The sequence below is a fragment of the Pieris napi genome, chromosome 21, assembly GCF_905475465.1.
Source record: "Pieris napi chromosome 21, ilPieNapi1.2, whole genome shotgun sequence".
NCBI classification, from domain to species: Eukaryota; Metazoa; Arthropoda; class Insecta; order Lepidoptera; family Pieridae; genus Pieris; species Pieris napi.
Window position 1 is genome coordinate 8,639,743 of NC_062254.1, and position 54,668 is coordinate 8,694,410.

The window sequence follows — 54,668 nt, forward strand, 5'->3', positions numbered from 1 at the left end:
TTAAGTAAACAAAACTGAGTCGTGAAAAATTATAAAATGGATCATATACTTAATAAATACAGCAACTCGTAACTGCCCATTTAGCAGTGAAATAGCTAAATGAGCAGTTACGAGTGGGCCATCCTAAACCTAAACTAACCTAAACCTGCCGAACTATTTATCAAACTGCCCATATCATCATTTTTACCGGCCATATATTTACTAGCCTGCTGACGTATTTTTAGTACTGACATTGTAAGACGAAATAACTGACCAATGATTTTTTTTATTACTGTCGCACATCCAGCAATAAAAAAATAACTGGCCATTATTTTTTACATAATAACTTCTCGTATATTTAAATAACAGTTAAAAGAATTAGTTCCCTATCTAGGAGAGATTGATACTCTAAAGAAATAGACCATTAGGTAGTAATCAAAGATCACTTGTTAGGTGACGTCTGACAACATTAATCCTGACAATAGACTAACTTCTAGGTTTTTGTTTACATTAATAACTTTCGATTTTTGAATTTATATGAATAATTGTAGCAGAAAATTAAATATAAGAATCTACAATGAAATCATACCAATGCGTGGATTGAGTATTATATCTTTATATATATATATTTTTATTATAAGCTGGCTATTTATTGTCCATAGTTAAAAAAATTTACTGCATATATCAATGTAAACAAACTAAAAATGAAATCAATTACAATCAAGAGATAATTGTTTATGTATGCTTGCAGCTGTTACGTGTTAAAACATTGTTTATATTCCCTTTTTTCAAGGCCATTTAACCGGTCACCGTCTACCTACACTACCATACGTATGCGATATGATAATTTGTGTTGACTGTTGGGTACAAAGTCTATTCAGTATTCAACTTTCGTAAGACTGCGAGTTGCGGCCGTTAGCACGGAATCGAGCACAACACGAAACCAACTGCGAAACAAATTTAATTGTTATTAAGACTCAGATGGGTGGAGGTGCGTCGTTATTAGACTCGTGTAATTTTTTTTAATAATACAAACACGTTTACAAAAGAGAAAGTTTGAAACAAGTTTAAAAAAAATTGTCTAATTTTATTTAAAAAATATATAATAAATTACCTAGTGCCTTATGGCTTCAACATTAAGACGTGCTTTAAGCCAAGCAATAAAAAAAAGAAATGTGTATAAAATTTCTTTTTTACAAAACAGCACAGATTCAAAAATATTAACATCAGTTTTTAAGGATTTAGAAGATTCGAATCATACAGTTAATGAATTTGTGTGGCAAAACTTGGACAGATGGCCAGACAAAACTTTTACAGTAAGTATTATACAATTAATGATTAAAACTGTTAAAATGTACTTGATATTTTGTAATTTACATTGCATAAACTATTGATTTGTTCTTAGTAAATTCATTTATTATTCATTTTATAAGAAATTAATACTGACTATAAGTTTACTTATAAATAATTTTTAATTTTTATTATTTTTTATAAAAGAAACAAACTATATACAAACTAATTTGACACAAATTTACAACATAGACATATTAAATGATTTTTGCTTTAGTAATATAATTATAGCATGTTCTAGTGTTAGTGTTTATTAAGGTCAGTCTTATCAGGTAGGTACTTATGTCTATAATATTGTTGCTTCATAGTTCTATATGTAAAGTTACGACCACATATTTTCTAGTCCATCATCTGATAATTCAATTTGCTGTGAAATAGTAATGTAAATTCTTATTCTTAAAGCCTAATTCTTATTTAGTAGATATTCATAAAATACAATGGTTTTGCAAAGAAAATGTTATATAAAAAAGCTTGCTTTCAGTTAATTGCTAAACAAGTTTTGAAGCATTTTAATTGTGATGTAGCATATATGTATAATACCCAGATGCAACCACAGCAGTTTTTGTCATGTTTTAAATTCTTTCCCAGTTTTGCACTTAAGATATTGAATTAACTTGTGGTTAGAGTCATAGAGTGTTAAAACAAAGTCATGGTTTCAATCAAACAAAGTTCTTTGTGGTTTGTTCTTAAAAGACAAGTGACATCATTGTATAACAAACATGTTTTTAAAACCTGATAAAAAAAAATACCATTTTCCTGTTGCTTTTGTTCATATTAATTATATGGTTGCATTTTGTTGTTGCATTTTTGCTAACTTTAACTGATTTATACTTTACTATTTATTTTGTTTTTTGAAATTGGTGATTTGATGATTAAAATTGCATATAGAAGATCCAATTTGAAATTCTAGGCTAAAATATACCAAATTTACAAGGCAACATCTTCCGATATAAAGTTTAAACCATACAAAATCTTTTTATACATATTTATTATTTATAAAAAATGATTTGTAGGATTGAAGGGCTATCTAATCTATGGATCTACTCAAATAATATTTAGACTAACTTTTATATTGTATAGAAACAGGCCCTCCGCTGCGTCAATCACTACTATGCGGCAATCGGCATATATTGCGTTTTTCAACAATATTTAGAATTAAAGTTTAGGTATATAATTTTTCAAGGACAATGGGTCACGGTTGCTCTTGCGAAACGGGGGCGTGTCGCGAGTAATTCGTAAAGATATATTTATTAATTCTTTTTTCTTGTTGTCCTTGTTTCTATAAAACTATTAATAGGGCATTGTTCTTGTTTAAATACATTCCTTTGTGTAACTTTATTTAAATAACACAGTACAAAGTCTACGTAATGTGATTTTATTTTATGAAACGGTTTTAAGATCATTTACAAGAATATATTAATATGAAAATATATAGTTTTTTCCATCTTATCACGTACTAACAACCATTACATTAAAATAATGCGTTGAGAAAAAACTCATCTCAAATAGATAGGCACCTTAGAAATGTGACGAAAAATAGTTAGTTTTTGGACTTTCGACCTTGAATTTAATACGTTTGTGTACTAGAATGTGGTTCTGATAATTCGATAATTTGACTACCGCTATTTCATACATGAAAAATCTATTAAAATTTATTGTTTATTCACGCGACGCACATATTTACGGCACACTACGAAAAATATTCATTTCTCCAGCTGTGTATTCGTCTTCCTCGATAAATGATTTACAAAAAGACCTTTTTAAGAAATGAATAATAAAAAGAAATAGTAAAATATCCTCTTTTTAATTATTTCATTAACATTTTCAGGTGTGTGCAACCACAGGCCATGGATATACATACGCACAAACACATCGTATGTCGATAAACTTTGCTGCATCGCTCCGGACGAAATTGAAGTTGAGGAATGACGACACAGTCGCCATAATACTACCGAATGTGCCAGAATATCCCTGTATTTCACTGGGAATATTGGAAGCTGGGTGTATAATCAGTATGATGAATCCTGCGTACAGTGCTCGTGAGTTTTTTTTTTTTTTTTTTAATTTTTATCCGTAGATCAGAAATTATCCTACTAATATTATTAACGCGTATAATACTAATATTAAAAACACAAATATTCTGTCATTCACGCTACATCATTTGGACAAATATTATTTTAATCCTGCGCAGACGAAGTCGCGGGCACCAGCTAGTATATTATAAACAAGTGAATGCTGGGAAAAGAGTAAAAGGCGTTGCATTCCTTTATGTGTAACCAAGAAATCTCAAACTAGGGTCGACTGGTCGTACATAGGGAAATGCTTATCCCGACGATAACATTCTGAAGTGAATAAGTGTGTCGTAATTTATGTACTTTAAAAATGATAATTACAAGCGTAGAAACGCATAGGAACTGGTGCAACGCCTTGCCTTGAGAAGCGTTGTGGCGAGTTCTTTTTTTTTTTAAAGACAATTCACACCAATTGACCTAGTCCCATGCTAAGCTGGTGAAGCTTGTGTTATGGGTACTAGGCAACGGATATACATACATATTATAGATAGATAGACATATAAGTACATATTTAAACACCCAAGACCTAAGCACAACACCAAATGCTCATCACATCGATGTTCGTCTCAGCCGGGGATCGAACCCGGGACCCATGGATTCGCAGTCAGAGGTAGTAACCACTAGACTAATGAGTCGTCTTGAAATTATTAATGTTTTATTACAATTTTAAACAGAATTAAAATTAACAATTATAAATAAACTATAGTCATTAATAAATAATCTGAAATGGTTTTTAAAATCTTGTCAAATAGACTGACATCATGATGACAGATAACCATTTGATATTTTGATTAAAGTCTATTAAAATGTTGCCATATTAACGGAATCTATTGCCGCGATTTTTGTATTTGGATGGATTTTTACGAAATTAGTTATTTCTCCTTTTTTAAAATAAACGATAATTTTTATTTATTTAATGATACGTTATCCACAGAATTACATGCATAATTTAAAATAAAGTTCGTTTGCACAAACGTGTTGCACGATATTTATCAATAAAAAATGCACAATTAATTATCTTACATAATTAAGTATTCGGAGGGTTTATAAATTTACCGGTTTTTATAAAATTTTAAGGAAATTAATTTGTGGCATTACGCATGGCATACCTACTAATTCATATAAACTAGTCTTATACTAAAAACGGTGCAATTAGATCAACTTTTTATAAATAACTCAACTTCTACCCTAATATTATAAAGATTTGATTTATTTGCATTGAATGATCCAAACCTACTGGACGTACTTAAAAACTCCTTTACCACAAGAATTTATTTATTTTAAAAGAGGACCGAGAGTTTTTGACGCCGTCTTTTTCTCTCGGCCTACACTCTCTGTCTTTGCCGATGAGTAGGGATGTCTACCGAGACAAATTTAATGACGCCGAATAAGTGATACACGTAGATACATAAACAACATTATCCCGAAAAAAATATTTATTTAAGTTATAGATTTGTATGAAAACTTCTTTGACGAGGGAAGGTGTAAAAAATACCGAAAAAACAATCGCGTACGCTGTGCAAACTATTGACAATAGAGCAAAGTGATGTTCAGTTTTATAGATGACATCACCGCAATGTTGGCAATTTAATTTTTACATATTAACTGAAACAAATATCCAGCCGTTAAAAGGCGGGACTGAACGCTAGCACTAGTTGAATGTGAGAGCAGTTTTGTCTTGTAGTTTCATCTCTGAGGTCATAGGTTCGAACACCACCCTTGAACCAATGCCTTTCTGTGAGGAAACTAGCATGCCCTAGACACACGACAGCGGCTAATCACCTACTTTTAGTACAAATAATCTCGGAAAAGATTTATTTTATATGTCGCAGCTGTTCTTATCAAAATAAAGCCGCTTATCATCTTTACTCATCTTCATTATAACAATAAAATATATAGTTATAATGAAAAGTAAATATTTATTAAGTGTTACTCATTATCAAGTCTTAACAAAAGTATACATTTCTATTGAATACTTTTTTGCGTTTCAATGTCGAATAGTAATTGTAAATTATTTAGTTAATTTCGTTTTATTTATGTGAAAACCTCTCGCAAAAACATTTTATTTATAATAATTACATCATTTCTTAGATACGAGATACAATAAAATACATGAATTATTCTATTATCTATATAATACTCCTTGTATCTGTGTGACTTTGGCACATTTCTGTATGCACTGCCTGTTATTTTCTATTGTCTAAAGGCCCCAGTACACAATGGCCCATGCGGGCCCACTACAGGCCATCGCCATTGTGTACAGGGGGTAATGGTATATGATGGCGGACAATTGTCAATCGTGGCGCGCAATCGGGGAGTTGTCGGTTTTTTGGGCACACTTCAAAGGAATCGTGGCGTAGCGTGGCCTGTGGTGTTTACACAATCGGCCATTGTTTAGTTCGTCACCGGCCGCTGACCGGGATAGTACACTTTAGTGTTTCGTGCTAGAACTAGAATTTTCGATCGTCCAAAATGTCAATATCGTCAGCATCCACCATCGCCTTTTGCGCCATTTCTTTTTTATAACTTTGTGACGGTACACACTTCTGTAATACTTGTAAATAGTATACAAATAAATAGCCGCAGCCGTAATTACTTCGACGTCCATCGCAAGTGGTTTGCCAGGCAGCAATGAGCCATGCGCCATTGTGTGAACACCAAGTGATCGTGGCCTACAATTGTGCATTGCAAAGCGTGGCCCATCTCAGGCCATTGTGTACTGGGGCCTTAACTCTCTTACTTTTATTGTACCTTAGGCACGAGTTTAATAGTTAAACCATGTGCCCCGCCCTTTTCCTTGCTACATACCCCTTTGTTATTTTTATTTATTCCTTATTTAATCTTATCTTCCCTTCTATATTATGCATTTAAAGGAATTAAACCAATTAAATATTTCCAAAAGGCGACTCTGAGATTGATCCTGGCATTGGTTGATGTGCAAACCTTAAGGCTCATGGGAAACCAAAAATATTATATGTTTCCTTTGGAGTAGAATCTTGGGTCTTGGGGTTCAAGTGCACAGGTACTAATTACAGATTTAAGTTGGTGCCTGGTAGATAGTACCGGCGACTCCAGAGCTGGTGCTTTCCTTGCTCAATGAATAAATATCGCAAAACAGCGAGGAAATGCCAGCCATGACCAAAATTTTTAAATTTGTTGTCATTTCTATCAATTTTGAATTATTATTATTACAATTAATATCACTCTCATACATTGGCTCTGGCGGTTGTATGGCTAGGCTAGGAAAATTCATGATTTCACCCGCTCGCACTTGTGACTAGTGAAACAAACGTATTCCTAATGTTTGCATGAGTCGGACGATACTAAAAAAAAATGAAGTAAATGTTAAATTATTTAAATAAACCGTAAAATACACATCTATATATATAAAAGAAAGTCGTGTTTGTTACAACACTTATAACTCGAGATCGGCTGGACCGATGTTAGTTATGTCTTTTTTGATGGGTTTTTCTCTACTCAGAATAGCAGAATAAGTAATAAAATATCGGATAAGTTATCGAATAACAATAATTAAATAAATTAATTTTACGAATGCACACGGCATGTGGTGACATTTGTTGACAAAACTACGCATCATTTTACGTCGAATTCGTGTCACTTCAAGAAATTCCGAACTTGAGGTAAATGAGGAGATGCATAACCATCTTGATCGAAAACATGTGTTACCTCATCAAAAAATGTTGTAAAGCAGAAAGTGCTTTAACATGCAGTATCGCAATATTGGCGATAGAGAGAAGAGGCCTAATGTGTAAAACTGCCATTCTTCTTTTGCAATGGCAAACAATAAAACATTTCTCTATTTGCAAAAAAAGTTATCACCTTAATGGAATCCTAAAATAAGTTTAACTAAACTAACAACGATATTATTATTAAGGCGGAACGAAGTTAGCCGGGTCAGCTAGTTATTTAATAAAATCGCTAGTAACAGCTCTTGGCCAAACTAATGTGCTGTAATTCAATAATTTTTTGGCTTCATAATACGCGCCATGATTGAATTAAAACAAAATTAGGAAACAGTTAGAGGTGGCGTAGCGTTATTTTTTGTATCGGGGAATTTATATTGTATTTTTTTGAAGTGAAACTTCTTTAGGCGCATGAGGGTAAATTTTTTTACGGATGAAACGCAATAATAATATTAGCGTAACGAAGGTTTTTGTCGAAGAAAAGGGAGAGAGTGATTGAGACCGATTGAGAGAGAGTGAGAAGGGCGAATTAACCTTATAGAAATTCCATTTTTAAAATTAAAATTTCGTAAAGAGAATTTATGAAATATTAGTAAGTATTTTATATTTTTTGCAAAATAATTTAGATTTAATAATTTAGATTTGTATAAATATGAACAAGACTTAAAAATTCTTTTAATTAGAGTCAACCATTGAAATGATAGTGAAGGATTAATTCATATTTATTATTTTTAATTCAAGCATCACTTCGATAAAATCAAATCTGCGATGAGTTATTTTGGTGCGCGATCTTAAGCTATGGCCATAGATAAGATTATACTGAAGTTATTTCTGTTTACTGTTGACTTCTTATCAATCAATAACCTTTTGTTTATAACATTGTTTACGCCATGTTTCAAGAAAAGAGCGTACCGATTAAAAGCTGCCAACGCAATCGCGAGCCCTCTGGATTGTAGTGTTCATGACATCACGTATCCTCCTGCCCTTTTGGCCCCTATAAAAAATAAATTAATATAATATTCAAGTCAAGTCAAGTCAAAATCATTTATTCATATAGGTAACACAATGTAATAAAGAAATCAATAAAGAAATATATATTAAATGCTTCTAAGTTTACATTTGCCAGTTCTCTAATCATGGGCGTAGAACGGAAAATAAGAACTGGCAATAAACTCTCCGCCACTCTGTTTAATCGCCAAGTATTTTGTTTTACACAATGTTTGTAAGGAGCTGCAACCATTATAGTCCAGTCATTTAAGCTTAAATTAGGTAAGAATCTCGAAATTCGAGATACCCAGCTGTAAGTCTGTAAATACTTGTATATTGACACCCTAAAAGTTGTCTCAAAACCTAAATATGGTAGGGTGTAAGCAACTATTAAATTTCAAGGTCAACAGCTGGGTATCTCGAATTCCGAGGTGAACTTACTATAATGACTGGACTATTACACCATGTTCCACATGACATCTTAGTAATAGTTTATATTAGTTCTAGTTAGAGTTATTTTCAAATAGCTTCAAATGATATTGCCTATTAAAAATCCAAAATTATTATATTAAAGTGATAAGAAATACCACGCCAGGTTATAAAATATAATAATAATAACACATTATTAAATCAGTTCTGTAATTCATGCTTATACGTAAAAAATTACGTTTCCTTATCTTTTATCTTTATTATTCTCTTGTGAGCAAAGAAGTGTAAATATAAAATAATTAGCGCTCAGCTAAGCCGCCTTGGAACGGCTGGATATTTATTTGAGTAAATATGTAAAAATTTGACATTATTGTACTTATCGCTTTTTTGTAATCATGTCAGAACTGGACACTCGATGTCATAGGGCTCGCGAATGCGTTTGCCGGCCTTTTAGGAACCACCACCATTTACTGATATCCAATTAAATTTTGGCTTTGGGAGCGTTCAAGTATTACGTCACGCAATTTTTGGAGATTATGGAACACCCCCCCCCCCCCCATGTAACGCGCCGTAACGTTTTTCTGTACCCAAGTATGGTAAAACGTTTCGTGACCACCTAGTGACTCTTTATACCTAAAAGTTACCATTATGTGGTGTAAAGTACCGGAAAATAATTTAACATTTTCATGTAACACTTAATTTTTATTCTTCAATTGCCAGTATCTTGTATTTTAAACTTTCACTTAAATTCGCATTTTGTGGTGAAGACGAAAAAAAGAATCTCTTTACCTATGTTTTTTTAAACCTATCAGTATATGTAATAGTAATACTGATAACAAATGTAATTTTAATTATTTTATAATGACTTGTGATATTAAACATAATCTATGTTCTACTTTTATAGTTTTGTTATTTTCCACATGAATACAATAAAATTCTTAATTTGCAAAATAAAGTCGGGTTCGTTCGAATACTGTCTAGAGAACCGCTGGGATTTTAATGGTTTTATGGTATAAAATATTGGGAAATCAGCGAAAAAATAAAAGAAATTCCAATACAAAATGTTCATAGTTTATCGTAACTGATTAAACTCTTCCCTTAAACTAAAGAATGTATTTAAATAAAGATTTCGAATCAACAATATATCCCACAATAATGGTATTTTAGAATAATGTTAGTCAACGAAAAAAGGATCGATATGTATTGGTTGTCAAATATTTATGCGTGCGTTCAGAAATTTATTCTAATCTCTAACGGCCAAAACCAATATGCAATATCAATCCAATTTTAGCTGTCATAGACTGACAATTCAATCCATTTCTAAAGAAAAGCATGCCAATATTCAATACATGGACTGAGATACCAATCTAATTATTCAACCAATCGTTCAGAGGGCGGATAAGAGATTGAAGATTGCCCTCTGTATGAAAATGAATGTTTACTCATGCCAATAACCTATCTGTCCATTTTGGCAGTTGCTTCGATTGGCCAAATCAATCTCGGATTGCTATCGGTGAAACTGGTATGATTTGGGTTTGGGATTGCGACCTAACTTAATATTCATTGGGAAAATTTATTCATCTACGTCATCTTCCAGTTCTAGTGATAGTGATTTGGAAGTTTAAATGCAATTATCCGATTGGGATAGTAATTCTGAAGCTGGAAGAAGACTACGTACTTCTGTGCGAAGACATAAGAAGACAAGAATTAATTATATTCAGAGCCTGAATGACGCCGAATTCACATTTAGATTTAGGTTAACAAAAGAAGCTTTGGAGACACTTTTACACAAAGTGATGTCTATCATATATGACTTCTTGCAGGTTTCATCTTTTCATCAACTTTTGTAACTTTTTTTTAAATATAGCTACAACCAAAAATATTTGTTACTATAGATACTACCTACTAACTCCACTTCAAAACCTCAAGACTCCAGCAGAACATCTTTATAACGAATCTCAAATACGAAGCAGAAATGTCGTGGAAAGGACATATTATGGTGTTTGGAAAAAATCGGTTCCCCAAAATCGGTTTGTCAAAAAAGGTTTTCCTTCAAGTATCTCGTGTACAAGCCGTGATAGTGGCATGTGCAGTGTTGCACAATATTGCTATTGATATGCGAGATGAACATTTTGAACTACTGCAACAAGTAGATGAACCAGCTGATGATATTGATCAAAGCACAATTGACAACGTGGGAAATGCAAGTGTGCGAAGTAATCTTATAAGGGATTATTTTGCTTTATTACTATAATATTTTATAAATTACAACATTTTTGAGATAAATTAAATAATAATTCAATGCTTTTATATAAATAAAAAAACAAATTTTTAATACAATACATCCTCGCTCCAGGCACAAAATCTATTATTTTTCTAATTTATTTAACAATATATTTTTTTCTATGGCCCATAATTCTCTTTTATGCTCTCTTTCTTCCTCTTCAATGCCCATTGCTTTCTCTTATTTAGAAGCTTTTCCTTTCAATTGACTTTCAATTCCTTCGACAGACAACAATATCATGTCTTTGACTTTTTCCTCGATAGTAGCAGCACTAGGGCCACCTCCTGTACGATATGTTTTAGCATGTATCAAGGCAGACTTTTTTCTTGTAGCCCTCTTTAAGCTTTAGCACTGCGAAAGTTTACTCCACTTGTGCTATTAAACAGCGCCTCCAGCGCTGCTCTTTCTCCTGCCAGGTGACTGAGTCACTCTTTTTATTGTCTAATATATTTTTATGGTCAGCAACAAGCGAAGTTAGAAGGTCAACTTCTTCCCGGCTGAAATTGACGCTTTTTTCACGTTTTTGCGTAGACATTTTTTTAAGTTAAAGAACCAACCTCGAATCACAAAAACAACATACACAAACTACTCAGAGAAAATTTATATTTGTAATAATATGTACTAAAATACTCAATAACCTAACAAACAAAAATACCATATGATAATGACAGCCCGTTTCGTTACAAGTAATATTAAATGACCAACAAAAAGGTTAAGGTTCTATGTTTTTCTATAGAATTTTGTAACTTTATTTGTTCGTAACAAAAAACCAAACAAAAACGTTGCATAGCTATTTGCTACTTTATCCATACATTGTGAAACAAACCTTAAGTCTTACTTATTTTATTTCGTTCCAAAAACAGCAAACTTTTGGTATGCTTGAACACAACATATTGCATTGAACGAAACGCGGTCGAGAGGGAAGGATCACGCAAAAGATTGCTGTCAATCTTTTGTCAAATAAACAATCGGATAGCAGAAATGTTTATTGGCATGCAGATTGGAGATCGGTCTTTAGATATGAATCAGTCCAAGATTGATTATAATCATAGATTGAGGATACATTATTAATTTTGGCCGTAAGAAAAGACTATAAGGAAAATATTTCTGCTTAAATATACAAAATATTAAGGCACATTGTTGAGTATTGCGTGTAGTTAATGACAATGAAATGTCAAATGCTTTTCATGTCATCTGTTGAGACTTGAGTATAGTTAAAGATCGACTTCTAACACCAAGTTTCATATCTATCTAAGTTTTTTGATTTGAAAAAGGCATAAAGTTAAAATGATTGCCATAATAAATTAAAAAAAAGGTTGTTGATAGAAGTACTTGATTTTAAGTTGTATTTTTATTACTAAATTAAAGTCATAACATACACATTACACATACACATAAACATAACATTTATGAATAATAATTTTATAGGACAAGTAATGTTCACGGAAACATTATCTTATAATAATAGGCTAAAGTACAAAGTATTTATTAAAGCATACTAAGATTAAGGACACCCAAATGGGGCATGGTACAGTGTGTTGGTATTTTTTACCATTTTGGGATGATATTTAATATATGTACATACATACTTTGTTATTTTGAAAGTTCGCCACAATTTCTACTCAGGACAGGACGTATACAAGTGACGAAGATGGCGTTTGCAGCTTTTTTAATAATTATACTTTTATGTATAAAAGCTTTCCAATGCTGGGAACACGTGACACATTGATTAAATCTATAAATACCTAAACCTTCCTAATAGACCAGTCATTATAGACATTCGAAATCGAAAATTTGATAATAATTCCAAAAGTTTTCAAACTTCGGTCAAGTGAATGGTACATTGGGACGACAATAAATCTCATTTTGCAACCTTGTCCGCAGTCCGGAACATTGTTAAAATTGCAATTAAATTAATTTTTGCTGTATGGTCGTGAAAAAAATTCCAAAAGTTCTGCAAACTTGGGGAAGTTTTCGATATAATATTTCATATCACGTATAAAATTTGCAACCAACCTAAGTGTACGGAACATTTTTTGTTATTTATTTTATTTTCGATATATCTGTCAAATTTGCAGAACTTTTGGAACGTTTTCCTTCAGTTTAATAAAGAAAAACATTAATTTTTAATAATATAATAAATAAAATAAAAAAAGAAAATAAAATAAATAACAAAAAATGTTCCGTACACTTAGGTTGGTTGCAAATTTTATACGTGATATGAAATATTATATCGAAAACTTCCCCAAGTTTGCAGAACTTTTGGAAGTTTTTTCACGACCAAAACTTATTTTTAACAATGTTCCGGACCGCAGAGCAGGTTGCAAAATTTTATAGTTTGTTTTAATACCACTCCCGACCTTACATCAAAATTTGAAAACTTTTGGAATTATAATGAATTAATTGTCTTGACTGACTGGACTATAATGCATCACTAGATATTGGTGAAAACTACTAAATTCCGTGCCGTAGTTTTTGAGTTAATCGCGAAGAAGGACGTTGCGGAAGAATTTATCCTACTAATATTATAAACGCGAAAGTTTGTAAGTAATGATGAATGTTTGTTACTCTTTCACGTAAAAACTACTGACTGGATTTTAATGAAACTTTACAATAATATAGCTTATACATCAGAATAATACATAGTCTACAATTTATAAAGATATTATGTGAATTGTCTAAAATATCAAGTAGGAAAAAGTCTACCATCTGCGAGCTATTCTGGCGTGCGCCAAAACCGCTAGAGTTACACATATGTAATGTAGGATGGGAATGTTTATCCTAAAAAGTCCTACACAATAGCCCGCCATACTATATATAATTATGCATGTGTAAGCCATTATAGCCAAAAAAAAAAAAAAAAAATCAGTGGCGCTACAACCTCTTTAAGTCTTGGTCTCAGATTTCTGAATCTTTTTCATGATCATTTTTTAAAATCTAATAGACAAGTAGGTGATCATTATCAAGCTCTACAAGTTTTCTCTAATACTCTTAGTTCAGTGGAATAAATTTCGACACTAAACTTCGCATTTTTGATATAATGTCGATTTTGTTGATATAAGAATAATGTGTAAAGAATGTTGTCGTGTTGTGCCCCGGCAATGTTTAAAAAAAATACTTGAAAACTGTAAACGTACATAAAAATGGTTCTATAACTATCTTCTTTAAGTCTTTTAGTTTCAGAGATAAATTAATAGTAACTCGTAGTAGAGAAACATAAGCATAAATTTTGTTACAGCATTCGTAAAAAATGTTTTCGTTTTTCACCGCCAATCCGACTACCACGAAACAAAGTTCGTGGATGATAGTCGCACGCTGAAGCCACTAGGCCAACACTGCTCTTTATAATATTAGTATTTTTATATACTAATTATAATAAATTAACAATTTCAGATGACTTACAACGCCACCTGGAAATGATAAAATGCAAAGCGATAGTATCATCAAAGCTATCGTATCCGAACATCGCAGAGGCCCTGAACTCTATGCAGAAGAAATTACCTGTTATACTAATAGACAACGATGAGCTACCAGAGACAACAATAAGGTTCTCAGAGTTCGCCAATGACTTGAATGTTGACGTGGACTGTTTGAAAGCCGTGAAACGGAGTGCAAAAGATGTCGCCATAATGCCTTTCTCGAGTGGTACAACAGGTTTTCCGAAAGCCGTTGTTTGCACTCACAAATCTGTTGTGGACTTTAACAAAGCCGTACTAGATCCGAATGTTATTTCTGTCGAGGAGGCTACAGGTAATTATTTATTTGGAGAATATGTAGTTATTTTTTTATGGCAATATAACTTTATGCCAGTTTGAAGTAAAACGTAGAGAAACTACACGCTAGTTAAAAACAAAATATGTAGGTACATAAACATATTAAATCTTAATATTATTATTGATTATAAAAGAAGATAATACAGAATAGATAGTTCTAATTATTGATTGATATTTTGATTTTTTCAAATGTAAGCTAAATTAAAAAAAATGGTGCGTGTACTTATGTACGCGCGTAAGAAGTTATACGTCTTTGGCTTTCTTTATTTTTTTTAAATATTAAATAATTAATAACAAATATTTAACGTTAATAATTTAATAATATTTAATATTTAGTATATTATTCAATTATTAATTAATATTAAAAATAATAATAATTATTTATTATTTTATTATATTATTCATTCAATTTAATAACTACGTATGTTTCATAACCTTTTAAGTTTTAACTAAGTAACAATAGGTCTTTGTGAAAAAGCATTGCTAAATTTTTTTGAAAAAATAATTAAAACTTTTACTTGTTTAAAAGGTAAATGTCATTATGTTCATTCAAAATTCTTGGCATAGCTGCTAACTTCACGCATATTCTATTTCTTTTCACTTGTAGATTGTCTTATTCCCATCTCGCTCGCGCACGCTATAATCACACTGACAACTTTGTGTCTCAGGTGCGCGCGCATCGTAAAATTTCACTCTCATCAATTTTTCATAACGCGCCTAAAGAAGTATAACTTCAAAAAAATATTACAATTATAGTCACGTTTTTACGATATTCTTACCTTACATAATAATAACAAAAAGTGGTTAGATAGAAAACTAAATTAAATTTAAAATGCTTCGTCCCTGTGGGTTGTGGCAGTGTACGCTTACATACTGGCGGCATTTCCTCGCTGTATATTATTCATTAAGCAAGGAAGGTGCTGGTGTTCACCACTGATATAGGCAGCGGCACGTAAGTCTAGCGCTGGCCGATACGTGGAGGGGACTGCTGCGCATGTGTACTGTCGCGCGGGGGACAAAATGCGACTGGAGAGCCAATCGACGCTCTTCATTCCGCTAGCCCCCCTCAGGTACCTTATTTTTTACTTCTGCGCAATAACGGTTAGCGCTAGAGTTTCGTGCCGCTACTTGTATCAGACACTATCTTGTAGATTTTTTTTTCAATTTTTAATCCATCTGCAATCAGCCTCTTGGCTTGGCTTGGCATAAGTAATTATTACTTCGAGCTATAGGGTGCCTAACGGGCGTGTGGCAATTTTTTTTTTTTTTAAAGACAATTCACACCAATTGACCTAGTCCCATGCTAAGCTGGTGAAGCTTGTGTTATGGGTACTAGGCAACGGATATACATACATATTATAGATAGATAAACATATTTAAACACCCAAGACCTAAGCACAACACCAAATGCTCATCACATCGATGTTCGTCTCAGCCGGGGATCGAACCCGGGACCCATGGATTCGTAGTCAGAGGTACTAACCACTAGACCAATGAGTCGTCAAATATATTTTACTCCTCCCCGCCTCGTCTTGCAGGTCACAACTCCGGCGCAACGCGCCGTGTGACATGGTATAGTAATTTGTATGTAGGATGACGTTGCGGCACCGCACCGTTACCACATCGTCTGGCCGCGCTCTTATACCATATACCACGGAATAATTGTTATCTAGTGACCCACAACACAGGGACTCCCTAGTGTGGGGACTAGCGATATATGGAATTTTGTCATAAAAAGTTTCTATTATTATTAAAATTCCCTATACAATTGTTCCATGTGCCTCGTACGAACACGAACTATCTGCGTAGTTAGCCAATGGTTCGGGTTTTAGCTAACTACAATAATTTATGAATATTGCATTTTCCACCTTGCCAAAGAGAGTGAAAGGAAATAATATAAGAAGCGGTAAAGTTGACTTTATTTAGCAGTAGTAACAATTTAGTTTTCTCATTAAAATATTAAGTTGTTTGTTTCGTTTTAGTTTTCTTTTATTATCTACTAGCTGGCCTGGCGAACATCGTACCGCCTAACAGTCGATTCTTTATTTTTTTTTATACTTATTCTGCTATTCGGGACACCGGTCTAGCTAGTAAGATAAAAAAAAGAAAGTTGATAATACAACAAATACATTGTCAAAAAATAAGAATTTACCTTCCCGGAACCCCTCCACTAATACTTGAACTTTATGATATGGTATTAAAGTTCAAATTGCCTTTAAATATTATAATTACGAATATTTTGTATGGGAATATAGAAAAGTGTTGTTTTTAGACTTTTTCACTCATTTTTTTTTTAATTTTTCTCTCCGTAAGAACCACTCTCTTACTTCAAGGACTATTATAAAAAAAGAATCAGACAAATCGGTCAAGCCGTTTTCATGTTTCGTGACAACGAAAAACGGGTTTCATTTTTATATATATATAGATTAATTGACTTATGTTTTCTGTTTCATATATTTTGTTTAACAATGTAGTATTTAAATATATATAATATGGTCATATAGTATCAAAATTGTATTCTATGAGTGGGTTCCAGAATTGATTATTAATTTCAGCGAATTATCAATCAGTGATGCCGGGAGTGTTGCCATTTTTTCACATATTTGGTTTCAACGTGCTTATGATGAATTTGATGTGTGTGGGTGTTAAACTGGTAACAATAAGTCAGTTCAAGCCTGAAGTCTTTCTCGAGACCCTGGTCCGACATAGGACTCAACATATGTACGCTGTTCCACCTATGAGTAAGTTTTTTTAATGTCTATTACAAAGTCCGAAATACATAGTATTACTAGCAGACCGGCCAAGCGTTGCTATGGCTAAGGTTTTTGTTATATTACATAGTAGTAAACTATTCAAGGGAAACGGAAGGAGAACACCAGTCATGGGGACCACCATGCTTTTTTAGTTGTGATGCCATTAAATTGTAGCTTATGTGAAACGTTGGTACTTTCGACACAACGCCATCTGTTAGAATTGTGACTATCAAATGATTAACAAATAATTTGCAATAAAATAATATTGCGGGTGTAAATTGAGATGTAAGCTATCCTATCTTTTAAGTTGGATCAAACTACACATGGTGTGCAAATTTGATTGATATCGCTTCGGTAGTTTAGGAGTCCATAGCGGACAAACAACGTGACACGTAATTTATATATTTTAAGATTATATTTGTACATAGTGGTGGTTTCATATTATCGGGAACAATATGTATTTATTTTTACAACTCCCAAGTGAAATTAGAGTTATTACTTAATAAATTCAAAACTCTCGTTAAACGTAAATTAAACAATAAAGCTTTATATAAATGTGACGAATATTTTAATGATCCTAATCCTTGGGATTGATTTACTCCAGTTCAAACTATTTGTAAGACGCATAACTTGGCGATTAAAAAGAGTGGCGTAGAGTTTCTTGCCAGTTTTTCTTGCCCGCTCTTCGCCCTTGACTTGCGAACTGGTAAATGTAAATTTAGAATTAATTGAACATCTTTTCTGTTGACGTTCATAAGTGTACTTGATTATTATAAACAAAAAAAATCGCACTTTGTTACTCTTTGTTTTAAAGTTATTTAAAAAAGGATAATTGTATAATATTTGAATTTCGCATATTTATATTAGGTATGTCCAATAAAATAAAAGTTTCATTAAATTTGTCTAAAATGGGTATCCGCGAATTTATAGAGGTGATATAATATTGACAGGTATTTGGAGTTGTATCTTTTTTACATTTATTGTTTACACCTCAAACGTGTTTCAGTTATATTTTTGGCAAAACATCCGGCAGTGACGTCCGCCCATCTCCAATCGCTCAAAGGTATCGTGTGTGGAGCGGCCTCTTTAGCCAAAAGCGACGCTGAAGCTCTTCTAAAGAAAAACGTAAGCCTTTTTGTTAATATAGAAAGATAGAAAACTTATCTAATTGTAAATATAAACCATTGAACACCCACAAAAATATCATCAAAATCGGTTCAGCCGATGATTTATATATATTAAGATAGGTCCTAATAGGAGCATAAATGAAAAAATGTTACAAGAAAATCTATTTTGACGTTAAGCAAAGTAAATATATAAAAATGTTATGAATGAAGGTAGTCCTTAAAACTTCTAGAAACGTCTGCTCCATATCTACCTTCAAAGTTTGACTTAGCTAATTTTGTTGTAATTAATTGCAAAGTAATTTCCAAAGCTGTTTCAACATACAAAACTTAAGTTGGCCTAATTCTTAAGGCCTTGGCTTAATTCATACAAATGGTCAGACATCGAAATTTTAACTATACTATACATTTTACCCACTAAAAATGGGTGTCTATAGGCAGCGTGGACTGCCCTTTTTGGTCGTCCCGCAAGCTCGTTTGCCCCCTATTATATAAAAAAAATTACTAACTCTGCTGGCCCAACCCAAACAGAATAGCCACAAAGACAAGAGGGTCTTCGATGATGCTTCTTGCCAATGGATGGTGAAAACTTGTATAGATAAATATGTCAGGAAAGACGCCTTGGAGCTCCCCTCCCCTCCTTGGGCGTCTGTCCTGTGATATTTGGGTCGCTTTAAAGGTGTCAGGGGTTCTCAGATAAAGTAAAGTAAAGTAAAAAATAAAATCATGTGTCCAATTCACACGTGGTAGAAGTGAAACCTTCAAAAACAAAGTTTTTATAATTAAAATATGTAAATTAGACTTTTTCTCTATCTAAATGTAGGATCTTTTCTTTAAAAAAAAACATTTTTTTAATGTTTAATTTTAATTTATAACTTTAATATCAATCTTTATTTGGTAAAAACTAATATAATCAAAGTTTGAAATAAATTCACAAGTCCAACGTGGGAGAAAATGAGATAGGAAGCATTATACAGTGTATAAACTTTAAATTAAGAAAATTTTAAATTAAGGTAGTAAGAAGTTGTCACTTCAAAAAGTTTCTATAATTAATGGTATTATGTAAATAAAATTGATAAATTTCATCTAATTTTATAATTGAACTACTTACTTGACTTACTTATTTAATTTTTTGCACATCTGTTTTTTTTATTTCAGAAAATGATCAAATACACACTAATTTAAAGTTTATACACTGTATAATGCCTCCTATCTCACTTTCTCCCACGCCAAATCCTATTAATTTATGTGTCTGTCTCTTTTTACTGTCGCTTTTTCCGTTGCATCCGGTTTGAAATCACAACGATTCTCAAGAAGTTTCACTTCAAAAATCATTTAATCATATAGGTAACATAATGTGCACTTATGACTCGTCAGTAAAGAAATACATATTAATGCTTCTAATTTACATTTACTGCCAGTTCTCAAATCAAGGGCGTAGAACGGAAGAGAAGAACTGGCAATAAACTCTCCGCCACTCTTTAATCATCATTTTTTTACACAACGTTTGTAAGAAGCTGCAACCATAACACCATGTTCCACATGACATATTAAGAAATTATAGATATACTTGACACTTTAATCCTTTCCCATTCTCTCTTGTTATTCCGTCCTCCCCATATACCGTATGCATTCGCTAAAATCAGGTAATTTCGTCAACAGAGGAACATCAAATTCCGTCAAGGCTACGGTCTGACTGAGACCAACGGTGGCATAGCAATTGGACGCAATGATGACACGAATTATGACGCTGTTGGACATGTATTTGGGAACTGTCAGATTAAAATTTCTGATCTCGAAACCCAGGAGGCGCTTGGGCCAGGACAGGTGAGAACTAAACTATGTTCTGTGTATATATCTGTAACAAATGCTATCTTCGAAATTGAAAAAAAAGAGTGTGTGTGCTTATGTACACGCGTTAGAAGTTATACTTCTTTGGCGTATGGAAAAAAAATAACTAAAATGCAGTAGTGATTAACGATAAATATTAAAATTAATCAATAAAATTATTATTAGTAAATACTATCACCGTCGTATATGAAATTGATTAAATAAAAAACACCAAAATAATATTTATTTATTCACACTGTTTAATTGTACTGTTACGAAACACGCGTTTTAAATATAAAAATACTAGAATATACAATTTGAACATAGTTGTTATCGATTTTCATGCCACCTAGAACTAACTTCATTCTGTTAATTTTGTGTAACGGTGCACACGCATCGTAAAATTTCACGCGCCTAAAGAAGTATAACTTCAAAAATTTTAATACATATTTTGTAGCAAATCGCTTTGCCTACAATTATATCCATGTGACTTTTTATCATAAAGCCAAAATTCAAAAGTTATAAGTAAAAAAGTGAAAAAAAATTGTTTTTTGCTTAATGCCCTATTCTTTTTGCTTAATGCTCTATTACATAAAAAAAAGATTTTTCTTTTGATTTTATCAAAAAATTATGTCCGAACAATTTTGGAGAGTATCTCTTAATTAATTTATTTATTTATTTTATTTATTTAATTAAATTATTGTAAATATTATCTCTAGGAAGGTGAGATTTTGGTCCGTGGCCCGCTGCTCATGAGCGGGTACTATGAGAACGAAGAAGCTAATAAGGAAGTGTTTACATCAGATGGCTGGTTAAAAACCGGTGATATCGGCAAATACGATGAGAATAAGTATTTGTATATCACTGACCGGCTAAAAGAACTTATTAAGGTAAGATTAACTTAAATATAATTTTTGTTATGACACGAAGTTTTGCTTCTATAATTCACATTAATTATACATAATAATTCAGAATGAGGGCTCGATTTTTAAATATTTAGACTTTTAATTGGTTTTATAATATCTTATTCTGAACTTAACGTAAATCGGTTATTTCCGAATTTTCGATTGGTTTCTTTATTCGATCGAAAAGTTCTATTCTGTCAAACCTGTATATTTAATAAATCATCTAGTTATTTAATAAAATAAAAAAAACATTTTCAATCATTCATTAAGATTTATTAAGTTAATATTTTTAATTAGTACAATTTAATAAAGTAATAATTCACTCTTAATTAGACATTATTAAATAAAAAAAAATATTTAAGGTGAAAGGATTCCAAGTACCGCCAGCAGAGTTGGAGACCATTCTCCGTACTCACCCTAAAGTCCTCGACTGCGCCGTCGTAGGTATAAAGGACCCGATAAGTGGTGAGGCGCCAAAGGCCTTCGTAGTGCCACAAGCCAAACAGACCATTGACCCGAAGGAATTATTAGAATACGTGAACACACAAGTAGTGGCGTTTAAAAAAATTAAAGAGGTTCAATTTGTGACTGAGATACCTAAAAACCCCGCTGGTAAGGTTTTAAGACGTGTTATCAAGGAAAAGTATTGTTAATATAAGTATTCAACAAAGTGTACTATGGAGAGTGTTCTGAAGGGTTTGGGTTGATCCCTCTTCATCATCATCTCTTCAAACTCAAAAGAACTTTATTCATCAGTACTTGTTCCACTTATGAACGTCGGAAAAGAAGCTAAATTAATTCTAAATTTACTTTTACTACCAGTTCGCAAGTCAAGGGCGAGCGGGCAAGAAGAACTGGCAAGAAACTTTTCGCCACTCTTTTTAATTGCCAAATAATGAGTCATGCAAATTGTTTGAACTGGAACAAATCCCACGCATTAAAATATTCGTCAAATATATAAAAAGCCTTATTGATTAATTTACGTTTAATGAGAGCTTTGAATTTATTTAGTGATAATTCCCTAATTTCCCTCGGGAATTTTTTGTAAAAACGAACACAATTTCCATACATGGAGTGGTTTATCTTCTGGAGCCTGGTTGATCGTATGCTTAGATTAGATCTGTTTCTAGTATTATACTGGTGCCATTTGCCAGATAGTGTCATAATATTTATATCTTTAAAATTATTCCGTACCTACTGCCTTGGGGCCAAAATACCCCGAACAGCCCGCTTCTGCAGCACATTAGACCTTCATCACCATACGAGCCGTATTAACTCATTTCATCCACGTATCAAAAGACATTTTTTTTACGAACTAGCGAACCAATTGTTTAAAGCTACAATTATAGTACAGGGCAAACATCAGGAAGCTCATCTGATGTTAAGTGATACGCCAATAGATACTCTCTAGGCCAGTGCATTGCCGGCCTTTTAAGAATTGACTCTTGAAGGACCCTAAGGCGTATATATATAGGCGTACCTTTCAGCTTATTCAGCTTCATATGGACTAACCGTTAGTTGTTTGAAATAAGTATTTTTTACAGTTAGTTTCAATATTTTAAATCGGTTGCAAAAAATAAAAGATATTGAATGAGCTTATTAATTATGATTATACTAAAAAATATGGGAATTTTTAAATAATTTGATACGCTTTGATATAATTAACTAATCAAGGATTATATTATATTTATTAACACGTATCGCTCTTCGATCTCTTACAGGCAACTCTAGTAAGGAAACATAAATATAAAGGGTATTGTGCATGTGTAATAAAAAATACAGATAAAATTTAGGCTTGTTATACAAAAAAATAAAATAAAACCTATTCTTAATAATCACAATACAAAAAATAAGAAAAATAATATATTTACAATTTATAAAAATATAATCACTATTAATCAGGAAAAGTTTTGATAAAGAGGTGTTTAAATATAGTAAAAATATAGAAGACTTATTATATATTATAGTACGTTATAATATGTTTAATTCATTTGTTATTCACATTTTTTAAAGTATTTCGATTTATAAATCATGTTAATAATCTGTTAAATATAATTCTATAATAATACACTGTATAGGTGATATAATTTTGATATCTGTTTTGTGTATAATTGGTGAACGAAATCAAAGTTGGAGGAAAGACTCATATATTATGTGCCGTTTATTATTAAAAATGTTCCATTGGCTTATTGTTTTTGTTATCGAAAATCGTATTTATACATTCCAAAATCGGAGTTTTTAAAGTTTCAATTTCTGTATCTGCGGAGAAAATTTTTAGAGAATTTTATGTCATAGACAAAATTGTAACAAGAATTATAAAACTTATAAAATAATGCCTAGTCTAAGATAAACTAAGTATTGGTGCTTTAATTAAGAATTTGTATGTTTTTATTTTTGTAAAGGAAAATATATTCTTGACTATTCGTTTGTTTTTCTCTTACGTCCTTATTTTCAGGAAATATATAGAATTTACACGAAGAAATCTAAATTTTTATAACATATAGAGCACGATTAACATTAGGAAATTAAATATAGATATGATGGACTCAGCTCAGTCGACGAAAGTCTGGCTATGCCTCTTCCAAAATGAGACACAAAATGTACTGGAGGTTTTCTGTGATTTGTCCAAGGCGTTTGATTGTGTTGATCATGAGACTCTGCTTTGCAAAACTGACCACTATGGTATACAAAATGTAGCTCTTAGTTTAATAACCTCTTACCTAAGTTGTCGACCTAAAGTTGATATAAATGGGATTAAATCTTCGGGATCACATATTAAACTGGGAGTCCCGCAAGGATCAATTTTGGGACGATTTTTATTTCTTATATATATTAACAATTTGCCTTCTTATGCAAAGACATTATGTGATATTGTATTGTTTGCTGATGACACGTCCTTGATTTTTAAGTAAATATATATAAGACAAATTTTGACTCTTTCTTTTTCTGAATCTTTATATTTATTTTTTGAAGTTATACTTATTTAGGCGCGTTATGAAAAATTGATGAGAGTGAAATTTTACGAAGCGCGCGCACCGTGACACAAAATTAACATAATAAAGTTGCCCACTAACGAATTCTTTTTAAACCAGCCAGGCGCCGCCGAGCGTGCGCGAGCGAGGTGGGGATAAGACAATCTACAAGTAAAAATAAATAGAATATGCGTGAATGACCTTTGTAGTACCTTTTAAACAAATAAAGGAGTTTTAATTATTTAAATTATAAACTGGCTATTTATTGTTCATAATTGAAAATTTTAACTACATATATCTTATAAAAAAAACCAATTACAATCATGAGATAATTGTTTCTGCATGCTTACCGTTATTACTCAGTAGGACGCAGATGGGTAGAGGTGCGTCGTTACTAGACTCGTGTACAAATATTTTGTAAACCACTTCACAAAAGAGAAAGACAAATCTTTTAAAAAATTGTCTCTAATTTTATTTTAAAAATATAAAAAAAACGTAGTACCTTATGGCTTCAATATTAAGACGTGCTTTAAGCCAAGCAATAAAAAAAAGAAATGTGTATAAAACTTCTTTTTTACAAAACAGCACAGATTCAAAAATATTAACATCAGTTTTTAAGGATTTAGAAGATTCAAATCATACAATTAATGAATTTGTGTGGCAAAACTTGGACAGATGGCCAGACAAAACTTTAACAGTAAGTATTATAGAATCAATTATTAAACTGTTTAGTACTTGATATTTTTTAATTAAGGGTTGGATTTATTATTACGTCGCCCGAATTTGATAATACTGATTATGTAGGTGTCTCGGGGGACCTTGATTGGAACACCTCCAAGTGATTTTGCTGCCTTTAGGTATTAAAAAAATCGATTTAAAATTCTGTGTAATGTATTGAAATTAAATTAAATTAAACAAACCGTACATTTTCTACTTTTCTATTGGTGATTAGATATGTGACATTCTGCATTCTGATTTATATGTCTATATATTTGTTGCTTCATAGTATTATATGTAAAGTTACGACAGCATATATGTATAATTATTTTCTAGTCCGTGATCTGAAAATTTAATTGGCTGTGAAGTAGTAATGTAAATTCTTTATAAAAACCATGTTTTTTGGGGTATTTAGTCGCTGCGGCTTTTTTAGTATATAATCATAAAATTCAATGAAAAGGAAAATGTTATATAAAAAAGCTTGCTTTCACTTAATTGCTAAACAAATTTTTATCATTTTGTGATGTGAAGTATAATTTAATACCCAGCTGTTTTTGTCTTGTTTTAAATTCTTTCCCAATTTTTCAGTTTTGATATTGAATTAACTTGTGGTAAAAGTGGAAAACAAAGTCTTGGTTTATTTTCTTTGTGGTTTGTTCTAAAAAGATAACATCATTGTTGACATTATTGTATGTAACAAACAAGATTTTAAAACCTGATCAATTGTAAAATTAAAAATATACCATTTTCCGGGTGCTTTTGTTCATATTAATTATATGGTGCAACCATTTTTGTTGTTGCGTTTTGCTAATTTTACCATTACTTTAACCGATTTATGCTTCACTATATTTTGTTGTTTTTAGAAATTGTTAATTTGATGATTAAAATATTTTGCATATAGAAGGGGGGTGCTGGTTGGTGCAATTCGAAATTCTAGGCTAAAAACTTCCAAATTTACATGTCAACATATTCCGTTTAAACCAAACAAAATCTTTTTATATTTATTATCTATAGTAGGTAATATAGTTGTAGTTTTAAGGGGATAATCTATGGATATTAGTGAAATAATATTTCTAACTTTTAAATTAGACATAGTACGAGATCCGGCTGCAGGATTAGTGCGTTCATCTGTTATTTGCTAAAAACCAAATTTTTATGTATATTTATAATTAGGATGATATATATAATATATATCTACCAAGTTGCCAATCAAAATTTGGCCGCTAGAATTTTGAATTAATAATTTTGAATTGATTTTTGGGAAAAAGTTTCGTTCACTTGTTTTTTTAAATAAAATCAAGGAAATATATATATTGTTTTTTTCATCTTATCACAAACTAACAATTACAATAATGAACCATCAAACTAAAATAATACGTTGAGAAAAACATTATTATTTCAAATAGATAACCATAACACTTAGAAATGTGAAGAAAAAGTTACTTCTAAGTTTTTGTACTTGGAACCTTGAAATTAATAGGTTTGTTTACTAGAATATTTATTTGATAATTCGGAAAAATATTCATTTCTTCAGCTGTGTATTCATTTTAAGAAATAAATAAGAAATTAAGAATAAAATATCCTCTTTTTTATTATGAATTCATTAATATTTTCAGGAGTGTGCAACCACAGGCCACAGATATACATACGCACAAACACATCGTATGTCGATAAACTTTGCTGCGTCGCTCCGGACGAAATTGAAGTTGAGGAATGACGACACAGTCGCCATAATACTACCGAATGTTCCGGAATATCCCTGTATTTCACTAGGAATATTGGAAGCTGGGTGTATAATTAGTATGATGAATCCTGCGTACAGCACTCGTGAGTTTTTTTTAACATTTATCCGTAAATCAGAAATTATACAATGCTAGCAACAAAAAAGGATTGATATGTATTGGTTGTCAAATATTTATGCGTGAGTTCAGAAATTTTTCTAATCTGTAAGAAAAGTCTATAAGGAAGATATATCTGCTTAAATATACAAAATATCAAGGCACATTGTTGAGTATTGCAATTCGGTGATAGTAGTGAATTTATTTATTTTATATTCATTGTATTACTTTCTTAAAAGCATAAATTAAATTCAGCTAATCTTTACCATGATGTTCTTTGCCTGTTAGGTGGTACGAAGTTTGCCGGGTCAGTCATATTTGTGTTTGTTTTTTATATTTTGATGCCATCTATATAAAAAGATATAGACTAAAACATCTCCCGCCATAACGCTTATTGTAGTCGATGACAATGAAATGTCAAATGCCATTCATGTCAACTGTCACTGTTACATAGTAAAAGATCCACTTCTAACACCAAGTTTCATATATGTATATCCAAATTTTTTTGATAGAAGTTCATACTTAATTTTAAATTGTATTTTTATTACTATCATAAAATTAAAGTCATAATAAAATTTATGAATAATAATTTTATAGCACAAGTAATGTTCACGGAAACATTATCTTATATTAAATAATAATAAATAATAAAATACATAAAAATGGTTCTATAACTTTCTTCTTTGTCCTTAGTTTCAGAGATAATTTAATAAAAAAAAACTCGTAGTAGAGAACCATAAGCAAATTTTGTTACAGCATTCGTAAAAAAGTTTTCGTTTTTCACGGCAAATCCAGCTACCGCCAAACAAAGTTCATTCGGGTTAATATAATATAGCCTATGACACAAATAACGTGGTTTTTTATCGGTACAGAATTTTCAAAATCGGTTAACCCCGAAAACCTCACAAATTTTAAAAATATATCAATGGTATGGGGTAATAGGTCTGGGCATCTGATTTCTGTATCTGTTTCACGATCATTTGTCAATCTAATTGGCCACGTCAGATCACACGCCGTCGTCTTTTTGGGTCTAAGGCAAGCCGTTTTCCTCGCGATGTTTTCCCGCACCGTTCGAACGAATGTTAAATGCGCACACAGAAAGAAAGTCCATTGGTGCACAACCGATCGAACCTACGACCTCAGGGATGAGAGTCGCACGCTGAAGCCAATAAGCCAATACTGCTCTTTATAATATTAGTATTGTTACACACTAACTTGTATAATGAATTAACAATTTCAGATGACTTACAACGCTACCTGGAAATGATAAAATGCAAAGCGATTGTATCATCAAAGCTATCGTATCCGAACATCGCAGAGGCCCTGAACTCTATGCAGAAGAAACTACCTGTTATACTAATAGACAATGATGAGCTACCAGAGACAACAATAAGATTCTCAGAGTTCGCCAATGACTTGAATGTTGACGTGGACTGTTTGAAAGCCGTGAAACGGAGTGCAAAAGATGTAGCCTTAATGCCTTTCTCGAGTGGTACAACAGGTTTTCCGAAAGCCGTTGTTTGCACTCACAAATCTGTTGTGGACTTGAACAAAGCCATACTAGATCCGAATGTTATTTACGTGGAGGAGGCTACAGGTAATTATTTATTTGGACAATATATAACTCTACTTGTAATTGCAAGCATAACACAAGTCCTGCCACAGACTAGCTTGGTTTAATTATTAGATAACTGAAGAAGGAATTTGAAAGTATGTTGATTTTTTTTAATGTTAGCTAAATTAATAATTTTATTACAATTATAGTAATGTATTAACGATATTCTTACCTTACATAATAATAACAAAAAGTGGATAGATAGAAAACTAAATTAATTCATTTGCCATAAGAAAAATAAATGTTAAAAAAAAACAGTTTTAATGCTTCAATGACTTTTTGCCTATCCACATTAAAGGCCGATTACAGCTTCATTTATTTTACGGGTATTAAAATTAATTAAAATCACATTATTAAGTTTAATTTACCATAAGAATAATAAAAGTAAAAAAAAAACAGTTTTAATGCTTCAATGACTTTTTGCCTATCCACATTAAAAGGCCGATTACAGCTTCATTTATTTTACGGGTATTAAAATTAATTAAAATCACATTATTAAGTTTAATTTACCATAAGAATAATAAAAGTAAAAAAAAAACAGTTTTAATGCTTCAATGACTTTTTGCCTATCCACATTAAAAGGCCGATTACAGCTTCATTTATTTTACGGGTATTAAAATTAATTAAAATCACATTATTAAGTTTAATTTACCATAAGAATAATAAAAGTCGAAAAAATACCATTTTTAATGCTTCAATGATTTTTAGCCTCTCCTTAAAAGGCCGATTACAACAAAAAAAGACAAATTAAATTAAGTATCATTTTTTTCTATGATTTTGGTAGCTTAAAACCCTTCTTAACTTAGCCAGAAGGTATGGAAACTTCTTTTTGTATTTTTAAATTGAAGTCGAATGTTTGGACAAATTCAGCTAAAACTAAACTTCTAACTTTAAAACCTTTTTTGAGTAGCTTTAACTAATTTTAGGAAGCTGAGATTTTTTTTTATTTGAACAACATTTAAGACAATCATTTCACAGAAAAAAAACTGCAAAATACCTACAACAAAAAAAGACATGAAGTTTTGAAACCTCGCTGGCAGAAAACATTCAAAAACACAAAAAAATATAACTCGAAAACTACAAAAAAATCGTGGAACATACATGGGGTATTTTAGTATACCCCAGGTGTGAGAAATAAATTTATTTTTTATTGACGTCACTAGTTGGACCCTGTATAAAATTGTACTGTACGCGTGAATGTCACTGAAATACTCTGAAACGGCTGGTCTGATTCGAATGATTTTTTTTGTATGCGTTTGGGTGGAGCCCTGGATGGTTTAGAATTACAAATAAGCTCGGCAGATGGCGCTGCAGTCGGTAATGCCATACTTAGTTTGATATTCTAATCGCTCGAAATATCATGCAGGACAACGTCTGTCGTTTCCGCTAGTGTCTTATAATACAAAGTTGTAACACTAAAATTACTTTTTTTTTAAACTGTTTTCAACATGTACCATGTACCACAGAATAATTGTTATCTAGTATTGGAGCATTCAAGTACGATACGATGCGGGGCGGGGATTAAATTACGCGTTATTGTTAATATTTTTTTCGACTTACACCACATAATATTAACTAAAGAGTCACTAGGTGGTCACGAAACATTTTACTATACTTGGGTACGTTGCGGCGAGTTACATGGGGGGGGGGGGGGGGGGTCAATAATCTCCAAAAATTGCGTTACGTAATACTTGAACGCTCTCTAACCCACAACATAGGAACTCCCTAGTGTGGGGACTAGCGATATATGAATTTTGTCACAACCCTTTTGTCTTAAATAGAGTGTTTATATTATTATATTATTATCCTTTCCTTTATACAATTGTTACATGTGCCTCGTACGAACCCGAACTATCTGCGTAATTAGCCAATGTTTCGGGTTTTATCTAACAACAGTACAATTTATGAATATAGCATTTTCCACATGCCAAAGAGAGTGAGAAGAAATAATCTAAGAAGCGGGAAAACCTTGACTTTATTTAGCAATAGTGACAATTTAGTTTTTCCATTAAAATATTTTGTTTTGTTTCATTTCAGTTTTCTTTTTTATCTATTAATGTACTTAATTGACTTATGTTTTCTGTTGTGTTATTTTGTTTATCAATGTAGTATTTAAATATATATAATATAGTATTAAAATTGTATTATATAAGTGGGCTCCAAAATTGCATTACACTTAAGCTTATTAATTTCAGCGAATTATCAATCAGTGATGCCGGGAGTGTTGCCATTTTTTCACATATTTGGCTTCAACCTGCTTATGATGAGCTTGATGTGTGTGGGTGTTAAACTGGTAACAATAAGTCAGTTCAAGCCTGAAGTCTTTCTGGAGACCCTGGTCCGACATAGGACTCAACATATGTACGCTGTTCCACCTATGAGTAAGTTTTTTTAATGTCTATAAAAAGTCCGACATATTATATTGTATTACAGTATTTACTTATATACTAAATATTTGTACATAGTTTTGGTTTTATATCGGGAACAATATGTATTAGTTTTTCAACAAACTCTCAAGCGAAATAAGAGAATTATCACTGAATAAATTCAAAACTCTAGTTAAATGTAAATTATTCAATAAAGCATTTTATAAATTTGACGACTATTTAAATGATCCTTGGGATTGATTTGCTCCAGTACAAACGTAATAGGAGGCAAACGGGCAGGAGGCTCACCTGATGTTAAGTGATACCGCCGCCCATGGACACTCACATTGCCAGAAGGCTCGCAAATGCGTTGCCGGCCCTTCAAGAATTGGTACGCTCTTTTCTTGAAGGACCCTAAGCCGAATTGGTTCGGAAATACTTCAGTTTCAAATTTTCAAAAGTTTATTTTTGACATCATTTAATCACGTAATACTACGCAGCCATTTCTTCTTAATTTGAAATTATAATATCTATGGCTTTTAGCGTTGCTAGGCAACCGTTTTCTTATAGTAATTGTCAGTATTGACCGCGTACTTAATAAATTTATCAAAATCAATATTTAAAATTTTTGTGTGCCACACACGCTTCAATTCAATAATAATAAACTCTGTAAAGGAAGTGCTACACAAGATGGATGAATATAAAAAAAACCGCGCAGTCCGTCATGTCAAATGTCAAAATAAACAGTTTAATTATTCATATTACGTCATACCACATCAGTATTGTAATCTATGAACTCATAAGGAGTTTCTAGAGATGAAAGAGTCCCTGGACTCTATGGAAGGGGAGTAGACCTTATAAAAGGTTTTTTAACTGAACCCCATGTCAGAGTAATAGTTATTACCATTTAAAGATATTATTAATTTTATAAACAACAAAACAACACTTTGTTAATCTTTGTTTTTAACTGATTTGAAAAAGGATAATTGGATAATATTTGAATTTCGCATGTTTATGTTGGGTATATTCAATAAGTCACATAATGTTGACAGGTATTTGGAGTAGTATCTTTTTTACATTTGTTGTTTATAACTTAAAACGTGTTTCAGTAATGTTTCTGGCAAAACATCCGGCTGTGACGCCCGCGCATCTCCAATCGCTCAAAAGTGTCGTGTGTGGAGCGGCCTCTTTAGCCAAAAGCGACGTTGAAGCTCTGCTAAAGAAAAACGTAAGCCTTTTTAGCAAAAAGAAAACTCATCGAATTGTAAATAAAAACTATTGAACACCCACAAAAATATGATCAAAGTCGGTCCAGCCGTCTTGGAGGAGTTTAATTACAAAGACAGTCACAGAAGATTTATATATATTACATAGGTGCCATTAGAAAATCTATTTTAACGTTAATCAAAGTTCTATAAAAATGAATGACGGTAGCCCTTAAAACTTCTAGAAAAGTCTGCAACTCCAGATCTACCTTCTAAGGTTGACTTAGCTAATTCTTTGTAATTCAAAATCATTTCCAAAGCACTTAAAACATACAAATCTTATCCAGTGTAAAGGTAGTTCTTAAAACTTCTAGAAAAGTCTGCTACTCCATATCTACCTTCTAAGGTTGTCTTAGCTATTTTTTTTGTAATTCAAAATCATTTCCAAAGCACTTAAAACATACAAATCTTATCCAGTGTAAAGATAGTTCTTAAAACTTCTAGAAAAGTCTGCTACTCCATATCTACCTTCTAAGGTTGTCTTAGCTATTTTTTTTTGTAATTCAAAATCATTTCCAAAGCTCTTAAAACATACAAACCTTATCCAGTTTAAAGGTAGTTCTTAAAACTTCTAGAAAAGTCTGCTACTCCATATCTACCTTCTAAGGTTGTCTTAGCTATTTTTTTTGTAATTCAAAATCATTTCCAAAGCACTTAAAACATACAAATCTTATCCAGTGTAAAGGTAGTTCTTAAAACTTCTAGAAAAGTCTGCTACTCCATATCTACCTTCTAAGGTTGTCTTAGCTATTTTTTTTGTAATTCAAAATCATTTCCAAAGCACTTAAAACATACAAATCTTATCCAGTGTAAAGGTAGTTCTTAAAACTTCTAGAAAAGTCTGCTACTCCATATCTACCTTCTAAGGTTGTCTTAGCTATTTTTTTTGTAATTCAAAATCATTTCCAAAGCACTTAAAACATACAAATCTTATCCAGTGTAAAGGTAGTTCTTAAAACTTCTAGAAAAGTCTGCTACTCCATATCTACTTCTTGCCAATGGACCACTTGTGTTCCTTGCAAGTCCCCCTCCAAGGCGTCTTCCCTGAGATATTTGGGTCGCCTTAAAGGTGTCAGGGGTACCCAGATATACTTGCACTCCAATCCTTTCCCCTTTCTTTTTAGTCAGTCCAGTTGAGTCTATTGTCTTTAAAGTTACAGTAAATTGCAAAATTCCCCTAAGAAGTATTTGGAATTCGACATATTCGCTCCTCCCCATATACCGTATGCATTCGCTAAAATCAGGGAATTTCTTCAACAGAGGAACATCAGATTCCGTCAAGGCTACGGTCTGACTGAGACCAACGGTGGCTTAGTAATTGGACGCAATGATGACACAAATTATGCCTCTGTTGGACATCCAGTTGGGAGTTGCCAGATTAAAATTTCTGATCTCAAAACCCAGGAGGCGCTTGGGCCAGGACAGGTGAGAAATAAAAATGTTCTGCATATAATACTATATCTGTAAAATATGGTAAAATTGTCTTCAAAATTAAAAAAAAAATGGAAGGGAGGCCGCTAGTGTTACTTATCGTACTAATCACGCTAAATTGTATAAAATTAATCCAACCATAGATTATCTTGAACAGGAAATAAATAACATACATTTCGTGTAACAATTTTAAAAAACAGATGCTTATACATATTTAATAATAATATAACTGTTTACACCTGGCAACCCCGTCGTTGCGGCTGACTGAGAGCGAGCAACAATTTTTTTTCAATTCAATCAAAATCATTTCCTTTAATATGACGTCAATTTTATTAAAAAAATATATTGAATATTTAATTTTATTAATTACAAGTAATTGCGGATATTTTTTTAAAATGCATTGGATAATCTCTCAACATTCATTTATAATTAATCTCCGGTAAATGTTCCGGAGCATTCATTATAAATATTATCTCCAGGAAGGTGAGATTTTGGTCCGTGGCCCGGTGCTCATGAGCGGGTACTATGAGAACGAAGAAGCTAATAAGGAAGTGTTTACATCAGATGGCTGGTTAAAAACCGGTGATGTCGGCAAATACGACGAGAATAAGTATTTGTATATCACTGATCGGTTAAAAGAACTTATTAAGGTAAGATTAATTTAAATATCGAACATTTTTTTTCTTTATGGTAGGGGAGCCCACGATGCTAAATGGGGATTTACTCGAGCGTCGTAGAGACCTATTGGGATGCAAAGCTTAGATAATAAGAAGAAAATTTTTTTATATGATATATACCTTTTCATCGGTGGGGGAAGCGGCTATAGATTGTTAAATATGTCAAAAAAAACTGTTGCATGGACATCCTCGAGCGCGTCAGTTATTGATAGCATCAATGCCCTATGTATTTTTAATAATTTACGTATGTTAATCTGATCGTTTGCATGATGCGGGTGGTTGTATTTAAGGGTTGAAAATGAAAAAAAAATAAAAATTATCGAGCGCGTCAGATTTTCTAAGGGAGTGTTAAGTGCACCAAAAAAAAGCTCTCATTCACTAATCTGACGATTTCGATGGGACGCAAACCCACGGCCATTTTCATAATTTGCAAAAAAAAATCGCAATTTTGAAATACTCAAGCGCGTCAGATTAAGATATATGTGGTTCATCTTTATGTTCTAAACGTACTGTCTCATAATCTGACGATTATCTAGAGGGATTCGCCTGATCTGACAAAAAAAATTTAGAAAAACGGTTCACCTAAAGGGCCATCCCTGCAAGTTCCCGCTAATTCCATTCCTGGGCGCTTAAAATTGATATTTTGAGCTCGCTGAGTTCAAAGAAATAACATTTCTATGCATTTGAGCTCTCCCAGCTCGAAAGTCTGATAGAAGTTTCATAGAACACTATTTTTGGAATTTTCAAACCGCAATAACTTTTGAATGGATCAAGCAATTTTCACGCGGTTGGCGGCATTCGACGCAGTTTTATCATCCTCATAAGTAATTTTGCAATTTAATTGATCGAACCACAAATTTCGAAGTAATCCCGAAAAAACACTTTTTCGGGTTTCTTTCGTTCACGATATCTCTCGAACGAATCAACCGCTTTTGACCAGCTTGGTGGCGATCGACGTGGTTTTTCAAGCTCAAAGGCGGATTAGTTTTTGAAGTTGATCGATAAAGAAACCACTTTAAAAAAAAATATTTCTAATTTTTTTAAGATTTTTCAAAATTTCTCAAAATATATCGATCCGAATCGGTTCAAATTCACAGGAAATGTAATTTTGAGGGAAATATTTAGAACGCCGTTTAGTAGATTCCGATCGGTTTAAGGAAATGTAGGCATCACGCAGCTGCACGCATTTAACTTTATCGACGAATTTTTGTTATTTCGGCTTGCGGAAATCGTCAGATTATATATTTTTCATTATTCTTGAATTATTTCCTTCAAAATAAAAAAAAAATTAGCTACGCTCGAGAATGTCGACATGACGTTTTTTTTTACAACTTTGTTGCCCTCCCCTTTTTTTACGTCACTCTCAAATTGTCAGATTAGTGGAATATACACTTTTTAGGATGTAATTAACTCACCCTACCTTAATCTGACGCGCTCGGGAATTTCTGATGGTCAATTTTTTTTTACTAATCTGATCCTGTCTCCTTCACGTGCGGCCTTATATATGGGCCTCATATTTTGTGGAGGTACTTAACCGGGTACAAGGTATCCCCCTATATATTAATCTGCCGCGCTTTAGCAAATCCCGAAATCCCCTCTTTGTTACGATACGAAGTTTTGTTTCTATAATTCACATAAATCAATCGAGAGCTCGTTTTATAATATATAATTCTGAATTGAATGTAAATCGGAAATCAAGTCGAATTGGGGTTATTTCCGAATTTACGATTGGGTTCTTTATTCGAACGAAAAGTTCTATTCTGTCCAACCTGTATATTATTAGATCATCTAGTTTTTTTATAAGTTGCTTTTTATTTTTTTATTAGTTTATTTCGACCGCTGTACTATTTGGAGCTTTTAGTACTTAGTACTCGTAGTTTTATTAAATGAAACGTTTTATACGTATATTATGTATATGCTTTTATATATTAAACTAAGATATTTTTATACTGAATTATCTTTTAATGGTAATTTGATTTGAATAATTATTTTTCAAGTTGATTTTTTTTTCTGCCGCCCGTTGCCTAGTAAATGTAACCTGTATTTATATGTATGTATAAATATATCAAAGAAATTAAATTGAATAATTGATGTATGGTGGAGAATAAAAAAAAATGTTTTTTTTTCATTTTTCATCATTCATTAAGATTCATTAAGGTAATATTATCTTCTTTAAATCCCTTGCTCTGCTAATTTAAGTAATAATTAACTCTTAATAAGTTTTAATATATTATTAAAAGAAAATATTTCAGGTGAAAGGATTTCAAGTAGCGCCAGCAGAGTTGGAGACCATTGTCCGTACTCACCCTAAAGTCCTGGACTGCGCTATCGTAGGTATTAAGGACCCCATAAGTGGTGAGGCGCCAAAGGCCTTCGTAGTGCCACAAGCCAAACAAACCATTGACTCGAAGGAATTATTAGAATACGTGAACACACAAGTAGTGGCGTTTAAAAAAATTAAAGAGGTTCAATTTGTGACTGAGATACCTAAAAACCCCGCTGGTAAGGTTTTAAGACGCGTTATCAAGGAAAAGTATTGTTAATATAAGTATTCAACAAAGTGTACTATGGAGAGTGTTCTGAAGGGTTTGGGTTGATCCGTCCTATTCATCACCTCTTCATCACCATACGAGCCGTATTTTATTTATTAACACGTATCGCTCTTCGAACTCTTCCAGGCAACTCTTGTAAGGAAACATAAATACTAAGGGTATTTTGCATGACTAATAAAAAAATACAGATAAAATTTAGGCTTATTATACACAAAAAAACCTATTCTAAGAATCACAATGCAACAAAAAATAAAATAATAGATTTACAATTAAAAAAAATATAATCACTATTAAACAGGAAAGGATATGGTTAAGAGGTGTTTAAATAAAGTAAAAATTATTATATATTATAGTACGTTATAATACATGTTTAATTCAATTGTTATTCACATTTTTTAAAAGTATTTCGATTAATAAATCATGTAAATAAACTGTTAAATATAATACAATAATAATACACTGTATAGGTGATATAATTTTGATATCTTTTTTGTTTGTGATTGGTGATAATTAGATAATGATTGTATTTCCTCGCTGAATTGCGATACTTATTCGTTGAGCAAGGAAAGCACCAGCTCTGGGCTCACCGGTACTACAAGGCGCCAAATTAAATCTTTAAATATCGCTTGAACCCCACGCCCCAAGAGGGAACGAAATCAAAGTTGGAGGAAAGACTCTTATATATGTGCCGTTTATTATTAAAATGTTCCGTTGGCTTATTATTGTTTTTGTTATTGAAAATCGTATTTATAAATCCCAAAATCGGAGTTTTTAAAGTTTCAATTTCTTCACCTGCGGAGAATTTTATGTCATAGACAAAATTGTTACAAGAATTCTAAAACTTATAATATAATCCCTAGTCTAAGATAAACTAAGTATGGGTGCTTTAATTAAGAATTTGTATGTTTTTATTTATGTAAAGGAAAATATATTCGTGACTATTCATTTGTTTTTTTCTTACGTCCTTATTTTCAGGAAATATATAGAATTTACACGAAGAAATCTTTATTTTTATAACATAGAGCACGATTAAAACTAGTAAATTAAATATAGATATGATAGACTCAGCTCAGTCGAGTGCTAGAGGAGAGTAAGCCTATGCCTCTGTGAAAAAAAAAATGCATATGACTTGAACATTTACCCTCAAAAAGGGGGTTCGGCTGATCTATATTGTTGTATTTTTGTTGCCAGATAGAGATTTTAGCATTAGCCAATCAGAGCCCGTCTAATCAATGGAATGCGCTGATTGGCCCATGTCCTTTTCTTTCGATATGATCACCAGGCTTATTACCGATCCAAATAACAACACTGGTTATGAAGGCGCTCTTCGAGAGTAGTTTATCTATTGTATAAATGTGGGAATCTCTGGTGTACTTACCCATAGACCGGGAGTTAGTGAAACAAAATGTTGGGTCATTTGTACCAGTATGGCGGTTCTTCAGGGGTATTATTACTTAAGATAATGATGGTCATAGCGCTGGTACCGGCGGCCCAATCACGTGGGCATTAGTCGAACTAATGAGTTCCTAAAGGTCAAAAAACAGAAGCACTCCAACCCAAGTTATAATATATCAGTGGCGCTACAACCTTTTTAGGTATTGGCCACAGATTTCTGTATCTATTGCGTGATCATATGTCTTATATGCAAGTAGGTGATTCGCCTCCTGTGCCTGATACATCGTCGACTTTTTGGGTTTAAGCCGGTTTCGTCACAATGTTTACCTTCACGAGTGATATTTAAATGCCCTTAGAAAGAAACTCCATTGGTGCACAGGCAGGGTCGAACCTACGACCTAAGGGATGAGAGACTGTACTGGGAGTTTTCTGTGATTTGTCCAAGGCGTTTGATTGTGTTGATCATGAGACTCTGCTTTGCAAACTTGACCACTATGGTATACAAAATGTAGCTCTTAGTTTAATAACCTCTTACCTAAGTTGTCGACCTAAAGTTGATATAAATGGAATTAAATCTTCGGGATCACATATTAAAATGGGAGTCCCGCAAGGATCAATTTTGGGACGATTTTTATTACTTATATATACTAACAATTTGCCTTCTTATGCAAAGCCATTATGTGATATTGTATTGTTTGCTGATGACACGACCTTGATTCTTAAAGTAAATATATATCAGACAAATTTTGACGTTGTGAACAATGCATTTTCTAAAATATTGTCCCAGTTTTCTGCAAATAATTTACAATTAAATGCCACAAAAACAAAATGCATAAGATTTACTTTACCTAATGTTAAAACTACAACTATAGAGCTTAAACTGAACAATGAAAAATTTAATTTAGTTGATTCTACGGTATTGCTGGGCATTACAATAGACTAAAAACTTCAATGGAGTCACCATATCACTTAACTTTCTGACAAGCTTAGTTCTGCGTATACGCTATTCGAAAAATTAGGCAACTCACAGACAAGGAAACTGCCAGAATAGTATATTTTAGTTACTTTCACAGCGTTATGTCGTATGGAATTCTTTTATGGGGAAAAGCAGCAGATATACAATCTATTTCTATCTTGCAAAAACGTGCTATTAGGTCAATTTATTGCTTTAAAACCAGGCACTTCACTTAAAAATTTGTTCAAGGAAATCGATATTTTGACGGTACCTTCCCAATATATCTACAACTGTATCGTTTTAGTACGTAGTAATATTAGTTCTCTTTTAAAGAACAGTGACATTCACAATAGGAATACAAGAAATAAGAGAAAACTTTTCCAGCCATCTTACAGGTTGCAGAAAATAAATACTTCATTTATGGACCTAAGTATACGCTGCTATAACAATATGATTCCTAGTGAAATAATGGAATTGCCTTAAAAAAGATTCAAAACACACATTAAAAAAACATTAATGTGTAAAGGTTACTACTCAGTTAAAGACTACCTAGAAGACAAAAACGCTTGGCAATAGTTCTAATTATATTCTTATAATTTGTTTTGTTATCTTTGAAGTGTTGTGAATATGTGTGTAATGGTGAATGTGGTAAATCACAGAACAGATTTTTTTTTACTTATGTAACTTTAATGACGTTGTGGTTTATGACATCTTCCTTTGAATAATTGTAATGTAGAGGGGGGGTAAAACTTGCTGAGTTTCTTGCCCGTTCTTCTCAGAACAAGGCCTCCTGTTAGTTTTGCGAACGGATGGCGTAGTCTTGCTCTTTCGCGAATTTTGTAAACGTTTTTGACATTCATAAGCATGCCCTAAGACGCATCTAAATTGAATAAACGTATTTTGATTTGATTTAAGACATAAACGATTATTAAGTAATCAAAGATCACTTTTTAGGTGACGTCTGACAACATTAATCCTGACAATAGACTAACTTCTAGGTTTTTGTTTACATTAAAACTTTCGATTTTTAATTTTATATGAATAATTGTAGCAGAAAATTAAATATAAGAATCTACAATGAAATCATACTTGCACCAATGCGTGGATTGAGATAATATATCTTTATATTTATTTTTTTAACATTATTAACTGGCTATTTATTGTCCATAGTTGAAAATTATAACTACATATATCTTATAAAAAAAAAACAATTACAATCAAGAGATAATTGTTTCTGCGTGCTTACGGTTATTACTCAGTAGGACTCGGATGGGTGGAGGTGCGTCGTTACTAGACTCGTGTAAATTTTTTTCGTAAACCACTTCACAAAAGAGAAAGACAAATCTTTTAAAAAATTGTCTCTTATTTTATTTTAAAAATATAAAAAAAACGTAGTGCCTTATGGCTTCAATATTAAGACGTCCTTTAAGCCAAGCAATAAAAAAAGGAAATGTGTATAAAACTTCTTTTCTACAAAACAGCACAGATTCAAAAATATTAACATCAGTTTTTAAGGATTTAGAAGATTCAAATCATACAATTAATGAATTTGTGTGGCAAAACTTGGACAGATGGCCAGACAAAACTTTTACAGTAAGTATTTTACAATTAATTATTAAACTGTTTAGTACTTGATATTTTGTAACCTATTTTTATGCAGAATGTCACATCTCTAATAGTCAATAGGAAAGTAGAAAATGTATGGTTTGTTTACGAATTTCAATACATTTCACAAAATCGTAAATCATTTTTTTTAATACATAAACGCAACTCAAGGTCCCACTTGACACCTACAAAATCAGTATCATCAAATTCAGCGACGGATTTCTAATTCGTTACCGTAATAATTAATGTTGCATATACTATTGATTTGTTCTAAATAATTTCGTTTATTATTAATTTTATATGGAACTAATACTGACTCTAAGTTTACTTATTAAGTTCTAATTGTTATTATTTATTTATAAAATAAACAATTTAATTTTCAACGACATAAAATATTTAATTTTCAACATAGATATATTATTAAATGATTTTTGCTGTGGTAATATAATATTAAAATAGCATGTTCTAGTGTTACTGTTTATTAAGGTCTTATCAGGTTGGTACTTATGTCTATAAATTTGTTGCTTCATAGTTTTATATGTACAGTTACGACAACATATATAGACCAGGGTAGAAGCCTTTTTACTATCTACAACTTTGCCATTTCACTTTTTTCCATAGGATTTTTAGTTTTGCCGGAAATCGAGATTTTGACCCATAAAAACTCACCCCCTTCCCCTTCCCGACCTCAGATCGCCCAAAAATTATTTTTCCTTTAATTTTTATAATATTCTCCTCCTTTTCCAATGGTTTTCATCCTACTATTATTTTTTTTGGTTTGAAATATTATCGACCCTGGTGTAATAGCATATTTTCTAGTCCGTGATCTGAGAATTTAATTTGCTGTGAAGTAGTAATGTAAATTCTTCTTAAAAAACAATTCTTTTTTTTTTGTAGTATTTAGTCGCTGGCTTTTTTTAGATTGAAAATATTCCATTTTCCTGTTGCTTTTGTTCATCGGTTACTTGCTAAAAACCAAATTTTAATGTTCATTTATAATTAATTTATAATAAGAAGGATATATAATATATTATATATATATCTACCAAGTTGTCAATCAAAATTTGGCCGCTAGTATTTTTAATTTAAATGGGAAAAAATTTCGTCCACTTGTTTTTAAATATAAAATATCGTCTACATTACGGCAGTTTACATAAAGATTTAAAAAAATCACGATTTCCGTTTCGCACAGGTAAACAGGTATGATTTCGATACATTTATACCTTTTTAACGTACATTTATTCATTATGTAACATCAAATTGAAACTATTTTTTGTCTATTAATTATCATATATAGTTGCCTATTTAAAATTGGCTGCAAAAAAGGGTTACTGGCTGTTAAAGATGATAAATATTTAAGGTAGAGTGAAAGAGAGCTAATGCGTAACACCATTAAACAAGGAAATATAATTTTTTTTGCATCTTATCACGTACTAACAATTACAATAATGAACCATTAAACTAAAATAATACGTTGAGAAAAAAAATCTCATGTCAAATAGATAGCCATAACGCTTAGAAATATGAAGAAAAAGTTACTTCCAAGTTTTTGTACTTGGAACCTTGAATTTAATGGGTTTATTTACTAGAATATGCTTCTGATAATTCGGAAAAATATTCATTTCTTCAGCTGTCTATTCCTCGATAGATGGAGAAATTAATAATAAAATATCCTCTTTTTTATTATGAATTCATTAATATTTTCAGGAGTGTGCAACCACAGGCCACGGATATACATACGCACAAACACATCGTATGTCGATAAACTTTGCTGCGTCACTCCGGACGAAATTAAAGTTGAGGAATGACGACACAGTCGCCATAATACTACCGAATGTTCCAGAATATCCCTGTATTTCACTGGGAATATTGGAAGCTGGGTGTATAATCAGTATGCTGAATCCTGCGTACAGCACTCGTGAGTTTTTTAACATTTATCCGTAAATCAGAAATTATATATTACTAGCGGACCTGGCGAACATCGTTCCGCGTTAACTTAAGTTAAACTTAATTTAGGATTTCATTAAGGTAATAACATTAATACAACATTTTTTGCAAATACGGAAATGTTCTATTGCTTGCCATTGCGAAAAAGAATGGCAGTTTTACACATTAGGCCTTTACTCTCTAGCGCCAATATTGCGATACTGCAAGTTAAAGCACTTTCTGATATAAAACATTTTTTGTTTTGTTATGCGGCGCAAGAAAAAAGTGGTAGGTTTATTTTTCCTAGGTAACACCGAAAATGAAAAACGGCTTAATGTAGAAAGTTGCCAATACTTTTATTGATTTCGAAGTAATCTCCGTTCCTCTCTACACATCGTCGCATTCAATGGAATTACTGAGAAAAGCAGTGAGCCCATTCTCTTCAATGGCATTTTCTTACGCTTTCACCGCATCTTCAGAGCTCGTAAAGCAAATACCTTGAATTATATCTTTAGTTCTTTTGAATAAATGAAAGTCGCAGGGCGCCAGGTCAGGACTGTATGGTGGATGACTCATTATCTCGACACCTGCCATAGTCAAATATTCAACAGTCCGTTTTGCGGAGTGCGCTGAAGCATTGTCGTGGTGAAGGAGGATCCTGCTTCGAGGGCGCTGCTGTCGAATTTTTTCCAAGACAACAGGCAAACAGCGATTGACATACCAGTCTGCAGTAACTGTCCTTCCACCTTCTAGTTCTAGTTGGCCGATCCTCGAAAGTCACCACCGTTGAACTTATCTAACATTTTGCGACACCAGTGCGAAACCATGCGAAGGTGTTTCTGGTCGTCGGTTAAAGTATGAGGAATCCATCTGGTACAAAGCTTCCTGACGCCTAAATGTTCGTGTAATATTATTTGAACTTGACTCATACCAATGCCTAGGCTTGCCCGTATCTGCTGATAGTTCACTCTCTAATCTTCCTCTACAAATCCATACGTCGCACAGCACTGATAAATAGTGGCACGAGATGGGGCTTCATTAATAAATGCTAATCGCAGCCTATCATAGCTTTGTTGTTGAGTAAGCCCACAACGCTACACTTTTTGGAATGGGTAAAAAATGTTAAACTCGCGTCAGGACACGAGACCTGATCGAAAATTCGTAAGACGGATGGAGAGTAGACAGCTGGCGCGGCGTATTTAATGTAATATAAATTGTCATGTTTGTGTACGATAGCGCAATAAATAAATATTGTTTTCTACCACATAAATGATAGTACTTTTATACTGATAATTAAAGCAATTCGTGCAAAATTAGTCCCTAACCATTCCAAAATATCAAAAATGCACAACGTTAATATTCAAGTTTTCACTTCTGCCGGCACTCCCGGAGTGCAACCCGTCAAATTTTTTTTTAATTTTCATAGAATCATAAATTAACTTCAGCTAATCTTTACCACGACGTTCATTGACTTAGGTGGTACGAAGTTTGCCGGTTCAGTCATATTTGTGTTTGTTTTTTATATTTTGATGCCATCTTTATAAAAAGATATAGACTAAAACATCTCCCGCCATAACGCTTATTGTAGTCGATGACAATGAAATGTCAACGGCCATTCATGTCATCACTGTTACTAATATTATGGTAGGGGAGCCCACGATGCTAAATGGGGATTTACTCGAGCGTCGTAGAGACCTATTGGGATGCAAAGCTTAGATAATAAGAAGAAAAAAATGTTAAATGATATATACCTTTTCATCGGTGGGGGAATCGGCTATAGATTGTTAAATATGTAAAAAAAAAACTGTTGCATGGACATCCTCGAGCGCGTCAGATATTAATAGCATCAATGCCCTACGTATTTTTAATAATGTACGTATGTTAATCTGATCGCTTGCATGATGCGGGTGGTTGTAATAAAGGGTTGAAAATGAAAAAAAATAAAAATTATCGAGCGCGTCAGATTTTCTAAGGGAGTGTTAAGTGCACCAAAAAAAAGCTCTCATTCACTAATCTGACGATTTCGATGGGACGCAAACCCACGGCCATTTTCATAATTTGCAAAAAAAAATCGCAATTTTGAAATACTCAAGCGCGTCAGATTAAGATATATGTGGTTCATCTTTATGTTCTAAACGTACTGTCTTATAATCTGACGATTATCTAGAGGGATTCGCCTGATCTGACATTTTTTCACAAAAAAAATTCACAAAAATTTAGAAAAACGGTTCACCTAAAGGGCCATCCCTGCAACTTCCCGCTAATTCTATTCCTGGGTGCTTAAAATTGATATTTTGAGCTCGCTGAGTTCAAAGAAATAACATTTCTATGCATTTGAGCTCTCCCAGCTCGAAAGTCTGATAGAAGTTTCATAGAACACTATTTTTGGAATTTTCAAACCGCAATAACTTTTGAATGGATCAAGCAATTTTCACGCGGTTGGCGGCATTCGACGCAGTTTTATCATCATCATAAGTAATTTTGCAATTTTAATTGATCGAACCACAAATTTCGGAGTAATCCCGAAAAAACACTTTTTCGGGTTTCTTTCGTTCACGATATCTCTCGAACTAATCAACCGCTTTTGACCAGCTTGGTGGCGATCGACGTGGTTTTTCAAGCTCAAAGGCGGATTAGTTTTTGAAGTTGATCGATAAAGAAACCACTTAAAAAAAAAAATATTTCTTATTTTTTTAAGGTTTTTCAAAATTTCTCAAAATCTATCGGTCCGAATAGGTTCAAATTTACAGGAAATGTAATTTTGAGGGAAATATTTAGAACGCCGTTTAGTAGATTCCGATCGGTTTAAGGAAATGTGGGCATCATGCAGCTGCACGCATTTAACTTTATCGACGAATTTTTGTTATTTCGGCTTGCGGAAATCGTCAGATTATATATTTTTCATTATTCTTGAATTATTTCCTTCAAAATAAAAAAAAATTAGCTACGCTCTAGAATGTCGAGATGACGTTTTTTTTTACAACTTTGTTGCCCTCCCCTTTTTTTCCGTCACTCTCAAATTGTCAGATTAGTGGAATATACACTTTTTAGGATGTAATTAACTCACCCTACCTTAATCTGACGCGCTCGGGAATTTATGATGGTCAATTTTTTTTTACTAATCTGATTCTGTCTCCTTCACGGGCGGCCTTATATATGGGCCTCATATTTTGTGGAGGTACTTAACCGGGTACAAGGTATCCCCCTATATATTAATCTGCCGCGCTTTAGTAAATCCCGAAATCCCCTCTTGGGCTCCCCTACCATAGTAAAAGATCTATTAGAAATACACCAAGTTTCATATCTAAGTTTTTTTATAGAAGTACTTTATTTTAAATTGTATTTTTATTACTAATTTCTCAAATTTATGAATAATAATTGTATAGCACAAGTAATGTTCACGGAAACATTATCTATAGTAATAGTCTAAAGTACAATGAATAAGACTATTAAAGCATACTATGATTAAGGAAATTCAAATGGGGCATGGTACAGTGTGTTTGTATATTAAATATTATTTTAATATACATACATAATTTGTTATGTTAGAAATTCACCACGAATTCTACTCAGGACCTTGTTGTATACAAGCGACGAGGATGGCGTTTAGCTTTATAGTCATTATGCTTTTATTTATTTATTTACAAAAGCTTGCCAATGCTCGGCGCACTGATTCATTGTTTAAATCTTCCTCATGCATCACTAGATATTGGACTCTACAAGTTTTCTCTAGAACTCATAGTTGTCAAATAAATTTCGACACTCAACTTTGCATTTATTGTTACATGCGCACATAGAAAGTCCATTGGTGCACAGCACATCTAACCTATGACCTCAGGGATGGGAGTCGCACGCTGAAGCCATTAGGCCAACGCTGCTCTCTATAATATTAGTATATTAACTATAATAAATTAACAATTTCAGATGACTTACAACGCCATCTGGAAATTATAAAATGCAAAGCGATTGTATCATCAAAGCTATCGTATCCGAACATCGCAGAGGCCCTGAACTCTATGCAGAAGAAACTACCTGTTATACTAATAGACAACGATGAGCTACCAGAGACAACAATAAGATTCTCAGAGTTCGCCAATGACTTGAATGTTGATGTGGACTGTTTGAAAGCCGTGAAACGGAGTGCAAAAGATGTCGCCATTATGCCTTTCTCGAGCGGTACAACAGGTTTTCCTAAAGCCGTTGTTTGCACTCACAAATCTATTGTGGCCTTTAACAAAGCCACACTAGATCCGAATGTTATTCCTGTGGAGGAGGCTACAGGTAATATTTTCAGTTAAAAATCACTAGTCGCTATCTAATAAAAACCTACTAGGTTTCCTTTAAACATAATAACGTTTTAATAAACATTAATGATTATTTGAATTGGGAAATGGGGATAAAGTATGCAGTGGCGCAGCAAAGCTGTCTCAACTTTAAGAACAATGTACCAACAAAAAAAATCGCTAGCATAAAAATTTATTTTTCAGGGATTCCTCCACTAGCATTAGCTCTATGTAGAATTCGGGGATTTCCGCAAAAGAGTCTGACGGTGTTGTGGGGGATTCCCTGTCCCATACATCTTTGACGTCTCAATTGCAACATTTCTCATTTGTTTCGTGAAGTGTATGTGTTATGTGTGTGTTGTGTATGTGTTGTGTTTGGTCGGCGTGAATTGTTAAACGTGTATTATTCTATAGTAATAGATAATATTCTCTAGATTTTTTAAAGTTTATTTTAGAATAGGATTTTACAAAATCACTTCCAAATCTTATGATTGCACTGAAATTGTTCATGACGGTTTGCGTGTCCGTAGCTTCATGTGTATCATCAAAGAGATTGTTCATAAATATTTTATGAAATGTCACACGAGCGACATACATTATGGATTTGGGTTCCAGAATTGCATTTCACTTAAGGTTATATTAATTTCAGCGAATTATCAATCAGTGATGCCGGGAGTGTTGCCATTTTTTCACATATTTGGCTTCAACGTGTTTATGTTGAACTTGTGTTTGGGTGGTAAACTGGTAACAATAAGTCAGTTCAAGCCTGAAGTTTTTCTGGAGACCCTGGTCCGACATAGGGCCCAATACATGTACGCTGTTCCACCTATGAGTAAGTTCTTTTTAATGTATATTACAAATATTACATATTATAGTATTATTATATTTGTACATAGTGGTGGTTTCATATTATCGGGAACAGTATGTATTAATTTTTACAACAAACTCCCAAGCGAAATTAGAGAATTATCACTGATTAAAATCAAAACTCTCGTTAAACTTAAATTAATCAATAAAGCTTTTTATAAATTTGACGAATATTTAAATAATCCAATCCTTGGTTATTGATTTGCTCAACTTTAAACAATTTGTATGACTTAACTTTGACTTTTAATTTCTTGCCAGTTTTTCTAGCCCGCTTTACGCCCTTGAACTGGTAGTAAATGTAAATTAAAAAAAAACATATTTTCTGTTGACGTTCATAAGTGTACCTATACGAATTAAATTATTTTGAGTTTGAGTTTGAGTTGAATAAACTATACTTACACCACGAATTTAAATAAATTATGTAACAAAATATACATAACAATACACCTACATATAGAACGTACGACTATATATATTTACAGTCAAACCTGTGTAAGTGAAAACTGGGTAAGCGAGAAAACTCTATTAATGAGAGTATTTACCGGGTCCCCTCATTTTGCCCTCCTAAAACCTGTATAAGTGAGAAAAATGAAACCTGTATAAGTAACAGTATTTTTCACGCGTGAACCTCTGATGTCAATCAAATCAAATTTTCCTCGCAGTTATAAAGAACATCTAGTTACTCAACAAAAATCACACGTAATCTAGTTCTTAGTCCGCCCATAAACATTTATTATTCTAATTCTTAACAATGATTCTTGTTTTCAATTAATTTTATTTAATTTACTATATACTTTTACACAAGACTTCATTATGTATACTGCAAACTATTACTATTATTATTTTTACATTATTTTTATTTTTTTGCGACTGAGGCGTAAACTAGCTGCTGTGGTCTCTGGCAGAATCACCAGCGCTGTGGAACAGTCTGCTCCTCAGTCTAATGCTGAGCCAGGGCCAGTTACAACCACAACACACACGCATTTCAGACTTAAATCGTACCTTGTTCTTTAAAAGAAAAAAACAATTGTTATCTTTCATTCTTTAAGATATAAAATCTTTTGATTATTGTTATTATGTGTGTTTTGTTAGTAATAGTATAAGATCCCGCTATACAACGACCTTCACCGAGATGCTTATTTAATGAAACTTATTTTATATTTAATTTAATATGTCAATAAATATAATCTATATGGGTTGCCTAGCAAATTTCAGTCCAGAGTATGTTTAATTAATATTTTAAAAAAATATTTTTTTTTATAATTTGCATGTAGTAAATTTTTTGAACTTTTTTCAATATATATTTTTAATCAGGGTAGTATTATATATGTATCACTATAACCTTCTTTTATACTAAAGATGTATATATACTTTAGTGTCACATAAAAAATATACACATAAATAATGAATTGATTAAAAACAACCTAACGTTTGCATATTCTATGGGCTTCATACTTTCGATTGGTATAGAATTTATCTAATAATCATACCGGTGAAATGTTTAAAAAAATATTTTTTTTTTAAATTAATTAAACATACTCTGGACTGAAATTTGCTAGGCAACCCATATGGATTATATTTATTGACATATTAAATTATATATAAAATAAGTTTCATTAAATAAGCATCTCGGTGAAGGTCGTTGTATAGCAGGATCTTAGACCATAATAAATGTTATGTATATGTCTAAAATGTTATGTCAGATGTTCAGCTATTCAAGACACAGAAGATAAATTATTGATATATAATTAAATGTTTGTACATACTGATGTGTATGGGTGTAACATTTATATATTATAACTAGCGACCCGCCCCGGCTTCGCACGGTTACAATGCTGATACTAAATAGACCTTTTCAATGTGTACAATACTTAGTACATTATGTTCATAAATCCCATAGGGTTCAGCCTGCGTTTGCAATGTAAGCGGAAAAAATGTAATTATTTACATCACATTAGAAACCTCAAAAATAACAGTATTTCTCCACTATTTAATGGATGTTATTATACATATAAACCTTCCTCTTCAATCACTCTATCTATTTAAAAAAACCGCATCAAAATCCGTTGCGTAGTTTTAAAGATTTAAGCATACATAGGGATATAGGGACAGAGAAAGCGACTTTGTTTTATACTATGTAGTGATATATTCATATTTTCTTGTACAATTTTATGAAGTCACGTTGTTTCGGGTAATAAATAAATAAGTGAGATTGATTCCTCTATAAGCGACAGTTAAACGCATTTAACTTTTGCTATTCGTGATTATTATTTTTGACATTGATGTTTAATCACGTAATACTATGCAGCCATTCGTTCTTAATTAGAAATTATAATATCTATGGCTTTTAGCGTTGCTAGGCAAACGTTTTCTTATATTAATTATCTGTATAGACCTCGTACTTAATAAATTTATCGAAATCTATATTTCAATTTTTTGTGCGCCAGACACGCTTTTATGCATGTAAAGGAAGTGCTACATAAAATTGATGAATTACATACAAAAAAACGCGCAATCCGTGAAGTCAAATGTCAAAATATACACAAGTTGAATTACGTATTCAAAACGTCATACCACGTCAGCATGTTAAAACTTGTAATCTATGAAATAATAAGGATTTTCTAGAGAAAAAATTCCCTGGACACTATGGCAGGGGAGTAGACCGTTTCAAAAGTTTTTGAAGTGAAATTTCTTTAGCGGCGTTGTACACTTTTTTTGGAATGGGTAAAAAATTTTAACTCGCGTCAGGACACGTGATCTGATCGAAAATTCGTAAGACGGATGGAAAGTAGACAGCTGGCGCGGCGTATTTAATGTAATATAAATTGTCATGTTTGTGTACGATAGCGCAATAAATTAATATTGTATTCTACTACATTTCGTGCAAAATTACTTAAACCATTCCAATATATCAAAAATGCACAACGTTAATATTCAAGTTTTCACTTCTGCCGGCACTTCCGGAGTGCAACCCGTCGTTTTTTTTAACTGCACCCGATGTCAGAGTAAAAGTTATTTCCATTTAAAGATATTATTAGTTTTATAAACAACATCTCACTTTGTTAATTTTTGTTTTTGCATGATTTAAACAATGACAATTGAATAATATTTGAATTTTGCATAATATATATTGGGTATATCCAATAAAAATAAAAGTTTCATTAAAATTCGTTCAGTAGTCTAATATATGAGGTGACATAATGTTGACAGGTATTTGGAGTAGTATCTTTTTTACATTTATTGTTTAAACCTTAAACGTGTTTCAGTAACATTTCTGGCAAAACATCCGGCTGTGACGCCCGCGCATCTCCAATCGCTCAAAGGCATCGCGTGTGGAGCGGCCTCTTTAGCCGAAAGCGACGTTGAAGCTCTGCTTAAGAAAAACGTAAGCCTTTGTAGCAAATAGAAAACTCCTCGAATTGTAAATATAAACCATTGAACACCCACAAAAATATCATTAAAATCGGTGCAGCCGTTTCGAAGGAGTTTAATTACAAAGACAGGCACAAGATTAATATATATTGAGATAGGTGCCAAAAGAAAATCATTTTTGACGTTAGTCAAAGTTCTATAAAAATATCATGAATGGCGGTAGTCATTAAAACTTCTAGAAAAGTCTGCTGCTACTCATATCTACCTTCTAGGATGACTCCACATTTTTTTTTGTAATTCCCTCCTCCCCATATTATCCTGTATGTGTTCGCTAAAATCAGGGAATTTCGTCAACAGAGGAACATCAATTTCCGTCAAGGTTACGGTCTGACTGAGACTAACGGTGGCTTAGTTATTGGACGCAATGATGACAAGAATTATGCCTCTGTTGGACATCCAGTTGGGAGTTGCCAGATTAAAATTTCTGATCTCAAAACCCAGGAGGCGCTTGGGCCAGGACAGGTGAGAAATAAAAATTTTCTGCATATACATCTGTAAAATATGGTAAATTTGTCTTCAAAATTAAAAAAAATGGAGAGGGGCTAGGGTTATTTATCGTAATAATCACGCTTTAAATTATTTGAGTTTAATCCACCCAAAGATTGTCGTAAACAGGAAATAAATAACTTTAATTTCGTGTAACAATATTAAAAAGTTATACTTCTTTGGCATTATTGGTGTTTCCTATCGAGGATCGGCCAACTAAGGTAAAGAAATGAAGAAGTCAAGGAAAAAAGATGATTGCCTCATTCATTCAGATTTGTTGTTGAGTAAGCCCACAACGAAAGTCATAATAAATCATTGACCGAAAATTTTCTCGCGTTAGGTTCATTTTTACGTGTAACAAGAGTTTTAGATTTGCCGGTAAACTAATTTAATATGGTTTTAATATAGTAGAATAGTTATTTTTGACGTGATAACGTCTTTAAAATCGTTTTAGTCGGGTGACATGTTCAGAAACTTGTGTCACACCAAAACCTCACGAGCGCGATCGCAGGTATAACGAGAGAGAGACGGACCGATCTCCCGTCTCATCTCGAGCGCTGCCAGTCATTCCGTGAATGTATGAAGAAAAATGTATATCATAGTCGAATAAGTAAACTTGTCAGTTTACACCCGAAATTTATCATCAAAAGTGTGAATAAAACGATAGATGTAATTTAAAATTGGAAAAAATTGTTATCTTCATTAATTCCTTACTTCCCAAAAACTTATATCACCAATAAGACGTTATCACGTAAACATCTACGTCAACAACTAGCGATCGTAAACCTACTTTACAAACAACCAATATTTTTTTTTGAACTATTTTGATAACGTAATCTGGATTAATGTTCATATTAAAAGGTCTTAAACTAACTACTTGAAAAGGAAAAATCTTTTTAGCAGTCATTAGTATTGGTACATAGACAAAATATAGGTTATATACCTATATATTAAAATACATAAAACACGCTTTTCAACGATGTTTATTATTATTATTATTAAAGACACCTTAACTGTGCGTAGATCTGTACCAGGCGAGACGCAAATCGTATATACATATAGGAATAATCACCTGACCTAGCGACAAAATCACGTTACGATAGGCGAGTGCCACTAACGCTTTATTCAATACCTTAAATAAATTTATTAATGTGCCGTACTCGCTTTTGACGCCACGCGCGAATCCTAAAAATGTCACGCGCAGACCTATTTTCAGCGTTAAATTAAAATTATAAATAATGGAGATAGAGTTCCGGGAGTTAGGAGTTTTTTATTGAAAATTTCCTGTTTCAGAATCTTTTTTTGAAATTTCTTAAATATTAATAGTTTATTAAATATTGGCAAAAAACGAAATGCCATTTTTTTCATCTTTAATTGTTTATAACTTTTGCAATTTTTACGTGCTAATACACGCTTTTGGCACATTTTTCTAGACGTCATTCCGGATCCAATGAGCTATCGCACATAATTTTAAGAGCAGTATCTCTATTTTGTACCATTTTCAACTTGTCGACTAGACTATAACGAATTTGTATGGGAATGATATTTGTCACTTGACTATTTTTTATATAAATTCATAAGTGCGTGACGCCTGTAGAAAAGTGAATTCCATTCTTTTAACTATTGAACTGTTTCATCTTTTTCTATCAAATTGTGTTTAGACTTTGATGAAAAGAGACAGAAGACAATTTTTTTTCTTGGATCGTAAATGTTCCGGAGCATTCATTATAAATATTATCTCCAGGAAGGTGAGATTTTGGTCCGTGGCCCGGTACTCATGAGCGGGTACTATGAGAACGAAGAAGCTAATAAGGAAGTGTTTACATCAGATGGCTGGTTAAAAACCGGTGATATCGGCAAATACGATGAGAATAAGTATTTGTATATCACTGACCGGCTAAAAGAACTTATTAAGGTAAGATTAATTTAAATATCGAACAGTTTCTTTATCAATATTTTTGTTACGACACGAAGTTTTGCTTCTATAATTCACATTAATCTATGGTATAAATAAGAATGAGGGCTCGATTTTTAAATATTTAGACATTTAATTGTTTTTATAATATCTGATTCTGAATTTAATGTAAATGTGGAAATCAAGTCGAATTCGGGTTATTTCCGAATTTCTGATTGGGTTCTTTATTCTTTCGAAAAGTTCTATTATGTCCAACCTGTGTATTTAATAGATCATCTAGTTTTTTTATAAGTTGCTTTTTATTTTTTTATTAGTTTATTTTGACCGCTGTACTATTTAAGAGCTTTAGTACTTATTACTAGTTTTTTTAGTAAATGAAACGTGATATATGTATATGCTTTTCTATATTAACCTAATATATTTTTATACTAAATAAACTTTTAATGGTAATTTGATTTCAACTATTATTTTTCAAGTTAATAATTTTTGCTCTGCTACTTTAAGTAATAATTAACTCTTAATAATGTTTAATACATTATTAAATACTAAAAGAAAATATTTCAGGTGAAAGGATTCCAAGTAGCGCCAGCAGAGTTGGAGAACATTCTCCGTACTCACCCTAAAGTCCTCGACTGCGCTGTCGTAGGTATTAAGGACCCCATAAGTGGTGAGACGCCAAAGGCCTTCGTAGTGCCACAGGCCAAACAGACCATTGACCCGAAGGAATTATTAGAATACGTGAACAAACAAGTAGTGGCGTTTAAAAAAATTAAAGAGGTTCAATTTGTGACTGACATACCTAAAAACCCCGCTGGTAAGGTTTTAAGACGCGTTATCAAGGAAAAGTATTGTTAATAAAAGTATTCTACAAAGTGTACTATGGAGAGTGTTCTGAAGGGTTTAGGTTGATCCCTCTTACAGGGGCAAACGGGCAGGAAACTCATCTGATGTTAAGTGATACGCCCATAGACACTCTCAATGCCAGTGTGTTTCCGGCCTTTTAAAAATTGACTCTTGAAGGACTCTAAGTAACTATCTACAATAATAAAAAATATGGGTTGGTAGTAGAGGGGTGAAAATTAGGGGTTGTATGTATTTTTGTATGTTGTATCATAAAAAAATTAAATTCTAAAAAATAAATTTTTTGTCCTTATTAATTAGGGGTTTGAAAGATAGATAGT

General features: G+C 32.4%; 2 protein-coding genes across 3 annotated transcripts; both read left to right on the forward strand.

Moving 5' to 3' along the window:
* The first annotated feature begins 655 nt into the window (after positions 1-655).
* Positions 656-37,568, forward strand: LOC125060412 (4-coumarate--CoA ligase 2-like). 2 transcript variants are annotated; one of them, XM_047665311.1, is made up of 14 exons: positions 656-1,295; positions 3,158-3,368; positions 14,199-14,555; positions 17,134-17,319; positions 18,338-18,456; positions 20,118-20,282; positions 21,005-21,175; positions 26,496-26,706; positions 27,958-28,314; positions 30,528-30,713; positions 31,808-31,926; positions 33,224-33,388; positions 33,874-34,044; positions 36,324-37,568. In XM_047665311.1, the coding sequence occupies exons 1-14, from the start codon at positions 1,104-1,106 to the stop codon at positions 36,612-36,614; spliced, it is 2,901 nt and encodes a 966-aa protein (XP_047521267.1). In that variant the 5' UTR covers positions 656-1,103; the 3' UTR covers positions 36,615-37,568. The 2 variants fall into 2 exon arrangements, with proteins under 2 accessions (XP_047521267.1, XP_047521268.1); XM_047665312.1 differs by lacking the exons at positions 656-1,295; positions 3,158-3,368; positions 14,199-14,555; ... (2 more) ...; positions 20,118-20,282; positions 21,005-21,175 and adding an exon at positions 24,530-24,859.
* A 2,622-nt stretch (positions 37,569-40,190) lies between these two features.
* On the forward strand, positions 40,191-54,398 carry LOC125060415 (4-coumarate--CoA ligase 2-like). The gene is made up of 8 exons (XM_047665316.1): positions 40,191-40,566; positions 42,286-42,496; positions 46,429-46,785; positions 47,437-47,619; positions 50,921-51,039; positions 51,384-51,548; positions 53,317-53,487; positions 54,052-54,398. The coding sequence occupies exons 1-8, from the start codon at positions 40,375-40,377 to the stop codon at positions 54,340-54,342; spliced, it is 1,689 nt and encodes a 562-aa protein (XP_047521272.1). The 5' UTR covers positions 40,191-40,374; the 3' UTR covers positions 54,343-54,398.
* Positions 54,399-54,668: the final 270 nt, after the last annotated feature.

Bases quoted from the DNA above. Each gene is read 5' to 3' on its own strand.
- LOC125060415 (XM_047665316.1), top strand. From the start codon at position 40,375: ATGGCTTCAATATTAAGACGTCCTTTAAGCCAAGCAATAAAAAAAGGA. The intron at 40,567-42,285 runs GTAAGTATTTTA...TAATATTTTCAG, and splicing joins GGCCAGACAAAACTTTTACA to GAGTGTGCAACCACAGGCCA. The intron at 42,497-46,428 runs GTGAGTTTTTTA...TAACAATTTCAG, and splicing joins GAATCCTGCGTACAGCACTC to ATGACTTACAACGCCATCTG.
- LOC125060412 (XM_047665311.1), top strand. From the start codon at position 1,104: ATGGCTTCAACATTAAGACGTGCTTTAAGCCAAGCAATAAAAAAAAGA. The intron at 26,707-27,957 runs GTGAGTTTTTTT...TAACAATTTCAG, and splicing joins GAATCCTGCGTACAGCACTC to ATGACTTACAACGCTACCTG. The intron at 31,927-33,223 runs GTAAGCCTTTTT...TTTCTTCAACAG, and splicing joins AAGCTCTGCTAAAGAAAAAC to AGGAACATCAGATTCCGTCA.